Below are 72,089 nucleotides of genomic sequence, written 5' to 3' on the forward strand. Positions count from 1 at the left end.
CTTTTATTTGGGTAGTAGCGTCACAGGAAGTCCACAGTTATCCCGTTTCCTGGCTGTGCCGGAAGAAGGTTAATGCACTTTATTTTGAAAGTTCCAGAAAGGTCTTTACCGGAGCTTGATGTTGAAATCCATGGCTGTGGGTCCCAACATCCCCCCTTTTTAGTTCCGAAGAATGAGATGAAGTCCACAGTCTTTGGGGCTAACAATAGGTCCTCAGCCATGTGAAAAGAGTCACTGGGGTCTTGTAAGTAGGCATAGTTCAACAGTTCATTTTGGTTCAGAGGTTAGTGTTTGGACAGCAGTGAGGCAGGCTTGGGCAGAGACTAACGCTAATAAAATGTTTTAAAGAGAAAAAAAAAAAAAAAAAAGTCATGTAATAATTTTCACACCATAATAATACTGCTTTTACACCTTAATTTCTGAAGTTCAAAACCATTAAGAAAGAAAAAGATTAAAACAGAATATAGGGTGTTGGAGATTATTTGCCATCTTCATACCTTGTTCGATAGATTTTACAGGGTTGATTCTCGGCTGCAACGGCTTGCCATGTCTTTTAGGAACGCTGTTACCTCAGTTATAACACACCTGCAGATCATCTCAAACTCCTCCTTTGTGATGACATCTTTGGAGTGGCTCTCTTTACCACCAACCTTACAGTTCGATGTTGCACTGTGAAAAGGTGTTTGTCTTTTAACTGGTGGCTTGTCTTTTGGCAGGTGCCAGTTACCACCCCCCTGGTTCTGTTGCATCACTTGGGAAGGTACTTTGCGCTTCTCCTTAGGCCTGTACTCAGTTTGAATGTTTAACACTCTAACTTTGCCTTTTCCTGCTCTGTCTGAACGGACACGTGTTTCCCACACAAGCTGAGCATATCTACGAGTCTCCTGCATGGAGAGATTATCGGTTATACAATGCATAGTCACTTCATACTGCACGCAAACGTGGAGGTTGTGAAGAAACAACGACTTAAAAGTGTGGTCTTCTTCAAGACCTGGAGCATAACATCCCTGAAAATAAGCTGCCTTTAAACGGTGGAAATATTCTCTGGGAGGTTCATCTTGCTTTTGCAAAACTGTCAAAGCATTAATAGTGGCAGCGGCTTCATCTCTGTAAACATAGTACTCTTCTCTAAGAGCCTGGCAGACAGCTGGATAACTGTCACTAATTTCTGGAGGAAGAGTTTTTATGAACACATGAACACTCTTAGCTGTTGTTTTCCAAATAAGCCTCAGCTTCTCACGGTGAGAAAAAAAACACAAGTCAAGAAGGCAATGTTCAACCTCAAGCAGGTAAGCATCAATATTTGACTCCTGGCTACTTGGATCAAAAATTTCTATGTCTTTAGCAAGGGATTCAAGCTGTTTGAAACGGACACCATGCTCCCAAGGTGGACCACGTCCATCTGAGAAGTCACGCTGGTTAAGTTCATGAAATGGTGGAAGATCATGATAAAACCTCTGGGGAAGGAGACGAGTCTTCTCATGCTTTAAATGAGAGCTTTCTAATGAATGGACTCGTGCAAGTGGTGGTCAGTCAGGTTGGATTTAGTCACCTGAGAACCATGAGCATCTTTCCTGGTCCCTAGGGGTCAACACAGGGTCAGAAGGGAGAGGGGTGCCGATCAGGCCGGAACGGTGCTCCTCCCACCGAATTGGACCACGTGTGCATGCCGAGTCCGGCACTTGGTCGTCTTGGTGGTTGTTCACTGCAATGGAATTTGGCAGGACACCACTGGAGACCATCTGACTTCCAACAATTGTGTTAAGGTCTGTGGAAGTAAGTTGAACACTTTGACTAAATTTAGAAAAGGGAGACTGACCTAAGTGCTGAAGCCTGCTGTCTGAGTCTGCCCCCTGCTGTGGCTGCTGTGAGTGAAAATGCAAATCAGGTACCTGAACGGTGGGGATCTGTTCCTGCTTTTGGGATGAAGCTTTCTTGAGCTCGTCTGCCTTCAGGTCCACTAACTTTGCTTCAGCTTTCTTGGTCCTCTCCTCAGCTTTTGAGAGCTCAAGCTTTGCAGCATTCTCCCTTTCAAGGGTCATCTGATGGTCAGTCTGTAACTGAGAATATCTTTTAGCTTCCAGTTGTGATTTCTGCTGATACAACAAGGTAAGCTGGCAAAGAACATCTGAAATCAGAGCATCTCTAGTCGGACACTTAATGAGGTTTACCAACTCCTGAATCCTCTCATCACATTTGGCAAGGTCAAACTGATTTAAAACATCCCGCTCATCTGGAGACAAACGGATGAGATCAGCAACCACCACTTTCTGCATCTCCACGTCTGCTGAATTCATAATGGAGTTTGATTCCATCATTCTGGCAGACACTACAAAACAACAACAAAGTTATGAGAATATTGCTAAAAGCAACAACATCTAACAAATGTATGTCCAGCTATATATGTATATCTGACTATACATATATTGGAAACATTTGATTGTAAAATGGGTGCACCAGTTGATCATTCAACCTGTGACTTATGACAACACTATGCTCTAAGTGTTACAATGCTACTCCTTTCTTTAGGGATATTTGTGATTTTAGAGTTAATTTTTCACCTTTCTTGGGAGGAGCTAGTAATTAGACACTACTATTAACCTTTAAGGGAATTTTGTTTAAAATGCAAAGGAAAAAGAAAATTGCTACACCTCCTAGGTGTAATAATTGCAATTTGACTTTTGATTCACCCCCCTTTATAGCAGGCAGGGTGATTAGATTAAATTTGGGATTTAATCTGGCAAAAATCCTGTTTTTTCAAACCATAAAACAAACTATAAAGTTCCTGAATGGATACATGCATCAAAATTAGGTCAGATACTAAACTAACTGCAAAGTTAATTCGATTTCAGATTGTGGTCGTACAAAAAACACAGCCTCTGGATACAGATGTGCAGCAACTTTCTGGACAGTGAGGTTAACTGAAGTTAAACCAAGTCTCAAGTTATTGCTTACACAGAAGAAACCAGACTGAGTCCGAACATCTAAAATTTTGCCTATGTAGCAGAGTTGATTGTTACAAGCACGGAGATATTGGAGTTATTAATTTTGACGAAAGTCTAAATTTGTGAACTCCTGGAGTATCACGAGTTATGATGTTCTCTTAAATATAATCAGTGACATCTGATGTTAGAACTGATGTTTTGAATCCCATTGTGACCAGTGACAGCTGGTTTTAAGCTAATCACTTGGTACATCAATAATGTGCAGTTGTGGTTTATTCATTCACATTTATGTACGGTGTAAGCTGTTCATGATAATGCCCACCCAGGGACACCAATATGTTGTAATTATGAATCTGAGAATATTATTTTATATTTAATATTAATATTTTAATATTTGTTCAAATAATATTTCGGTCTGTTAAGGGTTGTCCTGTGAATACCAGCCCAGTAAGGCGATGGTATTAGGACAAAATGGAAAGGTGTGAGACGAGCTCTGACATTATTGAACAGCATAAACTCTGCACACACATGGAATGAATTCACACAATTTCTTAAAATTCAAGAATTTATTAACAAAAACAAGTCAACTCAAAGTCAAACATATTTCAATCAACAAACTCTTTATAATGCTAAAACAATCCAACTAAACTACCAAGCAGAATTAAAGAATGGGGAAGATTAATGGGCTATGTACAATATAAACAAGTTGATTAAAGATGATTGGAAATTATGACCAAAAGAGTGATGCAACATTACCATGCAATGTTTATGTTTGAGAACCAAGGATTATCTTGAAGAATCTGGAAGTGAAGTTAAGTTAGTCTTGGAACTAACTTAGGCAATAATCAGCAACATTTAGAAAACCCTTCACAATACAAGATCAGATAAAATATTATTTTAATAAAATAATGTTTTAAATAATGATCTGCTGAATAAAACCAACCTTCTGGATGACCATTTCTCAACGGTGTCTAATTAGCTGCCTTTAGTTATTGAAATAATATTTGAAGAAATATTATTAAGGGAGTATTTTGGAAAAGAGCCAAATCTTTCTGGAGAAATGGGGCATTCGTTCTGTGAACAAAAGGGTTAGCTCCGGAGCTGTAGCTGGGCGGCTCGTCCTGTCCGCCGCGGTCTCTGCTGTCTTCCTTCCAGGCTGGGAGACCGCGTCTTTGTAGGGGCTTCTCTCGAACACCGTTTGCGTCTGCGGGGGTTATCTTTGCATATGATCGATGATCATATGGCTTCCTTGGATCCAGTTGAAGAATTTATGTTTTTTTGTCAGCAAAAGACATCAGCGCGCTTTGTTCCCCTCCTATCCCGATGGTCACCGGTGTGGAAGAGGGCGGATGTAGCAACAGCTGTGCTTTTATTTGGGTAGTGGCATCACAGGAAGTCCGCAGTTATCCCGTTTCCTGGCTGTGCCGGAAGAAGGTTAATGCACTTTATTTTGAAAGTTCCAGAAAGGTCCGTACCGGAGTTTGATGTTGAAATCCATGGCTGTGGGTCCCAACAAAACAGAATTATTGTCCTCCATTGTGTCTGGTAATCTTCGATGAAAATCCATGCTCTACATCAGAGATCTTCAACATGGAGGTGACACCATATCTGTACTTTGGCAACCCCACACTGGAATAAAATAAAAATAGTTGGGGCAAGTCACTATAGGCTTTATTTGCAAGAATATGTTCCTTAAAATAATGAAATAAATCCACAACCAAAACTGCTCATCTCACAAATTACAAAGATTTTGCAACCATAACTGACAATCATGAAAATAACTTTTTTTCATTTTAACTGAAAATGCATTATTTTATTTTATATCGCAGACAAACTTAAACTGATGTCAATTAAACTAACCTTTGACCTCACACACTAGAACAACAACAAAAAAAAACAAATCAAGTTTGATTCTAAAGGAATCCAAACGTTGGAGCCTGTATCAGGCCAGACTCCATGTAGTGCACAAAGCTGTCATAGGTCTGGTGGACGGGGAGGCGCAGAGTGACCTCGCAGGTGTTCGCCTCTGGATACAGAAAAGGAGTTATGCTCTAAAAGACAGGATGAACTGGATTTTCAAAAGAACATGAAGTCACTAGCAGTAGCAACTCAGCTGATGCCCCCTCCTTTTTCATTGGACCTCTTTTAAGGACCCTGTAATCATTGTTTCAATTTTGTTATTTTGGGAAAATAAAACCCATTTTCCTTGAAAATTATTTCTGTGTCCTCATGCTTGACCGACCCGGTCCCTCACATCATGGAATATTCGTCGAGCACTTTCCAAGGCTTCCACTAGTATATCCATCACAAAGCATGTACTAGGACGAAGAGGATCTATTCTCTCACGGAGATGTTCAAATACTCGGTTTTGTAGAGGCATGGGATTTTCTGGAACATCAACTGCAGCTTCATGATCAACAGGTGTTGGTCCTTCCCAGTCAATGCCATAATCCTCCAGAGTTCCCTACACAAAGGGACATAGTGCTTAGAGATATTCTTTCATTATACCACTTATGTCTCTTTATATTAATTTACTTAGCCTAAAAGATTGCGAGTTTGCAGGAATTACATTATTCATTGACACAAATTTTACATAACTTGTTTGTTTTATGAAACAACCTTAATGACGCCTTTCTTTATAAAGGAAACACAAAAGATCTGTTTACTTACCTGTTCACAAACAGGTTCAGTGATAGGATGCGCCCCCATAATCTGTCCTTCAATCCACAACTGCTGGGGAGACTTTCGGTGCTCTGTAGAAAGGCGATGACGATCCCAAGCTTTCTTAAACAGCTGTAAATGTTCGTTAATTTTGGGAAGCATCACATAATGTAGACAAATGAGGTCTAGCTTGTCGTCTACATTTACCACACCAGAGTTGTAAAGATGTTGAAAGGCTGTATAATAGTTTACAGTCACTGAGCACCAGACATCTCTCCACAGTCGTTCGATTCTCTGATTGTGAACACTCCGTTCGGTTATGAAACTTGTTCTATTTGTAGTATAAAAACATAGATGACAATGGAAAAATATATGTTAACATGAAAAGAATAAAGTTCTTACATAAATTAAATATTTGTTCGTCAATGTGCTTCCTACCTGGTCCTCGCTGTGGATGTTCAAGCATGAAATGAGCGACGTCAACATTCTCCCCTCCTTTGTCACTGCGAACCCTTGTTGGAATCCCAAATTGCTGGACTGCGGCAAGAAAGGCGCTCAATACAGTGGAGGCTCTATTATTATTATTGGCACAGAGGTACATGATCTTTCTGCTGTACCCATCAATTCCTCCATGGATCACAATTCTCCAACTGCAGGTATGAAAATAAAAAAATATTTTTTTAAATGTACCTCACTATAGAACGTTTTCTTGCTACAGAGCTCACCAGATAAGGACTCACCGAATCAACTTGTGATTTCCATCAATGTGCCATAAAGAATTTGGTGCTGGTACAGAGTACACTCTTCTTGGAATAACGTTTATTCCAAGCCCTCGACACAGCATGCCAGCAGGATCCAATACTCTCAGGGTTTCAATAACACGAGACCTTTGAACCCTTAATAATCCAACACAAAATAATAAGGAAAATAATAAATAAGGAAAACTGGGTGGTTTCCATGCCATCATTGTTTTGACATTGGACAAATGCTCACCTTAGTCCAACACTTGAGATATCCACTGACCGTTTTGATTCCTGAATCAGGGAACTGCTGAATGAAACTAGACACTATACATTTCAGCTACTCATAGTCCTTAATTTAGACATGTTACAGGGGTATGGAGTCTATACAAGATGTCACACTTGCAAAAGTCACAAGTACAACTTTGATCAAATTTGAGCACAATTATAATGATGGTTAAATGTTGGATCCATTGTGGGCTGGATGCTGCTGCAATACTGCAAAGTCTTACCAGTCTGGTGGATGAAGGGACACCTCCTCGGTCTAACTATGTCAATGTGATGAGGGACTCTGTTCTTGAAAGTGCTTTTAGAGCATTCAAAAGACAAAGATTTTCTCCTTGGCATAGGCTCAATGTTACCTTTGTCGACACTGCCGGGGTACTAGAAGGAGCTCTGGATGATGGGGGGCCAACCAGGGAGTTCCTTCGCCTGCTAATCACAGAAATAAAAGACAGCTCTTTTTTTAATGGCCCCGACTACAACAAGAATCTGTCCTTGGTGTCTCGGAGTATGCCACACTATCATACAATTTGAAGTCACTTGCTTGTTTTTAACATTTTTGGCACTGTGATGTCAATTCTGATAAACTGTTTTCTTGTGTCCATGTGTTTGGTGGTTTCACTTTAATTTTTTAGGTGTAGATAACGGCAACTACAGGAATCTGGGACAGATGATAAGTGTGGCCCTTGTCCATGGAGGAATCAAGCCCTTATTTTTTTCCCGGCGATTATACCACAGCATAGCCAGTCGTCTAACATCCCCAGTCACTCTTGAAGAAGTGGATGACAGAGAACTGCAAAGGGTAGGTAATACTGTTATATTTGGGTAAATTGAGTATGAGACCAGGAGGGTATTGAAAAAAAGTCTATAAGCTTTGGGGTCATGACATATTGGAATTGAAATTGCTCACAAATATCACATTTGGTCATCCAAATAAGCTTCCTTGAATGGCTCAAATTAAGTGTATGTTTATTATTTCCCCATTTGCTGTTACACAGGTAATAACTGCAGAAACTCTGGCAGAAGCACGGGATGCCCTAATGGAGGCTTCAGGTTCTCTTTGTCTTCTTGGCTGTTCTGCGGGTCTCCGAAGTCTGGATGAAAAGGAGTACTTTACACAACAAGCTCTAAGGGTATATGTCGAAGGAAGGACACAGAAAGCTTTGGAGCAGTAAACAAAAACGAAATTTTATATTTGATCTTAAATATTATGTTTTATGTCAAAGTGGGAAAATGAGATGGCTTTTTCTTTGGTAAACACTCTTGTACTTCAAAGAGAGATTTTACATGTTTACATTTTATATGTTCTGTATATGTCTTATATGTTCTGCTTCATGCAGGAACGTTATGATATGAATGTTCTGTGTAGGTTTCTAATTTATATATTCTGCTACACTTTGTATTTCCTTTAAATTACTTTGCCAAAGGGGAAACAGCAAATCTAGACATTTTAAGTTATTCTTGCCAGGTCATATATGAAAACTAACACAAAATGCCTTGCTTTCTTCTGTTTGGTTAGATTTGTGGATGGGATGAATGCCATGGGCCTTGCTGAAAAAATAAGAAGCCACATAGAGGAACTGGAACCACTATTTGTGGGTGGACCCAAAGCCCTTCAGCTCCAGGACCTCCTGGATCTTTTCAGTGTATCTTTTGCTGAACCAGGAAGCAACAGGCGCAGAGCACAGAACCAAACAGTCATGTTTTAGAATGACTGGCTGATTGAGGTGGATGGTATGGCTTCACATTGGATGCTTCAATTATACCCTAGTTTTCCTTCAGGCATTTGATGAGCGTGCCTAATTAGAATTATTAATCTTTGATAATGACTTTTCTATTTTTTTATGAACTGTGTTAGATTTCATGCTTCCATTTTTAGACCCACCCTTCTAAGAGACCAACTAACATGAATAACACCGTAATCTGTACAGGACATTTTCAATTACAATAGATGTATCAACTCTTTAAAGAAGCAATAAGCGCTGGAGTGGTGGTAGTGTTTTATTGTTTACTCAACATACAGGTATTGCATTGCTCAGAAGATATTTGTAGATTGAGTGCATTAAAAGATAAATACTTAAATATCAAAATTACTTTACTGTAAATGCCATCCCTGTTTTAATGTCCGGCCTTTCTCATGTATGTAGTTATTGTTATGAAACCAGTTAAAGAATCAATTGATAATTAGGACACTTAGAAACCACAGTATAATGTCAATGTAACATTTTTTACTTTCTGTGTTTTACTTTTTATAGAGGGAACGCGACCAGTGACACTGGAACAAATATTAGTGTTTGTTTCAGGATTGAACTCAATCCCCCCACTTGGGTTTCCCCGACGTCCAACCATTGAGTTTCTTCAATGTGATGATGGCAGTAGAAAACTGTATCCAGAGGCGAACACCTGCAAGGTCACTCTGCGCCTCCCCGTCCACCAGACCTATGACAGCTTTGTGCACTACATGGAGTCTGGCCTGATACAGGCTCCAACGTTTGGATTCCTTTAGAATCAAACTTGATTTGTTTTTTTTGTTGTTGTTGTTCTAGTGTGTGAGGTGAAAGGTTAGTTTCATTGACATCAGTTTAAGTTTGTCTGCGATATAAAATAAAATAATGCATTTTCAGTTAAAATGAAAAAAAGTTATTTTCATGATTGTCAGTTATGGTTGCAAAATCTTTGTAATTTGTGAGATGAGCAGTTTTGGTTGTGGATTTATTTCATAAATTTAAGGAACATATTCTTGCAGATAAAGCCTATAGTGACTTGCCCCAACTGTTTTTATTTTATTCCAGTGTGGGGTTGCCAAAGTACAGATATGGTGTCACCTCCATGTTGAAGATCTCTGATGTAGAGCATGGATTTTCATTGAAGATTGCCAGACACAATGGAGTTAAAAAATAAAAGTCCCACCTAAAGTAGCTTTACTAAATAAAAGTATCAAAAAATAAAATACCATTATTAAATAGAGTAATCTTGAAATAAATTGTAATATCTTAAATGCATAAATCTGGAAGTAAGTAAATACCTGACAAACTAAAAAAAGATTATTTCTATTATATATTTTGTTTAATTTCATGGGGACATTTATTTATTGGATGGAGTATTTATGAATAATTATAATAGTGTTTCTTTTCATTTTGAATTAATGAGCTCTCCATATATAATGACTACCCCCATCTGTTTAGTTTTTCTTTCCTGGGGAGGGGGGGGAGGGGGGGAGGGCTAACATAGGCATCTATCTAACATGTACATCTAGCATAAGCATCTAACATATACACTTAACATAAGCATCTAACATGTACACTTAACATAAGCATCTAACATGTACACTTAACATAAGCATCTAACATGTACACTTAACATAAGCATCTAACATGTACACTTAACATGTACATCTAACATAAGCATCTAACATATACATTTAACATAAGCATCTAACATGTACACTTAACATAAGCATCTAACATGTACACTTAACATAAGCATCTAACATGTACACTTAACATAAGCATCTAACATGTACACTTAACATGTACATCTAACATAAGCATCTAACATATACATTTAACATAAGCATCTAACATGTACACTTAACATAAGCATCTAACATGTACACTTAACATAAGCATCTAACATGTACACTTAACATAAGCATCTAACATGTACACTTAACATGTACATCTAACATAAGCATCTAACATATACATTTAACATAAGCATCTAACATGTACACTTAACATAAGCATCTAACATGTACACTTAACATAAGCATCTAACATGTACACTTAACATAAGCATCTAACGTACACTTAAAATAAGCATCTAACATGTACACTTAACATAAGCATCTAACATGTACACTTAACATGTACATCTAACATAAGCATCTAACATATACATTTAACATAAGCATCTAACATATACATTTAACATAAGCATCTAACATGTACACTTAACATGTACATCTAACATAAGCATCTAACATGTACACTTAACATAAGCATCTAACATGTACACTTAACATAAGCATCTAACATGTACACTTAACATAAGCATCTAACATGTACACTTAACATGTACATCTAACATAAGCATCTAACATGTACACTTAACATAAGCATCTAACATGTACACTTAACATGTACATCTAACATAAGCATCTAACATGTACACTTAACATGTACATCTAACATAAGCATCTAACATGTACACTTAACATAAGCATCTAACATGTACACTTAACATAAGCATCTAACATGTACACTTAACATAAGCATCTAACATGTACACTTAACATGTACATCTAACATAAGCATCTAACATGTACACTTAACATAAGCATCTAACATGTACACTTAACATAAGCATCTAACATGTACACTTAACATGTACATCTAACATAAGCATCTAACATATACATTTAACATAAGCATCTAACATGTACACTTAACATAAGTATCTAACATATACACTTAACATAAGCATCTAACATGTACACTTAACATAAGCATCTAACATGTACACTTAACATAAGCATCTAACATAAGCATCTAACATGTACACTTAACATGTACATCTAGCATAAGCATCTAACATGTACACTTAACATGTACATCTAGCATAAGCATCTAACATATACACTTAACATAAATATCTAACATATACACTTAACATAAGTATCTAACATATACATTTAACATAAGTATCTAACATATACACTTAACATAAGCATCTAACATGTACACTTAACATAAGCATCTAACATAAGCATCTAACATGTACACTTAACATGTACATCTAGCATAAGCATCTAACATATACACTTAACATAAGTATCTAACATATACACTTAACATAAGCATCTAACATGTACACTTAACATAAGCATCTAACATGTACACTTAACATAAGCATCTAACATAAGCATCTAACATGTACACTTAACATGTACATCTAACATAAGCATCTAACATATACACTTAACATAAGTATCTAACATATACATTTAACATAAGTATCTAACATATACACTTAACATAAGCATCTAACATGTACACTTAACATAAGCATCTAACATAAGCATCTAACATGTACACTTAACATGTACATCTAACATAAGCATCTAACATGTACACTTAACATGTACATCTAACATAAGCATCTAACATATACATTTAACATAAGCATCTAACATGTACACTTAACATGTACATCTAACATAAGCATCTAACATGTACACTTAACATAAGCATCTAACATGTACACTTAACATGTACATCTAACATAAGCATCTAACATATACATTTAACATAAGCATCTAACATGTACACTTAACATAAGCATCTAACATGTACACTTAACATGTACATCTAACATAAGCATCTAACATGTACACTTAACATAAGCATCTAACATGTACACTTAACATGTACATCTAACATAAGCATCTAACATGTACACTTAACATAAGCATCTAACATGTACACTTAACATAAGCATCTAACATGTACACTTAACATGTACATCTAACATAAGCATCTAACATATACATTTAACATAAGCATCTAACATGTACACTTAACATAAGCATCTAACATGTACACTTAACATGTACATCTAACATAAGCATCTAACATGTACACTTAACATAAGCATCTAACATGTACACTTAACATAAGCATCTAACATGTACAGTTAACATGTACATCTAACATAAGCATCTAACATATACATTTAACATAAGCATCTAACATGTACACTTAACATGTACATCTAACATGTACACTTAACATGTACATCTAACATAAGCATCTAACATATACATTTAACATAAGCATCTAACATGTACACTTAACATAAGCATCTAACATGTACACTTAACATGTACATCTAACATAAGCATCTAACATGTACACTTAACATAAGCATCTAACATGTACACTTAACATAAGCATCTAACATGTACACTTAACATGTACATCTAACATAAGCATCTAACATATACATTTAACATAAGCATCTAACATGTACACTTAACATAAGCATCTAACATGTACAGTTAACATGTACATCTAACATAAGCATCTAACATATACACTTAACATAAGCATCTAACATGTACACTTAACATAAGCATCTAACATGTACACTTAACATAAGCATCTAACATGTACACTTAACATAAGCATCTAACATGTACACTTAACATGTACATCTAACATAAGCATCTAACATATACATTTAACATAAGCATCTAACATGTACACTTAACATAAGCATCTAACATGTACACTTAACATAAGCATCTAACATGTACACTTAACATAAGCATCTAACATGTACACTTAACATGTACATCTAACATAAGCATCTAACATATACATTTAACATAAGCATCTAACATATACATTTAACATAAGCATCTAACATGTACACTTAACATAAGCATCTAACATGTACACTTAACATAAGCATCTAACATGTACACTTAACATAAGCATCTAACATGTACACTTAACATAAGCATCTAACATGTACACTTAACATGTACATCTAACATAAGCATCTAACATATACATTTAACATAAGCATCTAACATGTACACTTAACATAAGCATCTAACATGTACACTTAACATAAGCATCTAACATGTACACTTAACATAAGCATCTAACATGTACACTTAAAATAAGCATCTAACATGTACACTTAACATAAGCATCTAACATGTACACTTAACATGTACATCTAACATAAGCATCTAACATATACATTTAACATAAGCATCTAACATATACATTTAACATAAGCATCTAACATGTACACTTAACATGTACATCTAACATAAGCATCTAACATGTACACTTAACATAAGCATCTAACATGTACACTTAACATAAGCATCTAACATGTACACTTAACATAAGCATCTAACATGTACACTTAACATGTACATCTAACATAAGCATCTAACATGTACACTTAACATAAGCATCTAACATGTACACTTAACATGTACATCTAACATAAGCATCTAACATGTACACTTAACATGTACATCTAACATAAGCATCTAACATGTACACTTAACATAAGCATCTAACATGTACACTTAACATAAGCATCTAACATGTACACTTAACATAAGCATCTAACATGTACACTTAACATGTACATCTAACATAAGCATCTAACATGTACACTTAACATGTACATCTAACATAAGCATCTAACATGTACACTTAACATAAGCATCTAACATGTACACTTAACATAAGCATCTAACATGTACACTTAACATGTACATCTAACATAAGCATCTAACATATACATTTAACATAAGCATCTAACATGTACACTTAACATAAGCATCTAACATGTACACTTAACATAAGCATCTAACATGTACACTTAACATAAGCATCTAACATAAGCATCTAACATGTACACTTAACATGTACATCTAGCATAAGCATCTAACATATACACTTAACATAAGTATCTAACATATACACTTAACATAAGTATCTATCATATACATTTAACATAAGTATCTAACATATACACTTAACATAAGCATCTAACATGTACACTTAACATAAGCATCTAACATAAGCATCTAACATGTACACTTAACATGTACATCTAGCATAAGCATCTAACATATACACTTAACATAAGTATCTAACATATACACTTAACATAAGCATCTAACATGTACACTTAACATAAGCATCTAACATGTACACTTAACATAAGCATCTAACATAAGCATCTAACATGTACACTTAACATGTACATCTAACATAAGCATCTAACATATACACTTAACATAAGTATCTAACATATACATTTAACATAAGTATCTAACATATACACTTAACATAAGCATCTAACATGTACACTTAACATAAGCATCTAACATAAGCATCTAACATGTACACTTAACATGTACATCTAACATAAGCATCTAACATGTACACTTAACATGTACATCTAACATAAGCATCTAACATATACATTTAACATAAGCATCTAACATGTACACTTAACATGTACATCTAACATAAGCATCTAACATGTACACTTAACATAAGCATCTAACATGTACACTTAACATGTACATCTAACATAAGCATCTAACATATACATTTAACATAAGCATCTAACATGTACACTTAACATAAGCATCTAACATGTACACTTAACATGTACATCTAACATAAGCATCTAACATGTACACTTAACATAAGCATCTAACATGTACACTTAACATGTACATCTAACATAAGCATCTAACATGTACACTTAACATAAGCATCTAACATGTACACTTAACATAAGCATCTAACATGTACACTTAACATGTACATCTAACATAAGCATCTAACATATACATTTAACATAAGCATCTAACATGTACACTTAACATAAGCATCTAACATGTACACTTAACATGTACATCTAACATAAGCATCTAACATGTACACTTAACATAAGCATCTAACATGTACACTTAACATAAGCATCTAACATGTACAGTTAACATGTACATCTAACATAAGCATCTAACATGTACACTTAACATGTACATCTAACATGTACACTTAACATGTACATCTAACATAAGCATCTAACATATACATTTAACATAAGCATCTAACATGTACACTTAACATAAGCATCTAACATGTACACTTAACATGTACATCTAACATAAGCATCTAACATGTACACTTAACATAAGCATCTAACATGTACACTTAACATAAGCATCTAACATGTACACTTAACATGTACATCTAACATAAGCATCTAACATATACATTTAACATAAGCATCTAACATGTACACTTAACATAAGCATCTAACATGTACAGTTAACATGTACATCTAACATAAGCATCTAACATGTACACTTAACATGTACATCTAACATGTACACTTAACATGTACATTTAACATAAGCATCTAACATGTACACTTAACATAAGCATCTAGCATGTACACTTAACATGTACATCTAACATAAGCATCTAACATGTACACTTAACATAAGCATCTAACATGTACACTTAACATAAGCATCTAACATGTACACTTAACATGTACATCTAACATAAGCATCTAACATGTACACTTAGCATAAGCATCTAACATGTACACTTAACATGTACATCTAACATAAGCATCTAACATGTACACTTAACATAAGCATCTAACATGTACACTTAACATGTACATCTAACATAAGCATCTAACATGTACACTTAACATAAGCATCTAACATGTACACTTAACATGTACATCTAACATAAGCATCTAACATATACATTTAACATAAGCATCTAACATGTACACTTAACATGTACATCTAACATAAGCATCTAACATGTACACTTAACATGTACATCTAACATAAGCATCTAACATGTACACTTAACATGTACATCTAACATAAGCATCTAACATGTACACTTAACATAAGCATCTAACATGTACACTTAACATAAGCATCTAACATGTACATCTAACATAAGCATCTAACATGTACACTTAACATGTACATCTAACATAAGCATCTAACATATACATTTAACATAAGCATCTAACATGTACACTTAACATGTACATCTAGCATAAGCATCTAACATATACACTTAACATAAGCATCTAACATGTACACTTAACATAAGCATCTAACATAAGCATCTAACATGTACACTTAACATGTACATCTAACATGTACACTTAACATAAGCATCTAACATGTACACTTAACATGTACATCTAACATAAGCATCTAACATATACATTTAACATAAGCATCTAACATGTACACTTAACATAAGCATCTAACATGTACACTTAACATGTACATCTAACATAAGCATCTAACATATACACTTAACATAAGCATCTAACATGTACACTTAACATAAGCATCTAACATATACACTTAACATAAGCATCTAACATGTACACTTAACATAAGCATCTAACATGTACACTTAACATAAGCATCTAACATGTACACTTAACATAAGCATCTAACATGTGCACTTAACATGTACATCTAACATAAGCATCTAACATGTACACTTAACATAAGCATCTAACATGTACACTTAACATGTACATCTAACATAAGCATCTAACATGTACACTTAACATAAGCATCTAACATGTACACTTAACATAAGCATCTAACATGTACACTTAACATGTACATCTAACATAAGCATCTAACATATACACTTAACATAAGCATCTAACATAAGCATCTAACATAAGCATCTAACATATACATTTAACATAAGCATCTAACATGTACACTTAACATGTACATCTAACATAAGCATCTAACATATACACTTAACATAAGCATCTAACATAAGCATCTAACATAAGCATCTAACATATACATTTAACATAAGCATCTAACATGTACACTTAACATGTACATCTAACATAAGCATCTAACATGTACACTTAACATGTACATCTAACATAAGCATCTAACATATACATTTAACATAAGCATCTAACATGTACACTTAACATAAGCATCTAACATGTACACTTAACATGTACATCTAACATAAGCATCTAACATATACATTTAACATAAGCATCTAACATGTACACTTAACATAAGCATCTAACATGTACACTTAACATGTACATCTAACATAAGCATCTAACATATACATTTAACATAAGCATCTAACATGTACACTTAACATAAGCATCTAACATGTACACTTAACATAAGCATCTAACATATACACTTAACATAAGCATCTAACATGTACACTTAACATAAGCATCTAACATGTACACTTAACATAAGCATGTAACATGTGCACTTAACATGTACATCTAACATAAGCATCTAACATGTACACTTAACATAAGCATCTAACATGTACACTTAACATGTACATCTAACATAAGCATCTAACATGTACACTTAACATAAGCATCTAACATGTACACTTAACATAAGCATCTAACATGTACACTTAACATGTACATCTAACATAAGCATCTAACATATACATTTAACATAAGCATCTAACATGTACACTTAACATGTACATCTAACATAAGCATCTAACATATACACTTAACATAAGCATCTAACATAAGCATCTAACATAAGCATCTAACATATACATTTAACATAAGCATCTAACATGTACACTTAACATGTACATCTAACATAAGCATCTAACATATACACTTAACATAAGCATCTAACATAAGCATCTAACATATACATTTAACATAAGCATCTAACATGTACACTTAACATGTACATCTAACATAAGCATCTAACATATACATTTAACATAAGCATCTAACATGTACACTTAACATAAGCATCTAACATGTACACTTAACATGTACATCTAACATAAGCATCTAACATATACACTTAACATAAGCATCTAACATGTACACTTAACATAAGCATCTAACATATACACTTAACATAAGCATCTAACATGTACACTTAACATAAGCATCTAACATGTACACTTAACATAAGCATCTAACATGTACACTTAACATAAGCATGTAACATGTGCACTTAACATGTACATCTAACATAAGCATCTAACATGTACACTTAACATGTACATCTAACATAAGCATCTAACATGTACACTTAACATAAGCATCTAACATGTACACTTAACATAAGCATCTAACATGTACACTTAACATGTACATCTAACATAAGCATCTAACATATACATTTAACATAAGCATCTAACATGTACACGTAACATGTACATCTAACATAAGCATCTAACATATACACTTAACATAAGCATCTAACATAAGCATCTAACATAAGCATCTAACATATACATTTAACATAAGCATCTAACATGTACACTTAACATAAGCATCTAACATGTACACTTAACATGTACATCTAACATAAGCATCTAACATATACACTTAACATAAGCATCTAACATAAGCATCTAACATAAGCATCTAACATATACATTTAACATAAGCATCTAACATGTACACTTAACATAAGCATCTAACATGTACACTTAACATGTACATCTAACATAAGCATCTAACATATACACTTAACATAAGCATCTAACATAAGCATCTAACATAAGCATCTAACATATACATTTAACATAAGCATCTAACATGTACACTTAACATAAGCATCTAACATGTACACTTAACATGTACATCTAACATAAGCATCTAACATATACACTTAACATAAGCATCTAACATAAGCATCTAACATATACATTTAACATAAGCATCTAACATGTACACTTAACATGTACATCTAACATAAGCATCTAACATATACATTTAACATAAGCATCTAACATGTACACTTAACATAAGCATCTAACATGTACACTTAACATGTACATCTAACATAAGCATCTAACATATACACTTAACATAAGCATCTAACATGTACACTTAACATAAGCATCTAACATATACACTTAACATAAGCATCTAACATGTACACTTAACATAAGCATCTAACATGTACACTTAACATAAGCATCTAACATGTACACTTAACATAAGCATGTAACATGTGCACTTAACATGTACATCTAACATAAGCATCTAACATGTACACTTAACATGTACATCTAACATAAGCATCTAACATGTACACTTAACATAAGCATCTAACATGTACACTTAACATAAGCATCTAACATGTACACTTAACATGTACATCTAACATAAGCATCTAACATATACATTTAACATAAGCATCTAACATGTACACTTAACATGTACATCTAACATAAGCATCTAACATATACACTTAACATAAGCATCTAACATAAGCATCTAACATAAGCATCTAACATATACATTTAACATAAGCATCTAACATATACACTTAACATAAGCATCTAACATAAGCATCTAACATAAGCATCTAACATATACATTTAACATAAGCATCTAACATATACACTTAACATAGACATCAGCACCTAACATAAGCACCTCACATACACAGCATACATAGACATAAGCACCTTACATATACAGCATACATAGACATAAGCACAGCACATATACATAGAGACATAAACATATTTTTGGCACTAATGGAACCTCATAGAGAAGGAAGTATTTAAAAGCATATATCCACTTTAAGTGTGAAGGCAGTGTGCATATGATCTGAAATATTTGTTACAATGAACTGTGGGTGTTAATATAAAGTGCCACAGTCCCAATTTAGTGAGGAGGTGGAGGACTGTGTTTATTATTTTTAGGCCATTGGTGGTGTGCAGAGGAGAGAGTGCACAGTGGAGGAGAGGGAGGACTCCAGCTCCGCGACAGCAGCAGTAAGGACAGACTCAGAGCTTATCACCAGAGAGATGTTGTCCTCCCGGTCTTCTCTCTGCTTGCTGCAGCGCCAGCACTCTCTGCCTCTCCGACACTCTCTCTGGAGCTGGGGATGTGATGGGTGTCGCAGGTGAGCACCAAGGAGGTTTCCTTCAGCGGGGCAACGGGCGGAAGATAGAACGCACTTACACTCCATTGACCGTAGTGAACTTCGCTGTCTTCTCACAGAGCAGACTCGTCGGGGAATAACACAGCCACTGGTTCATCAGGAGATTAAAGCTGCCTCCTTGCACTTGCACTGCTTTCTTTCTTTCTGTTCCTGGGCTGAAATCCGGGCAGGCTAATTCTTCAGCTTCCGAGTCCCAGAGTTGCTACATGTTGCTGCTTGGCTTGAATCTGGTTCCCTTCCTGTCCACATTTGGAGATTTTTGAGCTGACGGGTTCCGTTGCTGCCAGGTTCAAGCCATGACATTTTCATGTCTACCCTAAGTGTGAAAGCCTGCCTGTGACATGGAAAAAACAGGACTCTACAGACTCTTATATTACTTCATTCTCAACTCCCACTTCATGATATGTGCAGATGGTAAGTAACCTGAAGTGGATAACCTGCATAAGCCAGTATGTCCCCTGCTGAATGCTAAAACTAAGTCTGCAGACTGTCCTTCAAAATATTAACATTAAAGCAAGATATAAAAACAGGACTGATGAGGTTGTGCTTTTATTGTAACAGTCTGATTTGATAAAGCTGAGCCAGATTAAATGCAATAATACAGTTTGAGAATGGTCAGATGTTGCCATTCAGATTGTTTGGTTTGCAAAACAGTAAAGAGATCCAGTTTCAGTTCCAACCCATTCGTAAATCTGCTGTATTTTCCTCTTCATGCATGGACCTGAAGCTGTGTTCATTGAAGTCCCTAAAGATATGAGTGTTGGGGAAGGAGAGGACGTAGAGATGCCCTGTGCCTTCAAAGCCCTCAGCTCTGCACCGATGTCTTTGGAAATTCAGTGGTGGTACATCAAGCTGTACAGCCCTAAAGAAGCACCTCATGACCTGCAGATTGGTTCTCCAATGAACAGGACCAAGGTACCCACAGTCCTTAAACTTGTCTCCTGATTATGCACATCTTAGGAAATCTGTTCCCTAAATCCAGTCAGGAGAAAGAATGGATATATTTTGCATGGTATTTTACTGTGACAACAAACTGTGCAGAAATGTATGTTTTGATTGACACATCTTTAAACTAATCTCAGCCTAAGCAGGTCTGCATTTAGACTTCTGATAAACATCTAAAAACATTAAAAAAAACTGGACTTTTAGACCAAATATCTGCCAGTTCTAGCTTACATGCCTATGGAACATTTAGACATTGTTTAAAAATATTTCAACAAGAAAAATCCTTAGGACAAAATTCACAGTATCTAAGAAGTTTATTTGTTAGTGTTTGAAGTTTTTACTTGTTTGAGCAATTGGTCCAAGGCAACCAGCCATCCAGTTTATCTGCATCTCTGCAGTATGACAAATCAACTGGAGTCATTTGGATTTTTTTACCATCTCATGGGTCTGGGAGATACAGTCACATCTGCTAAATTTCCTTAGCTATATAAGTACCACTGGGGATAGAATGAGTTTAAAGGAGAAGGTGGGGGGAGCTGGGAGGTTATGAATGGCGTCTTTGAGAGAAATCCTCATCCAGCAAGTTCTCTTTGTTTATCTGTTGCTCTTCCCAGTGGAAAAAATGCAATTCCTGTTTGAAATTTGCTTAAACAAAGTGTCTGTTTTTTGTTTTTTTTTAACCATAAGGAATGTTTCTCTTTGATTTATTATGCTTCTATCGTTTCAGGGCAGTTTAACAGAAGCTACAAAAATAAGTGTAAGTGACCCCTTTTATAAACTGAGCAAGACAAGATACAAAAATACATAAAAACCCATACCTTTCTGAAGTAAATATGTTTATTATATCGTGTAACTAAGTTTGAACACCTACATCGGGAGCCTAATTTTATTTAGGGTTTTTTACTCATTTATATTAGTCATCACTTTTTTCTTTATGATTTATAACTCAGGTTGTCAATAGTGAAGGTTATTCTTTACATCTTAGGGTTGATGATGTCACATTTTAACCAAAGTGCCCCCTATTGGGTAAACATTGAGGTTTTCCAAGAATGAATGTGTTAGTTATCAGCTAACACATGATCATAATTTGATGCCGGATTTGTAGCTACCCCCAGTCATAAAACATGAAGCCAGCCTCATTAAGCTGATGATTAATGATCCTAAAACCAGCTGTTATCCAAACGTGTGCCTGTTTTGTAATATTTCCATATCTCTCTGCCTTGGGTTTTCAGACAGTGCGTGTTCAAGGGAATGCCATCTCTCACCACCTCAGTCTTTCCAAAGTGAAGAAAGAGGACGAGGGGGTGTATCAGTGTCGTGTGTCTGATCTGTGGGCCGAAGAGACTCAGGACCTTACAGTTCATGCTTCATTGACCGTCACAGCACGTGGCGGGATGGTGGCTGAGGAGGCTGTGTCACATATTCAGAACCGCTGGTTGTTAAGGAATACCAACATAGCTCTGGGAGGGAGCACCACCTTCAAGTCCAGTCAGGGACTGACAGGAGGAGCCAGGACAGGGCATGAGAAACACTGGGTACCTCAGCTGGGCCAGCCTGACCTATTACCCTCCATGTCATCCAGCACTACTACCTCAGTGGCCAAGTCATCAGCCTCAAGGCTGGCAGGGAGCGCAGCCATCCTCTGGCACAAGGCTGGTGAGTGAGTGCGAGAAGATCAACTGGGTGTGAAACAGAAGCACAGTGAGTCCTAGGAGTAGTTCCAAGGGTATAACCAGATATCTGTGTAACCATAAACAGAAACACACACACACACACACACATACAACTCAGCAAACAGTAGCTGCTTTCCTGGTCTGCTTGTCCATGTTCATCCGTTGTAGCAAAAAAACTGTACCCTTGTTTCTTCTTGAAGAGCCTTTTAGCTTTGATTTGTTGTGAAAGGCAGTTCAAAGCCTGATGCAGATGCACTGAGAACTCCTTTTCTCCATGACTGCTGCTCCTACGATCCTTATATACAATCAGCCTAGTTTTCACTCCCTGTGTTCTCCATGTTCCTCCCTTTCTTCATGGTAATATCACATAAATGCACATATGGATGTGAAGATTTCCTGTTGAATGTTTTTGCTTACTTTACATCAGAAGTGATTGACTAAAGGGCAAGATTGCAGGTATGTGAGTGAGTGTATGAACCTTTCTGCATCCATGCAATTTCCTGAACTCTGTCAAACATTTCATACTATTTGTTTTAACACAGACAGTTTAAGTTTACTTGCATATAGATGCTTAACTCCTATTTATATCCCTCCACCTGTGCCAGCAGCTGAGCAGATGGTATGTGAAGGGGTGGGGGGGACTGAAAATTGCAATCTACTTTCTTATTGCTTACTCCTGGCCCAGTTCTGTTTGTTGAAGCACACTCATTAATAATTAAAATTCTTAGTAGGCTTGTGGACGCTTGTCCAGCAGGCTGCTGAGGCAAGGAGCCACCAGTCTGGAAGAAAAAACAAACAGACAGAAATACCATATGTTGTCATGATGGGTTCAGCCGTTTTTTACTCATCTTGTCTGGAATATGTCGCTGGTTGACCAAGGGCAGTGAAAGGTGCTGCCCTGCATATTGAAGCCTTTGTGGGGGGTTTAGATCAATAATCTTTTCTCTATGGAACCAAGCAATGTTTGCAAGCACTCATACTGTTGCTCATCAATAAATGTTTATTCTTTACTAGATTTAAACAAATGCTTTTATACACACAAGCATACTAAGGCTTATGAGACTCTCGGTATCATCATTGATATATATATTACTGGATTGGACATCTCCTATTAGCCTCTATAGATGGTGAAGCAGGAGCCATTGCTATGCATTGAGTCATGTAACAAAACAATGATGTTGCAGGATGAGCATGCATCTGTCACAAAAACTGTTGTAGCGGCCGTATGTTTTAACGACTTTTTATAAATTATGGCTTATAAAGAAGCTGACAAATTACAGATGTTATAAAACATATAAATATCAGAATCGGAATCAGCTTTATTGCCAAGTTCGTACATACAAACAAGGAATTTGACTCCGGTACACTTTGCTCTTTTGTTCTGTTTTTGCATTACAGAATATACAAATTTACAATTTACAATGTACAATATACACATATCTAATAGAAAAGGTGCATTTGCAACATCTGTATGCTGTTGTTCTGTACTCTATTAAATGTTCATCAGAGAAACAGCCTGGGGGAAGAAACTGTCTTTGTGGCAGCTGGTTTTAGTGAACAGTGCTCTGTAGCGGCGGCCTGAAGGTAAAACTCTAAACAGTTTATGTGCAGGGTGTGTGGGGTCTGCAGAGATTTTGGCAGCTCTTTTCTTGACCCTAGACATGTATAAGTCCTGGATGGAGGGAAGGTCAGCCCTGATTATTTTCTCTGCAGTCCTGATTATTCGTTGCAGTCTGGACCTGTCCTGTTTTGTGGATGAGCCAAACCACACTGAGATGGATGAAGACAGGACAGACTGAATGATGGCAGTGTAGAAGATGACCAGCAGCTCCTGTGGAAGGTTGAACTTCTTGAGTTGCCTCAGGAAGTACAGTCTCTCCTGGGCCTTCTTTCGAACAGTGTCTATGTGCGAAGACCATCTCAGGTCCTCAGAGATGGTGGTTCCTAAGAACCTGAAGTGGTCCAGTGTTGTTGAGGATGGTGACGGGGGTGTATGGGGGTGGTGTTCTCCGAAAGTCCACCACCATTTCCACAGTCTTGAGTGGGTTCAGTTCAAGGTAGTTCTGACCGCACCAGTGTACCAGCCGATCCACCTGCTGTCTGTATGCAGACTCATCGCCGTCCTGGATCAGTCCAATGACAGTGGTGTCATCTGCAAACTTCAGGAGTTTCACGGACGAGTCTGATGAGGTGCAGTCATTTGTGTACAGAGAGAAGAGGAGTGGGGATAGAACACACCCTTGGGGGGCACCAGTACTTATTGATCTGGATCGGGAGAAAATGCTCCCCAGTCTCACCTGCTGCTGTCGGTCCGTCAGGAAGCTGTTGATCCACTGACAGGTGGAGGCTGGGACGTTGAGCTGTGTGAGCTTCTGGTGGAGGATGTCTGCTATGATGGTGTTGAAGGCCGAGCTGAAGTCTACAAACAGGATCCTGGCGGAGCTGAAGTCTACAAACAGGATCCTGGCGTACGTCCCTGGGTGGTCGAGGTGTCGCAGGATGAAGTGTAGACCTAAGTTAACAGCATCATCTGCTGACCTGTTTGCTCGGTAAGCAAATTGCAGGGGGTCCAGCAGGGGGCCTGTGATGTCTTTCAGGTGCTTCAACACCAGCCGCTCAAAGATTTCATGACCACAGACGTCAGGGCTACAGGCCTGTAGTCATTTAATCCTAGGATGGTGGGTTTCTTGGGAACCGGGATGATGGTGGATCGTTTGAAGCAGGAGGGGACCTCACATTTCTCCAGTGACTTGTTGAAGATCCTTGTGAAGATCGGAGCGAGTTGATGTGAGCAGGCTTTCAGACATGATGGGGAGACGTTATCAGGTCCTCCAGGTTTCTTTGTTTTCTTGCGCTGAAAGAGCCTGTTTACGTCTTCCTCGGAGATCTTTAGTGCAGGCAGAAGATCTGACGGTGGGGGGTTGGTTGCTTTATGGGAGGAATTTGTTCCTGAATGGGATGTAGAGGGGTTGATTTGAGGTGTGAATGGTTTCTTGTCATGTCTGCAGTAGAAGCCATTCAGACGGTTGGCCAGGAGACGACTCTGTTCACGATGGGTGGAGGGGCTCTTGTAGGCAGTCAGATTTCTCAGACCAGTCCATACAGCTGAAGTGTCACCAGTAGAAAGGCTGTTCTTAAGCTTCTCACTATAGCTTCTCTTAGCTGCTTTGATCTCTTTTGTTAGTTTGTTCCTGGCCTGCATGTACCACGCCCAATCTCCACTGCTGTGAGCTTCTTCCTTTTCCCTGCGCAGATTCCTGAGGTGTGGAGTAAACCATGGCTTATTGTTCCCAAAGGTGCAGAAGGTCTTGGTCTGCACACACATGTCCTCACAGAAACTGATGTATGATGTCACCACATCAGTTAGTTGGTTTAAGTCAGTGGCTGAGGTTTCAAAAACAGTCCAGTCTGTGCATTCAAAGCAGGCCTATAGCATCTGCTTTGATTCCTCAGTCCACTTCTTAACAGTGTGAACCTTGGGTTTGGAAGCTCTTAGTTTCTGTCTGTAGGTTGGGATGAGGTGGATTAAATAATGATCCGAAAACCCCTTTTTTTTTTTTTTTTTTTCAGAATATGTACTCTCTCTAAACAGAAATCTATAAGCAGTGTAGGGACCATCCATTATAGTAATGACAGGTATTCCTGTTGTGCTATAAAGATCTTTCTGATGTCAATTGATTTTTAAAACCTCAAGCTGCATAGTTTGTTGGTTTCTGGCCTTCATCCTGAAATTTGTAAAATGATATTGGCCATTAAAAGAGGATTCATGTGGCTCCTGTCACCTAGGTGGTGTTCGATTGGCCATCAGGAGCACCGGGACAATTCCCGGTAGTCTGGCCACTGGCCCGGCCTGCTCAGCTATCTGTGAGGAGCAGGACCAAAGCTTCAGTTCAGGTCGCACTTGATTTTTTTAATTAAACAATCCATGCTCCTCTCCTTGAACCGCCACCTTAACATGGTGGAGGGCTGTGAGTGGTCGAATGATCCTAGAGGCTATGTTGTCCGGGGCTTAAATGCCCCTGGTAGGGTCTCCAATGGCAAACAGGCTGTAGGTGATGGGTCAGCCAAAGAGCAGTTCAGACACCTTCATGAGGACTATTACGACAAGACACGTGACTTCGCCCGGCAGGACCGAACCGGGGTCCCACCCTTGTCCCACCTTTATCACCCACTCATTGGCAAGTGCCTTTGCCGGGTTGCTCCTTGTGGGACCTGGCCTGGCCAAGCCACAACGAGAGATGCGAGGCCAACCCTCAGTGGGCCCACCACCTGCAGGGGGAACAATGAAGGACAAATGCAAAGAGGATCAGGCAGGGCTGAGACCTTGCCAACCAGATCTCCGGAAGTTTAAACTGGCTGGAGGTGAAAGAGAAAGAGCCTGGGCTTGTGCAGGAGGTTTAAAAATATCAGCTAGAAATAGTGGGGCTTAACTCCACGCACAGTGTAGTCTCAGGAACCCAGCTTCTCGAGGCTGGACTCTCTACTTTGGTGGAAGAAGCGGGGGGCTGGGGTGGGTTTGCTTGTCGACATAGAGTCTGAGTGGACTATGTTCTCTATCTCTATTGTTGATGCTGCCACCCGTAGCTGTGGCCGCAAAGTCTGCAGTGCGTTTCGTAGCGGCAATGCCTGAACCCGGTGGTGGACACCGGCAGTAAGGTATGCCGTCAAGCTGAAGAAGGAGCGGGAGATCAACAGATGGATCGATGCGGCTACCACAATAATGAGGATGCTGTGCTGGTCCATTGTGGTGAAGAAAGATCTGATCCGAAAAGCAAAGCTCTCGATTTACAGGTCGGTCAACATTCCTACCCTCACCCTATGGTCATGAAATTAGCATCATGACCGTAAGAATGAGATCCCGGGCTGCGGTCAGGTGGGTGGACCGGTGGAGCATGTCTTGTACCTGCACTCTGGTGGCTGGTGTCACCAGAGTGCAGAGTTGGTGTCCAGGACTGGGTGCTTTGGTGTGTGCCGCCTCACTCCCTGTGGCTGCTTGCCAGGGCCTGGGCCCCTTGGCGCTGTTGGCCCTCTGCTTGGGGAGTGATGTGTCCCGAGGTTCCGTTCTCGGGTCTCTTGGTTCATGGCTGGATCTGCTCTGGCGTAGACGGCTGCCAGTGGGGCCTCTGAGCTTGTCGCTGCAGCTCCCTGGGGCTTCTGTGCTGTGGCTGCTGGGTGATTCGCCCGGGTCTTTCCTCTGTTCTTCTCTGGGGGGATTACAGTAGTCCGGGCAGTGGTTCTCCTGGGGTTCCCGTGCTCTGGGGGGCCTTTGGATGTCTGTGGCTCGAATCTCCACTGTGTCTGTCTCGGGTCAAGTGGGACTGGTCTGTCGTTCCTCATACTCGCAATTGCATATTCTTATGGAGAGACCTTGTGAACACAAGCTCGCTCACACTTAAACCCACAGGTGTTCTATATTGAGCCGCAGTTACCACTAAATACATCTTGCATTCATTAGTACTGTGCACTTTTTTTGTAACAATGCTGTTATTATAGATGTTTCAGCAGGTGTAGAAGCAATCTTGTAGTGTTGTCTTATATTCTCTTGATCCTTCTTTCTCTCCTGCATTTTTTTGTCCTTCTCTCCCTTTTTTCCTTTTTGCCCCACCTCTCTCTCTTTCTTGCTTATTTTTTCTTTTTCGTTTCCATCTCCGTGTCCATAACAATTGAAATAATCCTAAAGCAGTTTCTAATAAAGTTTCTTTTATAAATATCAAGCAGAGCATTATAGCGTTAGCCGTAATGCTCCACTTGTGAAAGTAAATCTGTTGGTCTTCTTCTAGGCACTCTGACAACAATTCTGAGTGCTACTCTGCCGGACCGGACACAGTAAAAAAAAAAAAAAAGAGCAAGATCCCAGATAGAAGTGGATGAAATGAGCTTCCTCTGCATGGTGGCCAGGCACTCCCTTAGAGATAGGGTGAGGAGCTCGGCCATCCGTGAAGAGCTCGGAGTAGAGCTGCTGCTCCTCCACATTAAGAGGAGTCAGTTGAGATGGCTCTGGCATCTGTATCGGATGCCTCTTAGATGACTCCCCCAGGAGGTGTTCCAGGCACGTCCCACTGGGAGGAGGCCCAAGGGCGGGCCAGGACACGTTGGAGGGACTATATCTCTCGGCTGGCCTAGGAACACCTTGGGCTCCCCCTGGAGGAGCTCCAGGAGATGTCTGGGAAGAGGGAAGTCTGGGGATCTCTATTAAGTCTGCTACCCCCATGACCTGGTTCCGGATAAAGCGGGAGACGACGAGCACAGATACAAGTACAATCCATTCTGTTCATGTGGCTCACTTGGGTATCTGGTTCCCTAAAGCTCCCAGACCGAAAACAGACAGCCCCTAACCCCCCTCTTAGTTAAACACTCAGAGTACAAAAATGATTAAATAAATCATTGGAATATCTGGAGTAATTGGCACTAGGTTGCATAAGCGGTGGCATTATGCCATCAAGTGTTATTGGGCAGCTGCTTTAGCATCACATTTTGGCCAATTTCCATACATATAAATGGTATTTACATAACAATCATTTTTGTCTACATTTCTGCACTTTTGTAATTCTCTGCTCGTATATCATGCACAGTGGTTAGCCTCTGTGTGCACCCATAAACATGAGCTGTACACTAAGCACTGACCGATTACCAAGGCATGGTACAATTTTTAAAAGTTGGAGTTAAAAAAACATCAACAGTCACATGTCGCTTTTAGGTCTATATTTTAATATGCCAGAAAATGTTACAAAGAGATTTGGGTTTCCTGTGAAAATCAGGTGAATGCAATCAAAGACAAACACAAAACTGGTGCGATCATGACAAGTAGGAATAGTAGTAGTAGCCTGATCTGGATTTTGTGCAAAAATAATGTGCAATATCTTTCCCGCTGAAGTTTTTTTAAATATTTTTTCTTTCTCTCTGTTTGCACTATGCTGCTGCTGGAATTTTAATTTCCCTGAGGGAATTCTCCCTAAAGGGATTAGTAAAGTTTTTATCTGTCTGTCCGTCCGTCTGTCTTTAAACCGTGTCGAGACCAGCAGCTGTAACCATGCCAGAATACGGTTTTCTGGTTTGCTTAAGGGTACGGGATGGGTTCACACTGGCGTGATACACTCCAGAAACCGGACTCTGGCACAGTAGAAAGTGTCATAAAGGTTTGCTGTTGTTAGTGTCACTCTAAAAAGAGCTCCACAATTTAAAAAAACATTTATTTAAAAAATAACTCAGTAGAGGTTTTTTCCATACTTCACCCTTGTCTTCTGCCATGTGTATATCATTACATTTTTCTTTTTTCAAAAACAAGTCATGTTTCAGGTAACACTGAAACTTTACATTTATATCATTACTTTTGAATATAGTAAAGTTTAGTCCTTGATTTTTATAAATATATTTAACTGAAAAAAGCTGATTCGTTGATCATTGGCATTATAGCGTGAAATAGGACAGATTTTAAACAGAGTAAATGTTAACAATCACCTGTGTTATCTCATCTTGCTGTATCTCATCTTATCAAAATCAAAGTATCAAATAAATGTCATAGACAACATTTTTATAACTGTAAACTAAATAAATAATTTGTGCTATCTGTTTATAGCTAAAACGTTTTATCAATTGAAGTCCTACCTCCTTTTTTTTACTTAGTACCCTGTATTTGTACAAACACATTGAGATATTTGTGTTCTGTGTAATCTGGAATGTTACCAGCTATAAAACTGCTGCAGGTATCCTCATTTTGAATTAACATACAGTAGTATGCTAAACAATCTGTAAACAGAGACAAGATTATTCACCAGATTGGTCCACATCAAACAAATGCAACCTTTCACTGCCAAAAAATGGCATAAATCTAGACTCCTGATATTAAGTATTCTTTAGCTGGGGACAGAGGTCATCCTGTGTGTATTTGTAGTTTGTGGTAAGCTCTGTTCCAAAGAAAACAAAACAGTGATAAACACTGAAGCTATAATCCCACACTACCACTGTTCATTTACTGCATATCGGCTTGTAAAAGTATTCATAGCCCTTGAACTTTTCCATATATTGAAACATTACAACCAAATAAATATATTTTATTGGGATTTTATGTGAAAGGCCGATACAAAATTATATACAATTGTGAAGTGGAATTTTTTTTATTTATTTTTACAAATAAAAAACTGAACAATGCGGTGTGCATTCAACCCCTGTAACTTTGAGTGAAACCAATTGCCTTCAGAAGTTGCCTGATGATTGTTAATGACTAAATAAAGTCCGCCTGCGTGTAATCTAATCTCAGTACAAATACAGCAGCTCTGTGATGGCATCAGAGGTTGGTTAAGAGAATATTGGGGAGCAAACAGCATCATGAAGTCCAAGGAACACACCAGACAAGTCAGGGATAAAGTTGTGGAGAGGTTTAAAGCAGGCTTAGGCTATAAAAAGATCTCCCAAGCTTTGAACATCTTATGGAGCTCTGTTCAATCCATCATCCAGAAATGGAAAGAGTATGACACAACTGTAAACCTACCAAGACAAGGCCGTCCACCTAAACTTACAGGCCGAACAAGGAGAGCATTGATCAGAGATGCAGCCAAGAGGCCCATGGTGACTCTGGATGAACTGCAGAGATCCACAGCTCAGGTGGAGAAATCTGTCCACAGGACAACTATTAGTCATGCACTGCACATATATGGTATTTATGGAGGAGTGGCAAGAAGAAAGCCACTGTTACAAGAAAACCATAAGAAGTCCCGTTTGCAGTTTGCCAGAAGCCATGTTGGGAACACAGCAAACATGTGGAAGAACGTGCTTTGGTCAGACGAGACCAAAGTTGAACATTTTGGCCAAAATGCCAAACGCTATGTGTGGTGGAGAACTAACCCTCTGAACACACCATTATCCACTGTCTAATATGGTGGCAGCATCATGCTCTGGGAGTGCTTCTATTCAGCAGGGACAGGGAATGGTAACTAGCCTGAACTTGTATAGCACTTTATTAAGTCCTGAGAGACCCCAAAGCGCTATACACTACAATCAGTCATTCACCCATTTATACATACATTCACACACTGACAGTGGTGAGCTACCATGTAGCCACAGCTGCCCTGGGGCAGACTGGCTCAAGTGAGGCTGCCAGACACAGGCACCACTGAGTCCCTGACCACCATCAGCAGGACCCAAGGACACAGTGCAGGGGTTCGAATCGGCAACCCACCGGTTACAGGATGAACTACCACCTGAGCCACAGCCGCCCCAGGAAAGGTGGTCAGAGTTGATGAGAAGATGGATGGAGCCAAATACAGGGCAATCTTGGAAGAAAACCTGTTGGAGTCTGCAGTAGAGGGTGACACGGGAGTGGATTTTCTCTCCTGTCCCATCCCGCTCCCACAGAAAAATGTCTTGTCCCATCCCAATCCCAGGCCAGCATAACAAAAAAAATCCTGTCCCGTCCCACTCCTGGTAAATTGACTCCCACTCCCATCCCGCTCCCATTTAGAACGACTCCCACTCCTGTGCCACTCCCGTTTTTGTTTTTTTCATTTAGTCTTTTGGCAATTTCTTTCTTTGAAGGACCAGTTAGGTCCCTGTTTTTAGCTGTAGTAAAGGCCAGTTAAAGTAAAAAGAATAATAATGAAGAAATAATAAAATATCAAACAAGGAAACAGACCACGCCTATCTTAGTTGAATAAACAAAATGTACATAGTTGTATTTTACTTATTTATTAAGTGATTGTTTCCTTTGAACAATGACATCACTTTTATGTTTCAAGTTGCTGGAACAAAAGAAAAATGCACCTAGTAAGAGAACTGTACTTGTTGAACAAAAGGTCAAAAAGGTATTACCTTCACAATTAAGAAACTGTACCTCAATGGTTCACAGCCCTGAAAATAAATACATTTCCCCATGTCCCCTCATGGGCTTCCGTACCTTACCTCTTAAATCTTTAGCGCACATGCAGCAATTTCGTTGGTCAGATGAGACTTGACACATGGTGGTTTGATGAATGAAGAGATGCAGGGCTGATTTAATCCAGAATCTGCCTTACAAGTGTCCCTTCATCACTGGTGAACTTGATTACGACTAAACACGTTTTACAAGCAGCAGACAGCGTGTTAACACCGCTACATTCAACTCTCCTGAAGTTCGGTGATATTTGCGACTTTCCTGTCAGCTCTATGAGTTTAATAGATAAGTCCTTACTTCTGACTTTACGTTACAAATCCAATTTTACCACGTCCAGTTCTCCACCTGCGTTTGCTCCCTCCATCCTGAACGCAGGTGGAAAACATCGAGCACTGTTGGCTTGTGGGTCGTGTAGTTCGTTTGACTCACATTATAGTTTAGGCTTCTTGGAAAAAAACTACACAATGGCGGCATCGATCCAAGTTTTTTTTTCTTAAAGTTTATAACAAAGTCTCAGTTTAACATTTCCAAAGACAATTGATCCTAGTTTATTTTCCCTCCTATTGGTTAGCTCCCGCTCCCGTCTGCTCCCGTTCATTTTTTATCCTGTACCGTCCCAATCACGTGATCTTTACTGATGCTGTCTCCCGTCCCGCGGGATTCCCGAAAAAATGTCAGCCTCTAGTCTGCAGAAGACTTGAGACTGGGGCAGAGGTTCACCTTCCAGCAGGACAACAACCCTAAACATAAAGCCAGGACTACAATGGAATGGTTTAAAACAAAACATATTAATGTGTTAGAATGGCCCAGTCAAAGTCCAAACCCAAAGTAGTGAGCAGAATTCATAGTTCTATCAGTTATGGCAAGTCATCCATGTCCTGAAGTAACACAACAGCCCCAGACCATCACACTACCAAACTAAGTAACAAAATAAAATAACTTTGAGATGATTTATCAAAGTCAAATCTTTACCATCACTGAAACCTGACATTTTGACATGGATGCATACACTTATGATATCCATCCATCCAGCGGTTATGGAACAAGAGGCAGGATATGATTTGATGATGCACTTTAATTTCAGTAACTGACTGTACAGTAGGGCTATGTTTTCAATTAGGGATTTTGTATGTTTTTGTAGAATTTGTTCAGACAGTGTGGAAGACATCTTAGATATTCTGTCTTTTTCTGCATACATTTACATATTTGACCAAATTCCAATATTATTACATTGCTATGCATGAAACCAAACACTGAAATTTATTGCATGTTTTGGCTTTACAACTGTATAGGTGACCTGTTCATATTATCTTGCAGTATTTTCTTCCAGTATGTTACATGTAAAATAGTACAAATGTTATACTACTGGCATGTATATATAGTGAAGATACTTCTGGCTTTTATACACTCACTGGCCACTTTATTGGGGGCCCTTTGCTATAACCAGGCTGAACCCCTTTCACTGTCAAAATGTCCTCAATTCTGTGTTCGGCAGCAAATACTGTGACGTAACAGTTCAAAAAATGTAATAGAGAATAGAGAGAACTGAACAGACTGAAAAATATGACCCAAACAGTACATAAAGATATCTTCACAGCACCTGGAGAGACTAAATACAACTTTTCTGTACTCCTACAGACTCCAAGTACAGAACAACATATATTTAAGGGCTACAAAACAGGATTTTGCATGATATGTTCCCTTTATCCCTTGAGCCACTTTTATTTTCAAAATACAGTTTTTACCGTTATGTCCCAAAACGGTACCTCCTATAAAAGTGTAATAAAAATTTATTATTTAATTGTTTTTCACTGTATCAGAACTTCAGACCTTTCCATAGATATAAAGTTTTTCATCTTTTCTATATTTTAATGCAGTTTTGTCCAAAAATGCCTGATTTTGAATGCAAAAAACACAAAATATGTAATATTTTCTAAAAAAAATAAAGACTAAATTGGAATACTTTGGATGTTACAACTTGATCTGGTCAAAATATAATACCAGTATTGATTTTGATGTATTATTATTTGTGGAGCAATGATCGTTTATTATGAAAATTTAGACTTTTCATGTTTAGGACCCAAAACAGTACATTTTATAAAATTGTAATAAAAATGAAAGATTAAAAAATGTTTTATGTTCATGGCAAAGAATATTTTCAATACCATCAGACTAAACCACAGATATTAAGCTTTTTATTTTTCTTAATATTTTTTTTAGGATTTTTGCCATGCATACACGACTTAAGGCATAAATCACAGGTTACAGTAAGGTGCATTTTGGATTTATGTGCTCCACATTTGGCACACTGGTTCCAGACAGGACCTTCCAGCATTAGTCTCCTGGAGAAATGTCTGCAAACTGCAGGGTGCACTACTGAAATGCTCTTACACACACTACTGAAATGCTCTTACACACACTACTGAAATACTCTCATACACACTTCTGAAATGTTTTCAAATTATTCCAGTAGAAATGGAAGTTGTTTCTGTAGCAAAGGAGAGACATTGAGAAGGGCCGTTATCTAAGCCGGCATTTGCCGTCCGATTACGTACTGGCCTAATGTATTTTGAAGGTAGATGTTTATTATTTTGGTGATCATGGGAAAGGTATTATAAAATGCCAGGATTACAGTGCATCAAAAATGTGTGATTATAATGGTAGTCAATGGGACCAAATCGGTACCGAAGGTAAAGAGTGTATGCAAAATGCATAGCTCTTGTTCTACATAACTTGCAATCAAAAGAATAACGACATTTTAAAAATAAAAATAAAAAGCTAGTCATGGCCAAGTTTCATAGAACTGACATTTAAAATGACTGAGGTATTGAGAATAAAAAAAATAGTAATAATAAGCAGAAAGTATACGTTTGGTCCCCCAAGGTGCCTTGAGGGTTGAAGTTGCACTGGATTGAGATCTGATGACTCTCATTGGCGATCAGAGAACTCATTGTCATGTTCAAGAAACCAGGTTAAGGTTGGTTTAACTTTCTGAGGTAGTGCCTTATCCTGCTGGATAAGCTTTTTAAAGATGACTACACTGTAACCTTAAGCACTAAAGGCTCACAAAGTGTCATCGAATAATCCCCCACACCATTACAACACTACTAGCAGCCTGAGGAATTTTATTCTATTGCATCTTAATATTTGTATTAATGGTATTTCAAGTGATTCAGACACAGGTATTTGCCAGTATGCACCCACCCTCACACCATCATTACTGCTTTTCTTACTATTATTGTTGAACAGCATTTCTTGACCTGTTTAGTAAAGCTGACCAAAAGGTCAGCTTTGATGGCATTTAAGGTGCTCAATGAATAAACTTTGACTTGACACGCTGAATGAAAAACAGTAAAAATATTCTGTTACAGTTCTAATTGACACAAAGAACTGTCTTCAGCAGTTTTTTTTCTCTCCATAGTCACCTGCAAGCATTTGTCATCAGATGAACTTTAACAAACAGCAAAACTGAAAGGTTAAGTCTGATTGTAAATAACAGTCAATGTAGTGAGCAGCCTTATAACAAGGTTGTACTGAAAAAAAGGCATCTGTTACTTTTCTGTAATGTTATCAAATTAAGTGCCAGAAAAGTATAGGTGGGATATAGGAGGATGGGAGAGATGGGCTGCTGTGTGTCTCAAATTACCTCTCACATTTTTATTTCTTCCCCAATAATCCATCACCATTTTTCTCCCCAGTTGTTCTGGCTGGCAAACATCTCAACATCAAATTGTTTTTTGGTGCCATGAAGGTGCGCACCAGTCACCTTCAAGGCAACATGTTGAATTATTTATCTCTAGTAAACATTATTAACTTTACCTAATTAATGAACCTGACCTCTTTGTATTTTAAGAACAGAATTGAACTAATTTATCATCGTTTTAAATGTAGAAACATCCACTGCCTGACTAGAGAGCCCTGAGACTAAATAAAAAGCACCGAGTCAGCTTGCAGGATAAAATGACACATTGTCCACAAGAACAGATAACATTTTACGCTAACATACACAAAAACTTTGTCCCAAAGGTCCTGATTCAGAGCTTATAGTTGGCAGGCTAACGAAATGATGTGGTGGAAACATAGAAAACAGTCTGCTCACTTTCTAAACAAGCTGAACTCAAGATTTACTCAGCTTTAAAGATGCTTATGTTAGCTTAAAAAGCCCTTGCTTTCTACAACCCAATTAAGTTTAACAGTGTAAAAATTAATTAAAATCAATAGAATGATTTGTTAATCCTGTTCATCTTATATGCAATTGAAGATGTGCAATCAAAACACAGGTTACAGGTTAATTGGAAACAGGTGCGTGTCATAATTGGTTCTAAAGGGAGCATCCTCGAAAGGCTCAGTCATTCACAAGCAAGAAAGGGGTGTGGTTCGCTATTTTGTGAATGACTGCATGAGCAAATAGTCCAACAGTTTAAAAACAACATTTATCAACATACAATTGCAAGGAATTTAGGGATTTTATCATCCATAGTCCATAACGTCAAAAGATTCAGAGAACCTGGAGACATCTCTGCACATAAGGGGCAAGGCCAAAAACCAACGTTGGATGCCAGTGACCTTTGATCCCTCAGGAAGCACTGCATTAAAAACCGACATCATTCAGTAACAGATATTATCACGTGGACTCAGGAACACTTCAGAAAACCATTGTCAGTTAACAGACGCTGCTCAAAAAAATAAAGGGAACACTCAAATCACACATCCTAGATCTGAATGAATGAAATATTCTCATTGAATATTTTGTTCTGTACAAAGTTCAATGTGCTGACAACAAAATCACACAAAAATCATCAATGGAAATCTAATTTATTAACCAGTGGAGGCCTGGATTTGGAGTCATACACAAAGTTAAAGTGGAAAAACACACTACAGGCTGATCCAACTTTGATGTAATGTCCTTAAAACAAGTCAAAATGAGGCTCAGTATTGTGTGTGGCCTCCACGTGCCTGTATGACCTCCCTACAACGCCTGGGCATGCTCCTGATGAGACGGCAGATGGTCTTCTGAGGGATCTCCTCCCAGACCTGTACTAAAGCATCCGCCAACTCCTGGACTGTCTGTGGTGCAACGTGACGTTGGTGGATGGAGCGAGACATGATGTCCCAAATGTGCTCAATCGGATTCAGGTCTGGGGAAAGGGCGGGCCAGTCCATAGCTTCAATGTCTTCATCTTGCAGGAACTGCTGACACACTCCAGCCACATGAGGTCTAGCATTTTCCTGCTTTAGGAGGAACCCAGAGCCAACCGCACCAGCATATGGTCTCACAAGGGGTCTGAGGATCTCATCTCGGTACCTAATGGCAGTCAGGCTACCTCTGGCGAGCACATGGAGGGTCATGCAGGCAGCAGATCACTCTCCACGATGTCTCCAGACTCTGTCACATCTGTCACATGTTCTCAGTGTGAACCTGCTTTCATCTGTGAAGAGCACAGGGCGCCAGTAGTGAATTTGTCAATCCTGGTGTTCTCTGGCAAATAACAAGCGTCATGCATGGTGTTGGGCTGTGAGCACAACCCCCATTTGTGGATGTCAGGCCCTCATACCATCCTCATAGAATCGGTTTCTAACTGTGCAGACACATGCACATTTGTGGCCTGCTGGAGGTCATTTTGCAGGGCTCTGGCAGTGCTCCTCCTGTTCCTCCTTGAACAAAGGTGGAGGTAGTGGTCCTGCTGCTGGGTTGTTTCCCTCCTACAGCCTCCTCCACGTCTCCTGGTGTACTGGCCTGTCTCCTGGTAGCGCCTCCAGGCTCTGGACACTACGCTGACAGACACAACAATCCTTCTTGCCACAGCCCGCATTGATGTGCCATCCTGAATGAGCTGCACTACCTGAGCCACTTGTGTGGGTTGTAGAGTCCGTGTCATGCTACCACGAGTGTGAAAGCACCACAAACATTCAAAAGTGACCAAAACATCAGCCAGAAAGCATCGGTACTGAGAAGTGGTCTGTGGTCCCCACCTGCAGAACCACTCCTTTATTGAGTGTCTTGCTAATCGCCAAAGATTTCCCCTGTTGTCTATTCCATTTGCACAACATCATGTGAAATTTATTGTCAATCAGTGTTTGATTTACTTGGAGTTATATTGTGTTGTTTAAGTGTTCCCTTTTTTGAGCAGTGTAATTCGTTGCTACACCTACAAGTGCAAGTTAAAACTCTACCATGCAAAGCAAAAGCTGTATATCAACAACACTCCGAAATGCAGCCGGCTTCTCTGGGCCCGAGCTCATTTGAGATGGAATGATGCAAAGTGGAAAAGTGTAATGTGGTCCAACGAGTGCACATTTCAATTTGTTTTTGGAAATCATAGATGTCATGTCCTCCAGGCCAAAGAGGAAAAGGACTATCCAGATTGTTATTGCCACAAACTTCAAACGCCAGCATCTGTGATGGTATGGGGGTGTGCTAGTGCCCATAGCGTGGGTAACTTGCACGTCTGTGAAGGCATCCTTCTGCCTAGCCACCCTTTTTAGATGACTCCTGGACTCTTGGATTTTTCTCATGGGATCTGGAGAATCAACTGGTTTCATCTGGGCTTACCCGCAAACTGCTCACACAAAACCGCTTCAGATTGAAAGATTTTTCCTATATTTTATATGGGGCATTGGTAATAAATTGAATGGCAGAATGAAAAATTGCATCTAGTTTTTGAAGACTTCCTTTGCAAGCATGGTGATAGATTATGTCCCCGTAATCAAACAAGGGAAGAATACACATTTCAACAATTACTCTTTTTCCCGAAGATGTAAAAGAAGAGCCGTTTCTGTACAGAAAGCCAAGTTTTGCTTTGACTGTAGTTTGCTTCATGGAGATGTGGTGACGAAAGGACAATAAGCTATCTAACCAGATTCCCAAGTAGAGGGACTTGAGGTAATCTGCTCCATCTATGGTGGTAAAATACAAGTTGGAGAGATTAAGAGATTTTTTTAAAGGTTAAACCATAGGACTTTAGTTTTCTTCACAATCAAGGAAAGCTCCAGATAAGCAAAGGTGTTTTGAATATCCAAGAAGTTTTGTTTTCAGAGGATGCACCAAAGGCATACAAAATAGTATCATCTGTGTAGAAATGTACAGCACCTTTACTTACAGGTTGCGGGATATCATTGATGTAAATGGAGAACAAAGTAGGGGCAAGGATGGACCACTGAGGCACATGTTTGGAGGCACAAAATACTGAGAACAGTCTATAATCACTTGTTGTGCTCTGTCTGAGAAAACAATGTTAACAACTGATTGGAAACCCCAATTCTGCTAAGTCATTTGATCAGACTGGAATGGTTCACAGAATCAAAAGCTGTTGATAAATAAATGAATATTGTAGCGCGGTGCTGTTTGGAAGTTATATCATTTATACGTTTTAAAACTGCTGTAACACATCCATGACAAGAACGGAGACCAGACTGTGCAGGAAAAAACAAATTGTTGACCTCAATGTAACAAATTAACTGTTTGTTAACAAGTCTCTCCAGAACCTTAGATGTGCAAGATAACATAGAGATAGCTGCGTGAAGCTGACACCCCACCCACTTGAAAAATTCTAGCAAATAGACAGAATGGTTAGTGCTTCGTTTGTGCAGGTTTGTGCCGTTAAAATTTTTGTTTGTGCTGTTTTGGTTTCTGAGATATTAAAGATTATTTTTTAGGTCATCCAGAGGTCACCATCCCCCCATTTTACTCCGAATTGAACCGGAGTGGGCTCATTTTTTAGTGCTTCGTTTGTGCAGGTTTGTGCCGTTAAAATTTTCGTTTGTGCTGTTTTAATTTCTGAGATATTATAAGTTTTAATTTCGGCCGATGACGTCACCATCCCCCCATTTTACTCCGAATTGAACCGGAGTGGGCTCATTTTTTAGTGCTTCGTTTGTGCAGGTTTGTGCCGTTAAAATTTTTGTTTGTGCTGTTTTAATTTCTGAGATATTATAAGGTTTAATTTCGGCCGATGACGTCACCATCCCCCCATTTTACTCCGAATTGAACCGGAGTGGGCTCATTTTTTAGTGCTTCGTTTGTGCAGGTTTGTGCCGTTAAAATTTTCGTTTGTGCTGTTTTAATATCTGAGATATTATAAGTTTTAATTTCGGCCGATGACGTCACCATCCCCCCATTTTACTCCGAATTGAACCGGAGTGGGCTCATTTTTTAGTGCTTCGTTTGTGCAGGTTTGTGCCGTTAAAATTTTTGTTTGTGCTGTTTTAATTTCTGAGATATTATAAGGTTTAATTTCGGCCGATGACGTCACCATCCCCCCATTTTACTCCGAATTGAACCGGAGTGGGCTCATTTTTTAGTGCTTCGTTTGTGCAGGTTTGTGCCGTTAAAATGTTCGTTTGTGCTGTTTTGGTTTATGAAATATTAAATAATATATTTTTTTAGGTCATCCAGAGGTCACCATCCCCCCATTTTGCTCCAAATTGAACCGGAGTGGTCTACCTTTTTAATGCTGTTTGTGCCGCTTTTATGTACAAGCTATATAATTTTCTTTCAAGCGATCACTGACGACTTAAATCGATGACGTCTATGGCCTGCGCTGAACATCATCACCACCAAGCAAGCAGTTATTAATTTTGTGTTTTTCTTTCATCATGCAAGTTAAATTGTGTTTTTATCCGATGTTGTAAAATGTATGCCTTGTTATAGTGTTTTGCACTTTATTCCTTAATAAAGATTATGAAACTTTTTTGGTCTCAAAGAAATTTGCTTTAAATATGTCTACTAAGTCACCAATACCTTTATCTTTCTACACAGTAATTCAATATTATCCTCTCACAAATGGGGAAAAATCCACCAGCTGCAGCTACACATTCCTTGCCCAAAACCTGACATGGTCTGCGACCACTATGATGTAATGTTTATAATTTCAATAACTGTTCTGTGTTACTGTTGTGGTTTTAATAATCTAATTCAGCTCGTGTACGCTGGACAAAAGCAGAAGTGCGAGTTGGTCATTGGCTCAAAGTTCATAACCAAGTAATTTACTTTTTGTTTAAATAAAATTTTTAAATGCGTCAAGCATTAATTTCTAATTTCTGACATTAAATGTAAGAATTTTAAAAGCGCTTGTCAACTTTGATATACTAAGTTCTCACACAATGTCATAGGGATTGGCTCCACCCACGTACTGACCCCCACCACTGACCTTGTTTTGGCCGTAATTTAAACGTTTTACTACACTTTTACAAGGTAAGTGAGCTAATAATGTTTAGGTTTTAGATAAAACACTGTTTTTTAAAAGTCCAGACTTTTAAAAAATGTTGAAACAAAGATTCTGCAAGGCTTCATTTTGCAGCTATTCCATTCATTTTTAGTCATCGATGTTTAGGCACATCAGTAGACTCCACAGAACTAAGACACGTTTTTAAAGTTGAACAGATACTTCAATTGAAAATTCACAAGACAAGTAGTGGTAAAAAATTCAACATTTAAAATAAAATAAAAACATACTATAATTACAACACTGCATAAATGGCTTACAGATTTGAGAGAACAATTTAAACTGAGTTTTTGAGTTGTGATAGAATGCTGAAATATCAATGTTTTGTGGCTTTGGGAGATTATATAGGCCAGAATAATATTTTGATTAATGCTAATCAAAGCCTTTTCGTTCTTTAACTAGATGCCTCGACAGCCATCAATAGACAGGGATTCCCTTATTGCAGTTCTCTGCACTTCCAAAGAGGCTATCCTTCTTAATGGCAAAATAGCCACTCCAGCTGCCACTATTTGGACAGTATTAAGTCAGCAGCTGGAAAACAAGATGTCTCCAAAAGCCCTGTACACTTTTATAAAGTCAAACAGACACAACATCTGGTCATGTTTGGAGATCAGTGAGCAGGAAAGTGATCGTGAGAGCAGTGTGGACACAGAGTTTGACTCTGGCTCCATTTCTCCTGGACAAGACGACTGCTCAGGTTTTCAGCTTGAAGTTCCTTTTGAGGAATGGATCAAATTTGTACCTGAGAAAGTGGAATATAATGACAAGTTTTCATCATCTGGCAAAAGGGAATATATGATTTTGAAGCCTGGCACTTGGAGTCATGTAATTAACCATCTGATTTGGAAAAAGATCAAAAGCACATGTACATTTGTGTTCCAGAGAGCAAAGGTTTATCCAACTGTCACAAGCAACTACATAGATATCAAAGGCTTATGTAAAGAGTGTCAAGGCCATATTAAAATGACTTGTGCTAGAGAGCCAACGGTAAACAGCCCAATGCTGCTTCAGTGTTCCATCGAAGACACTGATATCTCCCTGCACACTGGGCAATCCAAGAGGTTCATGTCTGGAAACCTTCGTGCACAGATTTCAAAAGAACTGTGTGAGGGCAGGATGGAGCCGGCTGTATGGAGGTCAGCGAAGGCATCAGATTTGATGGATATTGGAGATGCTGAGCCAAGTCACCTTCCAAATTTGGCCACCATACGAAAAGCTAAGCAGGAGAGAAGAGATTTGGAATTAGGTGACAAAGATCCCATTTTGTCTTTGCAGTTATTCAAATATAGCACACCTCACAGTGGTAGTATAAGAGACATTGGTCTAGACAAGTTCTTCTGCCACTATTGGAGTCAAACACAGCTACATGTGTATAAGGCATTGTCCAAAAAATGCCCCTCAGTAGTTTGCTTTGACGCAACTGGCTCAGTTGTGAGAAGACTGGTGAGACCAAATGGTACATCTGGCCACATCTTCTTATATCAAGGCGTTCTGACAGGGGACAACTGCTCAGTCCCAGTTGTGCAAATGCTGTCAGAGAGACACGACATTAATGCAATTGCAACATGGCTGACAGAATGGCTTCGTACAGGTGCTGCTATACCAAAGGAAGCCGTGAGTGACTTTTCTCTGGCTATTCTTGGTGCTCTGGTGAAGGCCTTCACTCCTTACCCCAATCTGAAGACATACATTAACGAATGCTTCCGTTTGCTACTTGGGAACCAGTCTGCAAAACTTCCTCCTTGTTTTATCAGGGTTGATGTGGCACACTGCATAAAGATGATCTGTCAGTGGGACTGCCTGAAAAACAAGTCACACCGTGTCAAAGATTTCTTTGTCAGGGCAATAGCAAAGCTTCTTCAATCACAGTGCTTGGACCATGCAAAACAGCTAATACATGCCATCACTGTTGTGGCCCTCAGTGAGGCAGAGGGTGATGATAGTTCTGGAGTCCCTCTCGAATCAGAGATGTGCAAAAAATATCTAAAAACCCGGATCACAGAAGACTTCATCATCATTCCAGCTGAAGATCCAAATGAAATGCATCAAGTGGATTCTTTTGACGAGATCCAGACTGACCTACGCGGCTGGGTATCAAACATATGCGAGGAGAGCAGGTCACTCGCTGCAGCCAATGGGGATAGGGATAATATCCATTTCCTCCCTGATATTGTTCCACACATAATAAGACTAGCAAGTTACTTACCACTTTGGACAGGAGTAATGGTCCCCCTCTTCAAAAGCACCAACCTCACAGCAAGCTCAGCCACTGTTAAAGCAGAATTCAAAAATGTAAAGCATGGCCTTTTTAAACACGAGAACTTACCCATTCGAGTTGATCGCTTTATTTCTCATCATCTTTCCTTTATTGAAGGAAATATGCGGATTTGTTCTGCAAAAGCGAAAAATGATGAGGAAACATCTGGATTAGCAAAAGTTTCCGAAACAAACTCTGTATCCATGACTACCCACAGTGCTGAAGCCAAGACAAGAATGGATTCTCACCATTCTGTAGAATCCGATGAAACCACAAACATTCCTCCAACAGATGAAGACGTGGTTGAAAACTGGAGGGGACTAATTCTTCCACCCAAAAAAAGGAAGAGAACTTCTTATCTCACTTCCTGCACTGAATGGCTCCATGCAGATCCATCGTTTGGGGCAAAAAGAGTGAACGTGGGACTATTAAAAAATGGAAACCTGCATCAACCGATTAGAGTTGGGAAATCAACAATCTCTGTTCTGAACACATGTGCATTTGATGCGTTTTGTCAGTGCTTATGCTGTGCTTTCTGTGACAGCTCAGCATTTCAAAATGTTGTTAGGAACAACAGTGACAACCCCATCTTGCTGCTGGTAAAAGCCATTGCTACAGATGGTGTGACCCCAAAGATCTATTTACAGAGGGCAGAGCTGCTTAGTGCAATGTTTGAAAAAATCCAGTTGAGGTCTGGTGCCCATCAAATCGATGCCCAGTGCAATATCTCCACGGTCATTGGAAAAACAATGAGAAATATATCCAGCGTTTACATCTCAAAACACTGCTCTTCACAGTTCTGCCAGCTAAACAAAGGAACAACAAGGGAAGTACCATTTGTTTCTCCTGACATTTCTGTGCTGATGGACTGTGGCATGGCTCAGCTTGACATTTCAGTGGAAAATGGACTCTTCCTTCCGGAGTCTCCCTGCCTTCGCCCACTACCGAAGGAATCAGAATGTCCACTTGAATTCAAAACAGGAGCCAGCACCTCAGGAAAAATGCTCTGTGCTGGAACTGTTACTCACAGCTACAGCATTGGAGAAATAACATGGATTGACACTGACCTTGCAAACACAACTCAGTTTCCTTTGAGTGAATTTCCCCCCACTGTTGCTCTCCAAGGAAAGACATTCTCTTTGAGAGGAGTCATCGCTTTCAAGGGAAGCTTGACTAAAGATGGTCTGGGACATTACATTGCATACTGCCGAAGAGCTCCATGTGTGTGGGAGCTTTATGATGACCTGGCAAATATAGTGAAGACTGTGTCTGAAAAGAAGACAATACAACCACATGCAGCGTTATACACAGCAGACTGAATGCTGTGAATCAACACATTTTGGGGGAAAATTTCTGAGAAGCCCAGATCAAAAGGCAAATACATTTTGCCATGGTTTGATATTCCTGACCAGAAATAGGTTCTATTTTAATGTTCTTTGTTACAAGTTCTTAGATGGTTAAGTATGCCATATTTTGCCTGTGGTGATTTATAACATAAAGTTAATTTTCCAAATCAGAAGTGTTTATTCTTCTTTGAAAGTATAATGTAGATTACATTTTCAAACAGTAACTTGGTTATGCGTGATCTCAGAAGTCATGGTTATCTCTCTCAATTAATTAGAATAGAAAACCTTTATTGTTCCACAATAGGAACATTTGAGTGTGTCAGCACCAAACCAATAAGGCAATGAAAGTACACAGGTTCATATTTATCTAAAAAAGTAGAAAACTTACCCAAACTAAAAGCTATAAGAAACAAAGTGCAAAAAACAATCACAAAAAGGCTGAAAGGGATTTACAATAAAAGAGAGGAAAAATACAATACTGTGCAGTTATCAGTAAGGTATAGGTTATATATATTAAATTAGGCGTGCAGAACAATCAGGTGACAGTGGTGACAGCATTTATGTAAACACTTGATCAGATAAAAACTTGATCAGATAAAAACTTCAATATTGGCATGAAAGTAGAAAACCTATTGTTTGTTGGAAGCAGTGATGGTTAGTCTATAAAGTCTAACAGCAGCTCTGATCTGCAAAAAAGTACTTTTGTCCACTTAAGGTAAAGCTTCACTTAGGCTAAAGTACCTCTCCATGTCTTTACTAGCTTCATGCATGGGATGGGAAATACTGTCCAACTATGAATATATTGGTCATGTGCCCACCTCATGCCCTGAATAAAGTGCAAAACACTATAACGAGGCATACATTTTACAACATCGGATAAAAACACAATTTAACTTGCATGATGAAAGAAAAACACGAAATTAATAACTGCTTGCTTGGTGGTGATGATGTTCAGCGCAGGCCATAGACGTCATCGATTTAAGTCGTCAGTGATCGCCTGAAAGAAAATTATATAGCTTGTACATAAAAGCAGCACAAACAGCATTAAAAAGGTAGACCACTCCGGTTCAATTTGGAGCAAAATGGGGGGATGGTGACCTCTGGATGACCTAAAAAAATATATTATTTAATATCTCATAAACCAAAACAGCACAAACAAAAATTTTAACGGCACAAACCTGCACAAACGAAGCACTAAAAAATGAGCCCACTCCGGTTGAATTCGGAGTAAAATGGGGGGGTGGTGACGTCATCGGCCGAAATTAAACCTTATAATATCTCAGTTATTAAAACAGCACAAATGAAAATTTTAACGGCACAAACCTGCACAAACGAAGCACTAAAAAATGAGCCCACTCCGGTTGAATTCGGAGTAAAATGGGGGGATGGTGACGTCATCGGCCGAAATTAAACCTTATAATATCTCAGAAAATAAAACAGCACAAACGAAAATTTTAACGGCACAAACCTGCACAAACGAAGCACTAAAAAATGAGCCCACTCCGGTTCAATTCGGAGTAAAATGGGGGGATGGTGACGTCATCGGCCGAAATTAAACCTTATAATATCTCAGAAATTAAAACAGCACAAACGAAAATTTTAACGGCACAAACCTGCACAAATGAAGCACTAAAAAATGAGCCCACTCCGGTTCAATTCGGAGTAAAATGGGGGGATGGTGACCTCTGGATGACCTAAAAAATAATCTTTAATATCTCAGAAACCAAAACAGCACAAACAAAAATTTTAACGGCACAAACCTGCACAAACGAAGCACTAACCATTCTGTCTATTTGCTGGAATTTTTCAAGTGGGTGGGGTGTCAGCTTCACGCAGCTCATAGAGATCTGCCATACAAAGTTAGTCTCTAACCACGGTAGTATATGGATAGATAATGGTGAAGCTGATTATTTATTTTCCAACTGCTTTACTGTTTTCCAGAATAGTTGAGAATTTGAATTGCACCTGAGTCGCTCCCTAAAGTAATTAATATTTGCTTGTCATACTGCTTACGTTACCTCATTTTTAAGCTGACAAAAAGAAAGTCAGGCACATTCCAAACCAGATTTTCTAGCTTTGCACCGGGCAGCATTGTTTGTCCTTAGCAGTAACGACAGCTTTTTAGAGAACCAGGGATTGATGCGAATTTTTACACCTAGTTTCTTTACTGGGACATTCTTATTAAAGACTAAAATGAAATGATCTTTAAATATTTCAATATATGCTTTGTCTACAGTTGGAACACATACAGTTACTTCCCAAAGTACTTCAAAAAGGTCATATTAAAAAGACTCGGCACTGGTTTTGTTTAAGAACCCGCCACTGGCTAAGCTTCCCAAGGTAGTTTGATAAAATGGCCCTTATGAATGCAAGCAATACAACAAAGATCACTAAAGTCACTGCAAAAAGTGCCAGTAGAGTACATATGGGGAGAATTTGTTAAGATCAAGTCAATTAGTGATGCTTTGTTTGATATTTTTGGGTCATATGTTGGTTGAAATACAATTTGATGAAGATTTAGAGAATCAAACAGCAGAACATTCTCAGGTGGATTAAGCATGTCCCAAATAAGATCACCCAGCAGTTTAACAGCTTCTGACCTGTTAAACGGAGCTAGGGCATTGCTTAAAGCCATCATTGAAGAAGAAGGTGCTGAAGGGGAAGGTGGTGATAACAACCAACTACTTTTAATGTGAAATGATTAGAGAGCTTGATATTTAGAACTAATAAATCTATTTTTTGACTTCGATAGGAGAACAGTGTATTAACAATAATATTTCGCAAAAATGCCAACTCCTCCAAGAATAAGATTCTGGCATACAGGTGCGAAAGCATAAAGAAAATAACAAATTAAAATGTTTCATATCATCACAATAGAAATGGGGGCAGCCATAAGGATCTACAATTTGGGCACTTTCTAAAATTGTTATGATTTGGGTTTGTTTGGTTTTTTGGTTTCGGGTTTTTCCTTTATGTTTTTCACAGTTAAGGTTTTGAATCGTTCTTCTGTTTATTATTATTATTATTATTATTCTTGTTAGATTTTTGAATCATGTTTCTGTTTGTTTTTCTGGTCATGCTTTAGTTTTGTCATCTTGTTCATGTTTTGTTAAGTTTGGTTTTCGGATCTGGTTATGCTTTTGTTTCATGTTTTTCTAGTTTCTGTTAGTTTGTGTTCAAGAGTCTCTGTTTTGCTCCAGCCACGTTTTGTTCTTCTGTCAGTTAACGTTTTCCGGTTCACCTGCACCTAGTTAATCTGTCTTCTTGTTTCACCTGGTTCACTCACCATATATACACACCTGTCCTGTTTATTCCTCGTGGAAACATTCTCAAATCGTCTTGTTTACAGATCATGCACATGTCTTGCTTTTTGGACCATGCCATGCCTGTCTGGCCAGCCTGTTTCTGTTTTGTTCCTGCCTCATCTGTGAGTGAATTCTTGTTGATTAAATCTTTTTTTTTCACTTACCATTACACTGCCTGTTCGTCTGCATTCTGGGGTCCTATTTCGTAAGCCAAAACAAAAATCTTAGTGACAATAACTGTCATGATCTCTTTGTTATAAATACACACCTCTAAAAAAGAAGACAGGAGCATTATTTTCTGAGGTTTAGAGAAGTAGTATTGTATTTCAGCCAGAGTCATAGTCCTTTATTAATAGGAAGATGCAGCAAGGTGGCAGAGCACAAGCCCCGCTGGTGAAGCGGGGCAGAGCTGGAAGCCGGGCATGAGCAGCAAAATGTAACAGCAGGCCAGCGGAGCACAGGCTCTACAGGAGGAGCAGGCCAGAACAACAAGCAGCGAAGATGGGGCGGGGCAGTGCGTTGCGTCACAAAGCAACAGTTCCTGCAAGCAGAGCAGGGCGAAGCAGCAGATCAGGAGAGCACAGGCTCCTTGGGTGGAGAGTAAGATATACATATACTGTATATAAGTAATAGTATTACTCTTTGTTTAGTCTAATATGATATTTGTTGTTTACCTGGATCCTACCACTTCAGGTGATTTAGCCTCTAATCCATTAAAACCATCCTACGTTGTCCAATCAATTGCCTGAATGAGATATGCAGATATAATTCTGACTCCTATCTAACAACTGTGTTCTAACAGTTTTTCTCTTGTCTTCTGTCTGTCTCTATCTTTCATCCAGCCTGCAGAATAATGAGCACTATGGACCCATTACTTTTCATCACTCTTCTCTTCCTGCATAAGCTCCTGTTTATACTTTTAGCCTACTAAAGAGATTTTCCAGAATTCTAGTTTGCCTACAGGTTTACAGACAAATGGATGGGAGGGGAAAGGCATCTCTCAGAAATGCCATGGAGATGCAGCAGCATGACTAGTGACTGTTGAGAATGTGGAGAGGAGAAACAAGCTCTGTTAGAGCCAGGGCATGATAATGGCTGTACCTGTGTTCTGCATCACAAATCCTCACATTATTGTCAGCATTTCCAATGTGTGTCCATCAAAACTCTGTGAGCCAACTGTTCATCTGAAACTAGATTCTCACATTTGTTGTATCAATGACAAGTAACCTCCAAGATTCTTTTTCTTCTTTTCTCAAAGATAGAAATTTAATCAGCATGGGATATCATTTATAGACAACTATTTTTCCGCAGCTATGTCAGACCTCCTCAGTATACAGACGTATTTTTCAAAATATGTTTGAGTCTACCATTCCTCCATGAACACATACACACACTTTTGTTCCCATTGCAATGTTCCATAACAAAAACAAATGTGTGATATATTTTGAGTGAGATAAGATGTACCTTAGTATTGTTCACTTAGTATGAAACACTTCTTTTAATGTCTTTTTTGTTAAACTTATGGTGATCAGTGAAACATTTCACCACTATGACACATAGGTTTATTGATAACATGCAGCAGCCATTCAGGTGAACGTTGATATAATAAAAGATTGCAAAGATATTGTGTGTTAATGTCTTTCATTTTATCACAGGGCAGCTGAGATGGGTTCTCATCCAACCTTTCTCTGGGCGTTGCTTTTAACCCAGCGCCTCCCCGGAGCAACCATATTGTTTGCGAGAAATCTCTCAATTAGTAATGCCCCATTTTCAGCAAACATCTGTCATTATTACACTCTGACTGAAAAAAGTTAAGCACCTGCAAGAAATAGTCCAGTTTGTTCCTAATTTGGTACACAAGCAGACTACTAAAGATGTACTCTTAAGAAGCTGCCAAAGCTAGAGAGGGCAGTAGAACAGATAAATGGTGATATTAGAATTGGAATGATAGCATTACAGGCTGTGGTTAAAGTATCCAACAGACATTCAAAACAGTGTTTTTTATAGATATCTCAAAGATATATTAGATAACATCCCTATCACTTGAATGAGTTGCCCTTTTCAGAATGCCATGAAGTCCAATTTCTCAGCATGTGTAGACCATGGTTTGCACAAGGTAGATCACACAAAGGGAGGATGATTGTATTGTGTGGCAAGCATTATGGAAACGCAGGACATCAATGTCTGTGATTCAGACACAGGTATTGAACTCTTTATATTACCTTGTCTCTCATTCCGCAAAGGGTTTAAATAACTTTTTTCAATGTCCCATGGACTGACTTATCAATAACAGAACATCAGAAATGGCTGCATCAGGAGCACTGCCATAACCAGGAGGCATAGACTGATTAACGAGTGATGCCTCAGCAATAAAATTTCATCATGAATTACCAGAGATCACTGTGAACCTATCGTGATGGCAATGAGAGAGAAGCACTCCTCCAAATATCCTGGAAAGATGCACAGGTGTTGCATTGTAATGGTATGGCTTCAATAACATACTATGTTTGCACATCTTACTCTTCTTGAGACACCTCCCTGATACAATGTTTTAGCCATTTTCACCACCGTAATTTTGGAAGTGCAGTAGGCAGCATATATATCACTACAATACTCAGAATGGGGCTACAAACAAAGAAATAGCATTTGTTCTAAAAAGAACAAACATATAACTGCAATTATTCTGAGAAAGGCCACCACAGTCATTGGGACAGAACTGTCTGAGAAGCATTTCTGGAAAGGCATCGCAGAACCCTGTACAGTAGGTGATAGAAAGGTGAATGCATAAAAAAACAAATAATATTTAGACTGCCTGGGATTTAGTCTTTAAATATTTTGCAGGTAAGACAGATTATTGTGGCCAGTCAATATGACTATGGGGTGTTCAGCCTCAGACCAGTATCACTCCATTCTATTAACATCAACTTTACTGCCATACATTCCTGTTCTCCAACTTTATTATGTGCTCAGATAAGTGTGAGGAATTAAAGCGCAGGGATGCAATTTCACCTCAAGACTGGACTTTTGGAAAGGACTGTCTTAACACCTAAGTTTAAAACATAAACCTCATAAAGACTCAGTTATAGACGCCTTTCAGATTTTCGCGCACAAATAGGTGGGTATCACTTTTTTGGTTACACAGGACAAGAGGAAATAGCAACAAATAGTATGCTTAACCTCAATATTTTTTTATTTTTTCTGAATGAAAACCATCAGAATATAACAGTAGTACATTCAACAAACTGAGTCATACAATTCAGATAACTGACCAGATCAAAGGCTGAAAATCAGATCCGCACAAACCCAACAAATTCTAATAAAAAGTCTCAGTTCCTAACACATTTTGGTGAAGCTTAATGAGCTAATGTAATTTTAGTAACTGTCAAGATACACTCAACAACCAATTGTTATCACCATTCTTATGAAGCTAATAATATGTCTGCATAATGTTTATTTGAAATATTCATGCTTTTGCTGGATGATTTGTGTATCCAAGTAATGTTTTTGAATTTCCCAGAATCTGAGCAGAAACATCCTGGAGCATCTTCAGTTGTGGGGATAGGGGTGAAATAGCGACATTATTTTGCTCATCCAGAGATGCAACTTTTCACATTACTGCGGGGCCAGAGAGCAACCATCATGTCAGACTGAGACAGAGGCTGAAGACTCCCCACTGAATTAATCTCATCTCTTTCAGCTGAGCCAAGCAGATAGAATGTGACTAACCTGCATCTTACATAAGCCATAATGACGCGTAATCAAGCATATCCAATAACCAGTGCCTTAGGAAAGCTTTCATAATGTGTCATCTGCAAAGGGCCTCTGAAAAGTAGTTAAGCTGCTAGGGCCTCACTTTAGACTTGGCTTTAGACTTATTTTGAAAATACATGTTATTAATAATCTAGACCAATGGATCTTATAATAGTGAGCGTGGCTTTCATCCTGGTCAAGAAACAATGGACTATACCTCCTATTAATAGAGCTATGGAAGTTTGATGTTTGAGTTCACATGTGTTTTGTACATGTGGAGAAAGCTTCCGATGGTGTCCCCTGAAGTAATTTGGTTGAGAGCATTAAGGAAACATGGTCTGCTGTTTTCACAGTCCCTGTATCCACAAAAAATATCTGTGAAGGCATTCTCAGCATAAATTTGAGTCTGTCCCTGCTTTTGTGGTGGAAATTAAACCTTTAAATAATTTTATGAGACAACCAGTTGGTTATATAGTAAGTGCTGGAATAATTGTATATAGATATATCTTACATTTGCTCTTCTATTTATCTTTACTATTTGACCTTTATAACCTTTCATGCTGTATGTGTAAGCAAACATGTGATGAGTTCTTTTGCAGCCAAGGAGGAAAGGTGGAATCGAGATGATGCAATCACAGTTGGGGACTCATCACAAAGATAACAGTTGATCGTGCTGAGAGGATCGCACATATCTTAAGATTATGGAGACTATGCAAGTGTGTTTGTACAAGATAAAGGGGTACATGATCTATGTCACGTTGCTGCTGTTTGTTCCCCCACCCTTTAGAGCAGCAACGCTCATGTAACTAGGGACCGCCCTAAAGATAATAAAAAGAGGATTTGGCGAGATGTGTTTCAGAGCGGTAGGAGATTTGTAACTGAAGCACATCTCTGTCCGTTCTCCTCACAGCGAGTAAGAAACTAATTATCTTGTCTTTCTCTTCTTTTTTGTGATGTTATAGGTATTTTAGGTTGTTTGAACCTGACAGTAAGATTAAATACTTATTGACTGTTGCAACAGGAGAGTGACGGACCAAAACCATCAGCTTTACAATGACACTGAAATACAGCTACCACTCAAAGTATTTTATACTCATTACCAGAACCTTCCTCCTGCAACCCAGACATACACAAAACCACACCATGAGAATGTGATAACCTTATGATCTCCAGCACAGTTGTCACAGAAGTCACACGCAGATCACACACACATCATACACAGATCACACACAGGCTGCGTTTAAGTTTAACTCATACTGATAAATATTTTCTAAAAATATATAAGGATAAGCAAACATAAGTAAAATTAAGCAAATTAAAAATTTAAATTCTGGATTAAAATTCTTCTACAGATTTGACCTGAATTAAATTACTGCTGCCCATTTTAACCAGTTTGTTTGCTGTATTTATTGACAGGATCTCATGGTGCAGTTGTGGGAAGTAGGTGTCTAGTCCGGAAACCTCAGAACTTTATATGTCTTTAGGATATAACATGGTTCTGTTGGTGTCTTTAGACTATACTGTTCATCATGCACTGCACGACTCATAAAAATGGATGGAATGTGACTCAACTCATTTCTTTTCTGAAGCATTGGTTTTCAACAAGAAAAGATGGAATGATTGTCAATGGGAGGCAGAGGCCCCAATGCATGTGAAGAAATATTCTGGTATGTAGTTCATGAGTGATAGGAAGACAGAGAATCAGATAGATAGATTTGATTTGTCAACAATAATTAGGGTAGTATTTTGGTCTGTAGTATAGACATAGCAGTCGAGTCAGCTACTAAACCTGCATTCCAACTCTCTGTTATGTTCATGGCGGAAAGAATGTGATTCCAGATACAAGAGACTGAAATGAAATTCCTCCTTAGAGTGGCTGGGCTCAGCCTTAGTGATCAGGGGAGCTGCCCGCATCTCTATGGGGGAAGCTTAGAGTAGTGTTCTTTAACCCTGGTCCTTAAAGCACACTGCCCTGCATGATTTAAGTTTTCCTACTGTTGTGACTATAAATCTGAAAGAATTATTTAATATTTAATGTTAATAATTTTATATTTTATCAAATAATATTTTGGTCTGTTAAGGCTTGTCCTGTGAATACCAGCCCAGTAAGGCAATGGTATCAGGACAAGATAGAAAAGGGTGAGACAAGCTCTGACATTATTGAACAGCAAAACTCTGCACACACGGAATGAGTTCACACAATTTCTTAAAATACAAGAATTTATTAACAAAGATAAGTTAACTCAAAATCAAACATATTTCAACCAACAAACTCTTTACTATGCTAAAACAATCCAACTAAACTACCAAGCAGAATGAAAGAATAATGAAGACTAATGGGCTATGTACAATATAAACAAGTTGATTAAAGATGATTGAAAATTATGACCAAAAGAGTGATGCAACATTACCATGCAATGTTTTTGTTTGAGAACCAAGGATTATCTTGAAGGATCTGGAAATGAAGTTAAGATAGTCTTGGAACTAACTTAGGCAATAATCGGCAAACATTTAGACAACCATTCACAATGCAAGATCAGATAAAATATTATTTTAATAAAATAATGTTTTAAAGAATGGTCTGCTGAATAAAACCAACCTTCTAGATGACTAATTTTCAAAGGTGTATCCTTAGCTGCCTTTGTTTATTAAAATAATATTTAAAGAAATATTATTAAGGAAATGGTCAAATATTTAAGGAAATATTTTGGAAAAGAGCCACTTCTTTCTAGAGAAATGGGGCTTAATGGTGTTTACTTAGTTATCAAATTTAGTATAATAATGTTAGGGAAATATTATTTACTGGATTGAAAACTAACAACCGTTCTGGGTAAATATTCTTTAGTAGCAAGCACGTGTTCTTAGCTGTTAGCAGTGAAAGCTAACAAAAGAAGCTGATAACTTAGCACCAGAATCAAACACACACCTTTAAAATACCATTAATAAAAAGGGTTAAAATGCATAAGCATGGACGGCACGTTATGATCAATCTTCTGTGTTAAAATCACCCTTTAAACAAAGTTTGTCTTAACTTTAAAAACACACAAACACCGAACACAAAACTGAGCACGTGTGCTGCAGATAGCCTGCTAGCACTAAGATAGCAGAGTTCCACACAAACAAAACCAAACTTCATAAAATGAAAACGTTCAGATCATTTCACCCTAAATCTCTCTGCCCAAACCCTAACCTTGTTTGAAACTTGTTGAGAAGGAATTGTCCGGGCGACGACGACGTTTGAAGAAAGCTCTGTGAAACAAAGGGTTAGCTTCCAGCTAACCTCCAGAGCAGTGACTAGGGGGGGGGGGGGCGCTCTGTCGGGCTGACCAAACTGCACGTTACCACGGTGAAGCGCCTCCTGTTGTCCTCTTTCCAGACTGGGAAAACCGCTCCACTTGGCTTCTCTGCTGGGAATTCTCTGGAACACAGTTTGCTTCTGCAAGCCTCAGAGAAAAAGTCAAGCCAGGCGTGTACCTTAATTCCCATTCATGAATGAATCTACCAGACACACAGACAGTGATTCATTTGTACTTATCTTAGTGCATATGATCGATGATCGCATGACACTCTCGGATCCAGTTGGAGAGTTATGTCTTTTTGCCAGCAAAGAGACATTAGGGCGCTGCGTCTCCCCTGTCCGGTCCCTCTGGAGGCCGTGTGAAAGAGAAAGAGTCCTTGGAAAGGGGGTGCTTTTATATAGCCAGTGTCATCATGGGAAGTCCGCTGTTACCCCCCTTCCCCTTCTGAAGTTGTGCTGGAAGTCGGTTAAATGCAAATTATTTTGAAAGTTCCAGAAAAGTTTGTACCGGAGTTTTAATGTTGTAATCCATGGCTATGGGTCCCAACACTACTTCAACATACCTGATTCAGCTGATTGCAGTTCATCAAAGCCTGTCAATCAGCCATCAATTGAAATCATGTGTGGTGAAGCAGGGGAACATCTAAAACTTGTAGGGCAGTGTGCCTTGAGGACCAGCCCTGAAAAACATAGAGAATAGCTCCTTCAAATCAAAAATAATTAACTGATTGTGATCAAAGGCTCTAGGCGGCATACAGCTTCCTTGGGAGGTTTTCCGTGTGAATGCCAATTAAAGGGGAGCCTAGGACAGATTTAGAATTAGCTGGATGAGCAATATCTAGTCAAAGAGCACTATGGGATTTTCCACGAGGAGCTGCAAAGTTCCCATTAATAAAGAAAATTTTAGTTTTTCCTCCTGAACCAACTGGAAGGAAGATTAATGTCATTTTACTGTGTTTCACTTAGGGATGAAGCAAGGATGCAAGTTTGTTTAACGTGTTTTCATCTGGAACAGGTACTCAGTATGTGCTGATGCTTAGCTTTAAGCAATAGTCTTCATCTCAGGATACTTTCTGTAAAGCAATTCCTAAGTATGGTGGTGTGGAGCTCTGCTAATATGTGGAAATGTCACCTGCTGAACAGCCAACAGGACAAGGGAAGAACTCGCAAGAAATGTTAAGGAGAAAAGCACCATCACAACATCCCTTTTCTGCATTTAAAAGGTAAAAAAAACAGAGGTTTAAATTTATAAGCTAAATGTTGTTTGTACTGTGCTGTATACTAGTATGCAGTCATGGTAGAAAGGACAGGCATCCTCTGTCAGGTATTATCATTTTAAGACCTCTTGGGACCACAGCCATGGGTTACAACATTAAAGGCCAGTAAGAACTTTTCTGGAACTTTCAAAATAAATCACATTAACCTACTTCCAGCACAGCAAGGAACAAGAAGGGAATAACAGCGGACTTCCCTTGATGTCACTGTGTGAATAAAAAATCCGCGCACTAACAAACAGACTTCTTCCACGCAGGTCCCCAGCGGAACTGGACGGAGGACCACAGCATGCTAATGTCTCTTTGCTGGCAAACAGACATAACTTTTCAAACTGGATCCAAGAGTGTCGTACGATCAGGCGATCACATGGACTAAGTTAAGTAGGAATGAAATGCTGTCTGTGTATCCGGTATTCATTCATGAATGGGGTAATTAAGGTGCAAGTGTGGCTTGACTTTTGTTTCTGAGGCCTACAGAACTGAACTGTGTTCCAGAGAGTTCCCAGAAGAGACCCTGTCTCTACAACGCTGAGTGGAGCAGTTTTTCCCACTCTGCAGGAGGGACAATGGGACCGTATCACCGTGGCTACAGCAGTAACATGCAGTTCAGCCGGACCGGCAAAACAGGTCGCCCCACACCACAGCTACAGAGGTCAGCTGCAAGTTAACCCTTTGTTCACTGTGGATGATTTTCCTCAACTTCGTCGCCCCGGAAACCTTCTGCTCAGCACGGTTTACATAAGACGTAATGTTTGGGCGAAGAAATTTAGTTTAGAATGAAATAGTCTAAACAATGTTCGTTTTATGAGATTTGGTTTTTTTGTGTTGAGATTTCAGCCATCTTAGTGCTAGCAGATTATCTGTTCAGCACACGTGCTCAGTTTATGTGTTCTGTGTTTGTGTTTTAAAGTTAAAACAAACTTTATGTAAAGGGTGATTTTTAAACACAGAAAATCAGCCATCACGCTTTGTCCACGCTTATGCATTTTAACCCTTTTATTAGTGGTATTTTAGCGGTATGCGTTTGATTCTGATGACAAACTACAAGTTTCTTTTGTTAGCCCCAACCGCTAACAGCTAAGAACTAGTGCTTGCCTACTTTTAGTTAGCTAAAGATCATTTACCCAAAAAGGTTGTTAGTTTAAATCTAGGAAATAATATTTCCCTAAATATTATTTTACTAAAGTTATATAACTAAGAAAACACAATTTATCCAAAAAGATTTGCTTCTTATTCCAGATAATATTTCCTAAATATTGTTTTACTAGTTCCTTAATATTTTTTTAAATATTATTTTAATAAATAAAGGCAGCTAATTAAACACCTTTGAGAATTGGTCATCCAGAAGGTTGATTTCATTCAGAAAATTATTCTTTAAAACATTATTTTATTAAAATAATATTTTATCTGATCTTGCATTGTGAATGGTTGTCTAAAGGTATGCTGATTATTGCCTAAGTTGGTTCCAAGATTAACTTAACTTCATTTCCAGATTCTTCAAGATAATCCGTGGTTCTCAAACATAAACTTTGCATGGTAATGTTGCATCACTCTTTCGGTCACTATTTTTGATCAACTTGTATATATTGTACATAGCCCATTATTCTTCCATATTTTTTCATTCTGCTTGGTAGTTTAGTTGGGTTGTTTTAGCATAGTAAAGAGCTTGTTGAAAGAAATATGTTTGACTTTGAGTTGACTTATTTTTGTTAATAAATTCTTGTATTTTAAGAAATTGTGTGAAATCATTCTGTGTACAGAGTTTTGCTGTTCAGTAATGCCAGAGCTTGGCTCATTCCTTTCAATTTTTTCCTAATACCACTGCCTTATTGGGCTGGCATTCACAGGACAAACCTTAACAGACTGAAATATTATTTAATAAAATATTAAAGTCAGTCAGTCATTTTCTATACCGCTTCTTCCATAGCGGGTCGCTGTAAAGCTGGTGCCTACCTCCAGCAGTCTATGGGCCGGAGACGGGGTACACCCTAGACAGGTCACCAGTCCATCGCAGGGCAGCACACAAACAATCCAGCACACGCTCATTCATACACCTAAGGGCAATTTAGAGAGACCAATTAACCTAACAGGCATGTCTTTGGACTGTGGGAAGAAGCCGCAGCATGCACGGGGAGAACATGCAAACTCCAGCAGAAAGACCCCCGGCTGGGAGTCGAACCCAGGACCTTCTTGCTGCAAGGCAACAGTGCTACCAACTGTGCAGTTCAATTCCCAACCGTGGGTCTTTCTGCATGGAGTTTGCACGTTCTCCCCGTGCATGCGTGGGTTCTCACCGGGTACTCCGGCTTCCTCCCACAGTCCAAAGACATGCCTGTTAGGTTAACTGGTCTCTCTAAATTGCCCTTAGGTGTATGAGTGTGTGCATGGTTGTTTGTGTGTTGCCCTGCGACGGACTGGCAATCTGTCCAGGGTGTACCCTGCCTCTCGCCCATAGACTGCTGGAGATAGGCACCAGCTCCCCTGCGACCCACTATGGAATAAGCGGTAGAAAATGACTGACCGACTGACTGAATATTAAATGATATATTCGTATTCGTAATCAAAACAGACCTAACGAGTTCCTAGAATTAGTTATATACAAACTCAAAGATTCTATAACACTCAACTTGACTGCATTGTTTGAGCTCAAGTGCCTAGAGACGACATGTGTTGAATAATTAAACTGAACTGAAATAAACTGATTACCTTTTTTTTGCTTTGGTGTTGAGCTCCATGTCTTTGAGATTGGAAGGTCTCTTTGCCATCATCTTAATCTGTAGGGAGACTAGCTGTACCACTGCAAAATATGAATGATATTTCCGCACAGGAGAAACATCACTTTAAACCTAAATCTGACATGGGTGTGAATAATGTTTGGCTTAACTGTACAAAAACTGTACAAAAAGGACAATAGTTCTGCCTCAGACTTAGCATGGCTTTGTGTTTCAGATTAAGCTTCTCTCAACAAGGCAGCAAGGTACAGTCAATCTGCAACTGAATGGCTGACAAAGACAAGATTTAAGGTATTGCAATGGTCCAGTCAAATTCAAGAGAATGCTGATGGGGGGCCTGAAGAGACCTGTGCAGGATTAATATCTGGAAACCACGTTGAACTGAATAAATTATCTAAAGAAGACTGAGCCCAAAATTCTTCCATTATTATGCAAGAAACTGGTAAAGTCATTCAAAAAACAAGTTTTGTGTTACCGCTTCAATAAACACCTGAATCATGAGGTGGATCATGTTTTTACATCTTGCCTCTGCCATTACAGTTGCGTTTTTTATTAAAAAATAACTTGGTTTAATATTTAATGTGTTATTATTCCTAGGAGGTTTAATCAGTTGTAAACCAAAATGATTATTTGTGTGTGTCTTGTTGCATAAAACCCTAAAATAGAGGACTGTGTATTCAAATGAAGTATTTTAACTGACAGATATACTGTAAATGTAGAAAAAGATACAGACCAGCTGAAAAGTTAACAGTGGGAGAGTTTAAGCACAATCAGATGGATGCCACAGTGAACATCTGGCACTGAAGTACATGGTGAGCTGCAGCTCACACATTTAGACTGGCCCTCTGGTATTTGCACTAATCTGATTGGATCTCAGGTTACAGAAGGTCAAAATGGATAGCACAGTGGAAGGCTGCAGCAAATGCACATATACACTCACTGGCCACTTTATTAGGTACACCTTGCTAGTACCGGGTTGGACGCCCTTTTGCCTTCAGAACTGCCTTAATCCTTTGTGGCATAGATTCAACATGATATTGGTAAGGTACCTTGCTTAAGGTATTCCTCAGAGAGTTTGGTCCATATTGACATGATAGCATTACACAGACGCTGCAGATTTGTCGGCTGCACCTCCCTGATGCAAATCTTCCGTTCCACCACATCCCAAAGGTGCTCTATTGGATTGAGATCTGGTGACTGTGGAGGCCATTTGAGTAGTGAATTCATTGTCATCTTCAAGGAACCAGTCTGAGATGATTCGTGCTTTATGACATGGCGCATGGAAGTAACCATCAGAAGATGGGTACACTGTGGTCATAAAGGGATGGACATGGTCAGCAACAGTACAGCCTGAACCGTTGATACAAGGCAGGATGCATCCATGCTTTCATGTCGTCTGACCCTACCATCCGAATGTTGCAGCAGAAATCGAGACTCATCAGACCAGGCAACGTTTTTCCAATTTTCTATTGTCCAATTTTGGTGAGCCTGTGTGAATTGTAGCTGTTCTTAGCTGACAGGAATGGCATCCGGCGTGGTCTTCCCTGTCCCTAAAGAGAAGCACCCCCAGAGCAAGATGCTGCCACCACCATATATGACAGTGGGGATGGTGTGTTCAGAGTGATGTGCAGTGTTAGTTCTCCGCCACACATAGCGTTTTGAATTTTGGCCAAAAAGTTCAATTTTGATCTCGTCTGACCAAAAAACCTTCTTCCACATGTTTGCTGTGTTCCAAACATGGCTTCTGGCAAACTGCAAACGGGACTCCTTGTGGTTTTCTTTTCTTGCCTGTCTTCCATAAGGACCTCATTTGTGCAGTGCACGACTAATAGTTGTCCTGTGGACAGATTCCCCCACCTGAGCTGTGGATCTCTGCAGTTTCCAGAGTCACCATGGGCCTCTTGGCTGCATCTCTGATCAGTGCTCTCCTTGTTCGGCCTGTAAGTTTAGGTGGATGGCCTTGTCTTGGTAGGTTTCCTGTTGTGTCATACTCTTTCCATTTCCAGATGATGGATTGAACAGAGCTTGGTGAGATGTTCAAAGCTTGGGAAATATTTTATAGCCAAAGCCTGCTTTAAACTTCTCCACAACTTTATCCCTGACCTGTCTGGTGTGTTCATGATGGTGTTTGCTCCCCACTATTCTCTTAACCAATCTCTGAGCCCATCACAGAGCAGCTGTATTTGTACTGAGATTAGATTACGCACAGGTGGGCTCTATTTAGTCATTAACAATCATCAGGCAACTTCTGAAGGCAATTGGTTTCACTCAGAGTAAAGGGGGTTGAATACACATCGCACTTTTCAATTTTTTAATTGTAAAATTTTTTTTAAATCATGTATAATTTTTGTTCCACTTCACAATGGTATATCACTTTGTGTTGGTCTTTCACATGAAATTCCAATAAAATATATTTGTTTGTTGTTGTAATGTGACAATATGTGGAAAGGTTCAAGGGCTATGAATACTTTTACAAGCCACTGTAACTCCCCTTGTTCAATGGTCTATTCACCACCCTGCCTCTGTATTTATACCCTCTGAATTTCATTGCTCACCTCTGATTCCTCCTTTTTACTACCTTGCTCCATGTCTGTTAACCTGTCTGTGTTCTGTGTCCCCATATACGTTTCTTTAGTAATTAAATCTTTTCATTACACCACTACGCTCTGCATTTGGGTCCTTCCTCTACCATAACATGACAGAAGTGGGTAAATATGTTTGGGAAAATAGAAGTACTCAATGCAGAAAATAAGGCTTTATGCAAGTACAATGAAGGCACCTGATTTTTATTAATATCTGTGGCTCGCTCAGGTGATAGAGGTTTGTCCTGTAACGGGTGTTCAAAACCCCCGCTCTGTCTGTCTCAGTTGTTGTGTCCTTGGGTAAGAGTCTTCCCCGGCCTTGCATGTTGATGGTGGTCAGAGAGCTCAGTGGCGCCGATTGAATGGCAGTCCCACTTCTGTCAGTCTGCCCAAATGCAGCGGTGGGTACAGTGTAGCCTACCCCTGTTAGTGTTTGAACGTATGGATGAATGGGTGGTTTACTGAATGCAGTGTAATGCACTTTGGATTCCTCTGTCTTGATAAAGCGCTATACAAGTGCTGGCCATTTACCATATACCATTTATTATTATTATGTTTGCCTTGATGTAAAAGTTGGGTATTATTGTAGTGGTTGTTTGATATGGACTTTTCAATATAAGCAGTAAATCCTTCCAGTCCCACTTAAATTTTGCGCTGGCTTTCCTTCAGTGCTCTGTCACCGCAATCCTGTTGCAAGCTGTAGACATGTGACTCATTTGCACTTGTTCTTGAGTTTGACTTTCACAAAACCCAGATTATACTCAGTCTGCTTACAACAAATAAACAGACATCAAGATAATCTCTACCACAAACTCTGGCAAGCTTGGTGAGAGAAAAAACCATTACATAAATAACAGAATCCAAGAAGTAGAACATAAATAGAACATAACATTATCTTGAGGATTTAGGTAGTTTGAGTTAATTTTTTACTTAAAAGGGCCAGTGTACGTCCTGGACAGGACAAACAATTACACACTCACCGGTGAGGGTAATTGAGAGTGACCACATACATAATTTTTGTACAGTGGGAGGAATCTGACATATGCAAACTCCAAATGTATTCCTCATTGGGATTAATTTATACCCAGGCCGGTAGTTAGGGGTTTAGCCAGAGTCCCAGCTTCAATCTGATAGAGAATATGTGGAGGGATGAAGGGGTGATGGCAAGGATCCCTCCTACCTGAAAGACATGCAACTCATTACAAAAAATAAATGTTGGGCCCAGCCATCGGACAACAAATAAGTGAGAGGACAAAAGAACTGGTAAGTAACTCTGAATCCCAGAATGCACAGCATTAACCCATTTTAATGATGAGCTCCCAGGAAGGAGGTGTTTTCAAACAGCTGGAGGTCATGCTGACATCATAGGTATAAAAACCATGCATGGAGCAGCGTTCTTGGGAGGGATGCTCCGTTTGTGAATGTCTTGGTCAAGTAAAAGTCCATATCTCCTATGCTAAAAGTCCTTTTAACACTGCATGTTCCTGCATCTTCATAATTCTAGCACACCATCACTTTATGGCACAAAACTGTTGTCTGGATTGCACTGGATGAGCACTCCTATACAGCCCAGAAAAGTTGGCGCAGATTATAGTTGTCTGCTGCAAGTTCCACAACATAATATTGCCATGACTGTGAGGGCAAAAAGACATCTGCGCAGGACAAATTAACGCAACAAGACTGCAAACATGAGTCGATCTGATTCAAAGCCATTTCTCCTGAGCCATTTGAGGTATTTTATTTGAATTATTTATGCAACCTAAATGAAAACCTCTATGACCAAAATTAAATATTGTTTTAAAACAAACAAAACTAAACATTACAGCCACCAGAGAACATGAGACTATTACAGGGCCTGTAAAAGGACATTGTAGGAAAAAAAAGTAGAAAAAATATCATGCGTGCACCTGAAAAAATAAAAAACTTTCATCAGATTTTTTCAGATGCGCTGCTTTTTTCAATTTTTATTTCCTCCTATCTCCCCTCCAATGTCCCTTCTGGGGTGTAAGAAACACATACCCGTTTGTAAGAAGGTAATTCTGGGACAAAACTATTTGTGCATTGTAACAGTGAATTTGAAGCTATAGAGAGAACTACAATAGAAGTTTTGTAATTTTTTAATTTTTTCAGTCTTTCACAAATATAAAACAACAGTTACACATCTTCAGGTTTTAAGTACAAGTGTACAATTTCTATTCTTTGAGTTACACATCAAAAAACTCTCATATTCACAATTTTGCTCCAATTGTTCCAAAATAAATAAATAAATTCACACACCCATATTACATCTTCTTCAACATCTTCTTACAAACAGTCTTTTTTTATTTTTTATTTTTTCTAACACAAACACAAATGTTCATCGCTTTCTTTAAGGCCGACTTGACCCACATACAGAGAGAACACTCAGACAGAGAACCGTTTAGCTCAATGATTTATTTTCTCGGCTTGAGGAATAAACGTGGAGAGAATGGTGGCCGGACAGGCTGTAAAGGAAACAGCAAAGGTGAGTAAGGGTTCAGGTCAGAACTAACTACAGAGAAATTAAGCTCACAGTTCAGGTGGGGCGTGATTCGCCAGGGGAAGTGATGCGGGTCAGGCTGCGTGGCTGCACGGGTCAGACGAGAGCGTCAGGATGGTCCGGACTGATCCGTGGGAGGGTGAGCAGGTGCGCACGATCAGAACTGGTGGAATCGCCAGGGCGGCTGCCAGGCCAGAAAATGATCCAATAAATCCTGATTCCGTTGAAGGTGGTTCCAGAGCAGGTCCTCAGCGAGGAGCTTGGTTTGCAAGCCTAGGAAGTAGGGAAAAACACAGGCTATTGGTCAGAGTATTTCTTCTTTAAATATTCTCAAGGTACAGAGGTACGGGCCAGGTGATCACTACCGCAGAGGGCAAAACACTCAGGCGTAGAAGTGCTGGCGAGCCACCCTCATATAGTCCACCAGCTGATGAGGAAACACGGTACACCTGTCAGTCTCACGGAACCCTGCTCCGGTACCCCCTTGCGGTGGAAGAAGGTCAGCAGCAGGCAGGGTAGAAGAACAGACTCTGACAAAATGAGTGAATACAACTGCATAAATCTCCTGCTGTGAGTCACAAATGCTGCTTTACAAGCTACACCTTCTTTTTGGCATGCTTTCACTTTTGCCCCAATCACATCACTGATGGTGGAGCAAAACAATCTGTGACTTAAAGGTAATTCGTATGGCTGTAGACCAGATGGACTCTGCCTGCTCCAGGCTCAGTAGGTATGCGCCAACCAGAAATAAATGGAAGAGAAACTGAATACACAACATGAAAATGCAAAGCAAACCACAGTGATCTTGACCAAACCTAACACAGCACCATGAGATACAGTATTATACAAACATTACAAACATAAAATAAAACTAAACCAAATGACCCTGTGGAATACTGAAAGAAAACACTTCATTTAAATAATGAGTAAAATAATGAGTTAAAATAATGAGTCTTGGAGAGTTCCAAGACACAGCTGATGCATAAAAATCACAAACATCATTTTGGAAATAACTCTGACAACCTGTCAGTAGAGCATAGGAGCAAAATGTCTCTAATGCGGAAACATTTCGCACACTGTTGGCTCTGCAGCTGCTGCAGTGCCTTGGCAGATGTCCATAGTTCTCTACAGTCTAATCTCCTTTCAGCCTTAATCTAAAAAAGACACACAAAAGCTCTTTTAGAGCACACTAAACCCAAAAGAAAAAGCAGTCATAATCTCACTAATAAATCTGTAGGAAGAATTATAAGCTTCATTAGTCAGCTTCCTTCCTGCCTTAAAGCAATTTTCTGTGATGATTTTTCAGCCAGAGCTAATGTTTATTTGATTGTTCACTTGATGCTGCATTCACTGGTAAATCGAAAAGGCAGGTGCGTTTGCTGACACGTGGACAACTCAGCATTGGTTGTTAAACAACATCTTGGGGGGCCAGTGGGGGGGTCAATGTTATTCCAGGGGGGCGGTGGCCCCTCGTGGCACCACTGCTCTGAAGTGCTTATAACTCACCAATCATGAATCAGAAATGCCTTGTCCCTTTAGTACCACATAAATTAAGTCTGTCTCTCACATTCAACAGAGAGATGCACAGTGCTGTGGCTCTAGGTCGTCGTGTCATTACTGTGCGTAAACATTACCTGTCAATCACTGACACTATAAGAAACTTTAAATAAGTCATGCTCCCGTCATGTTCGCTGCAGTCACGGCATTAGTCATGAAGATGGAGCAGCAAAAGCCAACTAGGAAATGTAATGGTAGTGCTGAAAAGTTGAGAGATAAAAAAGAAAGCTCTTAAGGGAAGTGCAGTAACACATTTCTGACTTTAAGGTTTACAATTTGTCTGTAACTTGCACTTTTTTAGTTTACAAAAGCTGAACTTTTACATTATTGTGTTTTGTTTTGAGTATTTTACACTGTTATATTTGAAATCCCATCCGATATGGACTAAAAATAAAAAACATTTTAAATTGAAAAAAAAAAAAACAGCAGTCATGGTTAGGATAGTAATCAGATCCCAAGATGGAGGCATAATCACATGCTAGAGGGCTATAAAAACCCATCAAGTACAGGTCCTTCTCAAAATATTAGCATATTGTGATAAAGTTCATTATTTTCCATAATGTCAGGATGAAAATTTAACATTCATATATTTAAGATTCATTGCACCCTAACTGAAATATTTCAGGTCTTTTATTGTCTTAATACGGATGATTTTGGCATACAGCTCATGAAAACCCAAAATTCCTATCTCACAAAATTAGCATATCATTAAAAGGGTCTCTAAACGAGCTATGAACCTAATCATCTGAATCAACGAGTTAACTCTAAACACCTGCAAAAGATTCCTGAGACCTTTAAAACTCCCAGCCTGGTTCATCACTCAAAACCCCAATCATGGGTAAGACTGCCGACCTGACTGCTGTCCAGAAGGCCACTATTGACACCCTCAAGCAAGAGGGTAAGACACAGAAAGAAATTTCTGAACGAATAGGCTGTTCCCAGAGTGCTGTATCAAGGCACCTCAGTGGGAAGTCTGTGGGAAGGAAAAAGTGTGGCAGAAAACGCTGCACAACGAGAAGAGGTGACCGGACCCTGAGGAAGATTGTGGAGAAGGGCCGATTCCAGACCTTGGGGGACCTGCGGAAGCAGTGGACTGAGTCTGGAGTAGAAATATCCAGAGCCACCGTGCACAGGCGTGTGCAGGAAATGGGCTACAGGTACCGCATTCCCCAGGTCAAGCCACTTTTGAACCAGAAACAGCGGCAGAAGCGCCTGACCTGGGCTACAGAGAAGCAGCACTGGACTGTTGCTCAGTGGTCCAAAGTACTTTTTTCGGATGAAAGCAAATTCTGCATGTCATTCGGAAATCAAGGTGCCAGAGTCTGGAGAAAGACTGGGGAGAAGGAAATGCCAAAATGCCAGAAGTCCAGTGTCAAGTACCCACAGTCAGTGATGGTCTGGGGTGCCGTGTCAGCTGCTGGTGTTGGTCCACTGTGTCAAGGGCAGGGTCAATGCAGCTAGCTATCAGGAGATTTTGGAGCACTTCATGCTTCCATCTGCTGAAAAGCTTTATGGAGATGAAGATTTCATTTTTCAGCACGACCTGGCACCGGCTCACAGTGCCAAAACCACTGGTAAATGGTTTACTGACCATGGTATCACTGTGCTCAATTGGCCTGCCAACTCTCCTGACCTGAACCCCATAGAGAATCTGTGGGATATTGTGAAGAGAACGTTGAGAGACTCAAGACCCAACACTCTGGATGAGCTAAAGGCCGCTATCGAAGCATCCTGGGCCTCCATAAGACCTCAGCAGTGCCACAGGCTGATTGCCTCCATGCCACGCCGCATTGAAGCAGTCATTTCTGCAAAAGGATTCCCGACCAAGTATTGAGTGCATAACTGTACATGATTATTTGAAGGTTGACGTTTTTTGTATTAAAAACACTTTTCTTTTATTGGTCGGATGAAATATGCTAATTTTGTGAGATAGGAATTTTGGGTTTTCATGAGCTGTATGCCACAATCATCCGTATTAAGACAATAAAAGACCTGAAATATTTCAGTTAGTGTGCAATGAATCTAAAATATATGAATGTTAAATTTTCATCATGACATTATGGAAAATAATGAACTTTATCACAATATGCTAATATTTTGAGAAGGACCTGTACAGTTGAAGTTGACCTCCAAGAAAAATGAGAAAAGCCATGGGCAGACTTCACTCACCAGTTTAACTATAAATATAAGAAAGGCAACAACTTTATACAGTGTAAACGCTAGTTTGCCTAAAGAGATTGAACTGTCTGCATTTAAAAACTCAACACATTGAACACACACCAGCACATGGAGGTAAGTAAAAAAAAAGTTTTTTGATCATTTTCTTGGTCAGTGGTGCATGAAATGCTAATGTTTTACTTTAATAACATTGTTACCAGATGTAATCTAAAGCTAAATATATAATCATTTGTGCTAACCAGCTAAACATTTAAATACTGCAGGTAGGGATCAATAAGTGGACAGAATCTGGTTTATGTTCAAGAATATGTCCATGTAAACATGTAAAATAATATTTTAACAAATAAATAAATATAAATAATATCAGTTTTATCTCTGCTTGTGATTTTAATTCGTATTGACTGAAGTTGAAAATAGAGGATCAGGCGGTAAGTTTGGAGTCAGGTATTTAAAATCATTTGATATGAGAGATGGTAGATATATTGGACAAGGGAGGCGATGAAGATCAGAACTGCCAGGTTCTGGTGAGGACAAAAACCACAGAGAAGCCTCACAGATGTAGGGAAGGATGCAGAAGATTTGGTGTGACAGAAAAGGATGCTGAGATGGATGAGACGATCAGCTGCAGAGAACCCTAAAGTTTAATTTAGCAATTTATGTTTACCTTCCATATATTCATATTGCCATACACTGACATGTTTTATTTTTGTGTTGCATTTTTATTTATAAAGGTGCTGATTTAATTAAACAGTTTCAGACCAATATATCTTTTTTTTTCCTTTATGAAATGCACGATAGGGACTTTCTTCTGCACATCAAAAAGTAACTAAGTAACTTTTACTTAAAGTACAATTTTAATGAGGTACTTTTATTTGAGTAACATTTTACTCAGATAACTTCACTAGTATTTAAGTAAAATTTTATCAAAGTAACCGTACTTTTACTTGAGTACATTATGTTTGTACTCTTTCTACCTCTGAAAGCCAGATGTACTAAAGATGCTGGAGAGTTAGAAGATTATAGATGGAAGCAAAAAAGAGTCAGCTGCTACAGAGGTTACTAATACAGTAAACAATGAAGGTGTACAAATACAGTAGATTTCCAGGTTTTCTTTCCCTCTATTATGTCAGGTTCAAGTTGTATTTTGTTGAAAGGCAAGAGTTTGGGAAGAAACTTGTGTCATCAGAGACTGAATTTGAATTTCTCAGACTGAATCTGTATTTGTGTAATTTGAAATTAAATGCATTGATTTGAAACTGAAAATATTATTTAATATTTAATATTAATATTTTAATATTTAATCAAATAATATTATGGTCTGTTAAGAGTTGTCCGGTGAATACCGGCCCAGTAAGGCGATGGTATTAGGACAAAATAGAAAGGTGTGAGATGAGCTCTGACATTATTGAACAGCACAACTCTGCACATATATGGAATGAATTCACACAATTTCTTAAAATACAAGAATTTATTAACAAAAATAAGTCAACTCAAAGTCAAACATATTTCAATCAACAAACTCTTTACTATGCTAAAACAATCCAACTAAACTACCAAGCAGAATTAAAGAATAAGGAAGACTAATGGGCTATGTACAATATAAACAAGTTGATTAAAGATGGTTGAAAATCGTGACCAAAAAGAGTGATGCAACATTACCATGCAATGTTTATGTTTGAGAACCAAGGATTATCTTGAAGAATCTGGAAGTGAAGTTAAATTAGTCTTGGAACTAACTTAGGCAATAATCAGCAAACGTTTAGACAACCATTCACAATGCAAGATCAGATAAAATATTATTTTAATAAAATAATGTTTTAAATAATGATCTGCTGAATGAAACCAACCTTCTAGTTGACCATTTCTCAACGGTGTCTAATTAGCTGCCTTTATTTATTGAAATAATATTTGAAGAAATATTATTAAGGGAGTATTTTGGAAACGAGCCAAATCTTTCTGGAGAAATGGGGCTTAATGGTGTTTGCTAAGTTATCAAATCTAGTAAATGATGTTTAGGGACTTTTATTTACTGGATTGAAGACCAAACCTTTCTGGGTAAATATTATTTAGCACCAGAATCAAACACACACCTTTAAAAATACCGTCAATAAAAGGGTTAAAATGCATAAGCGCGGACGTCGCGGTATGACCAATCTTCTGTGTTTAAAATCACCCTTTGAGTAAAGTTTGACATAACTTAAAAGCACACAAATACAGAACACAAACAGAGCACGTGTGCTGCAGATAGCCTGCTAGCACTAAGATAACCGAGTTTCACACAAACAAAACCAAACTTCATAGAATGAAAACATTAAGATCATTTCATCCTAACTGTTAATCTGCCCAAACCTAACCTCTGACCATGGTGAGGAAATGTTGTCCAAGGGGTGAAGTTTGAAGAAACGTCCACAGTCAACAAGTGGTTAGCTCGGTAGCTTCATGGAGGGTTGAAGGTGCGTTCGCTCTGTGAACAAAAGGGTTAGCTTCGGAGCTGTAGCTGGGCGGCCCGTCCTGTCCGCTCACCACACGGCTTAACACGGTGATGCGGTTTCTTTTTTTTTTTTTTTTCCTTTTTTTTTTCTTTTTTTTTCCGGCTAAGATCCCCCTGCTGGAGCCCGGCAATCCCCCAGCCGGCAGACCAGGGCCCAAAGCCAGGGGCCGAGATCCAAGGGAACCCAAGCAATCCCGAGAGAGCTGAAACGCCAGCCCAGCACCAGACAATCCCCAAGACCCGACCCCCAGCCCCCTCTCCCGGCCTCCGACCACAGATGGGAAATAGCGAACGGGGGTGTGAAAAGACCCCAAGCCTGCCTCCGCCAGCTCAAATGTGGTGTTGATGCGTGTTGTTGTAGTGTGCATTTAAAAAAATGGTGGGGAAGAGGGTCCCCCCCCCCCCCCCCCCACACACTCTGAACCCTCAATGTCTACATACAATTATACCCTTAGAAGTGAGCGCAGGCACCAGAGGTTAGGCTACTAGGATATCCTCCCTCCTGATGCCATTGAGTGCGACCACCCCCAAGACTACATGTGAATGTCATGAAAATGTTATACGTGAGAGTGTCTAAGTTGTACAATAAAATTGGGGCACAGGCTGCCATGGGGCCGCAGAGATGGAAAACCCTTGCGGCACTCCGATGGCGCTCCCGCACCCCAAGGACCTCCATGAGTGGTATTGTGATGGAGATGGCAGAGGGATGTGGAGGGAAGGACTGGGGGGCAAACCGCTCTCCCAGGGATCCAGCTCCCCAGCTGACCCCAATAGGCACCCCCGTTTGCCGAGTCCCAACAAAGGAGGGAGGCATAGGCACATCTGCCGGGCAAAAAACTAGGGACAGGTAACAGGCCCCGAGAACCCACTGAAAACCGGGATCAACGTCCCCATGGTGCCCCTCCCAGGATCTCCATTAT

At 39.1% G+C, this 72,089-nt stretch overlaps 1 protein-coding gene and 1 long non-coding RNA gene across 9 annotated transcripts; one reads left to right on the plus strand and one right to left on the minus strand.

Annotated features, from left to right (window-relative positions):
- Positions 1 to 19,764: 19,764 nt before the first annotated feature.
- On the plus strand, positions 19,765 to 53,431 carry vstm2b (V-set and transmembrane domain containing 2B). 4 transcript variants are annotated; one of them, XM_047362246.1, is made up of 6 exons: positions 19,765 to 20,588; positions 20,902 to 21,089; positions 21,847 to 21,876; positions 22,352 to 22,775; positions 48,834 to 48,911; positions 49,632 to 53,431. In XM_047362246.1, the coding sequence occupies exons 1-6, from the start codon at positions 20,516 to 20,518 to the stop codon at positions 49,718 to 49,720; spliced, it is 882 nt and encodes a 293-aa protein (XP_047218202.1). In that variant the 5' UTR covers positions 19,765 to 20,515; the 3' UTR covers positions 49,721 to 53,431. The 4 variants fall into 4 exon arrangements, with proteins under 4 accessions (XP_047218202.1, XP_047218205.1, XP_047218204.1 ...); XM_047362249.1 differs by lacking the exon at positions 48,834 to 48,911 and having other exon boundaries at positions 22,352 to 22,820; XM_047362248.1 differs by lacking the exon at positions 48,834 to 48,911.
- On the minus strand, positions 42,108 to 47,022 carry LOC124866454. 5 transcript variants are annotated; one of them, XR_007037820.1, is made up of 5 exons: positions 46,953 to 47,022; positions 45,206 to 45,407; positions 44,973 to 45,079; positions 44,088 to 44,150; positions 42,108 to 43,681 (listed from the first exon to the last, which is right to left on the minus strand). It is a non-coding gene; the product is annotated as an uncharacterized LOC124866454 (long non-coding RNA). The 5 variants fall into 5 exon arrangements; XR_007037821.1 differs by lacking the exon at positions 46,953 to 47,022 and adding an exon at positions 46,226 to 46,328; XR_007037822.1 differs by lacking the exons at positions 42,108 to 43,681; positions 46,953 to 47,022 and adding exons at positions 43,780 to 43,864; positions 43,961 to 43,968 and having other exon boundaries at positions 45,206 to 46,318.
- Positions 53,432 to 72,089: the final 18,658 nt, after the last annotated feature.

This window comes from Girardinichthys multiradiatus, chromosome 4, assembly GCF_021462225.1.
Source record: "Girardinichthys multiradiatus isolate DD_20200921_A chromosome 4, DD_fGirMul_XY1, whole genome shotgun sequence".
NCBI classification, from domain to species: Eukaryota; Metazoa; Chordata; class Actinopteri; order Cyprinodontiformes; family Goodeidae; genus Girardinichthys; species Girardinichthys multiradiatus.

Coding starts and splice junctions, on each gene's coding strand:
- vstm2b (XM_047362246.1), top strand. CDS start 20,516: ATGGAAAAAACAGGACTCTACAGACTCTTATATTACTTCATTCTCAAC. Junction 21,090..21,846: donor CTCCAATGAACAGGACCAAG/GTACCCACAGTC, acceptor CTATCGTTTCAG/GGCAGTTTAACAGAAGCTAC. Junction 21,877..22,351: donor CAGAAGCTACAAAAATAAGT/GTAAGTGACCCC, acceptor TTGGGTTTTCAG/ACAGTGCGTGTTCAAGGGAA.